The sequence below is a fragment of the Coffea eugenioides genome, chromosome 3, assembly GCF_003713205.1.
Source record: "Coffea eugenioides isolate CCC68of chromosome 3, Ceug_1.0, whole genome shotgun sequence".
Classification (NCBI taxonomy): domain Eukaryota; kingdom Viridiplantae; phylum Streptophyta; class Magnoliopsida; order Gentianales; family Rubiaceae; genus Coffea; species Coffea eugenioides.
In genome coordinates, this window is record NC_040037.1 from 11,117,295 (window position 1) to 11,189,383 (window position 72,089).

Here is a 72,089-nt window from a genome sequence, read left to right on the forward strand (position 1 = left end):
TCGGAAACTATTAATAAGAGGAGGAAGACACAGATAGAATGTAGCATTCATTTTACAGCCCATAGGCGGGTTGGGCTACAAACAAACTGACGCCAAGCCTTCAAAGCCCTGGAGCATGAGGAAATAAAAATGGGTAGGAATGAAATGGGCTTAGATCTTGTGACCATGGGTTCCCAGTGAAAATATGGACCAACATATCATGGCCTTTTCCCTTTATTTTGGTCTATTTTCCACTATTTTTTTTAAAATTTTGTTCTACTATTTCTTCATTTTTTTAATCTTAGCTAAGTAACCTTCTATTTTTGAGGAAGCTAATTAATTATTTGGTATGCTTTTAGCTAAGAAAAGTATAAATAACTCATAGTTTTTTATCGTGGTCCGTGCAAAAGCAATAATTCTACCCCTAATCAATGAAATGATTCGTAGTTCAAATATCTACGCAAATACAGAAGTAGCATAATAAAATTCAGACAGTTTAGAGATAACAAAGAAGAAGAAAAATTTAAAAAGGCAGACTAATGGCTCCTCAAAAATGAAAAATACACTTTAGAGGAAAAGGAAATGGGCTGCAATCGTCACCAAAACAATTAGTTCACTAATTTATCTTGAGAAGATTGCAACAAAGGCACGTTTTAATTGCCTTGGCCAAATTTGGTGGTCCTAATGGACAAGAATTCAGAGAAACCAGATCAATTTGCTTCAAATTTCTTGGTTAATAATTAAAAGCAAATAGCGACTTATGCCATGCATAGATTCCGATCCTGAAACTTGAATTGCAAGATGGTTGTTAACAGGTGGCAGAGTCTTGATAACCTTATCATCCTCGTCTGCCTTTTGACACCCTTCTTCACGTCTTGGTCTTCGTTGTCTTATGCCTTTAGTAAGAAATCGAGATCTTTTCTTGGCTTGAGAATCGAGTTTGTCTTGTGTCTACGTGAACGTGTCAAATGCCAAATCGAGTTCAAAATGCAAGGCGTGGAGATAAATTCATTTCGATTAATTTGAAAGCGAAAGCCATTCATTAAATGGCAGGAGGTGATCAGTTGTTTTGGTGAAACAACCTGTGAAAATATGGTGGGAGGGTGAAACAATTTGTTCACAGGTTATAGACCTATATGTCAAGGATGAAGGGCGCACACCCATCTTCTCTCTAACCCTCATAAGCCTGCTTATATTTGTACGATGTTACCAGGGAAAAGGTCGAGAGAGACTCAAAAAATTTCTCCAGGCAACATGTCAAAAGGATTAGTCTCAGATGGTTAATCTTGCGCTTAATTTGTGAATATTTCTCATTTTATTTTGCCAAGATGTGGTGTTAATCATTAGATTTTATACATATATCATTTTTGGTGTTATTGCTAGGAATTTATGATGAAAGTAGAGTGGAAAGTATATTAAAAATTAAATTTTCAGAAGACTAGACTTTACAAGATGCCACCACATCTTATTTGATGTGAAGTCCAAATTTGGAGGGATTGGAAGCGAACCCCACAGTTTAGGCCACTTCTTTTTCTGCTCTCAAGTGAAGCGAGCCCCACAATTTGGAACTTGTGCTGATTGATGGAAACGCCTCTCACCACCAGTTTTGGTGCGTGCAGGAGGTTAAGGTTTCAATTCTTATCTCCCATCAATTTGTTATTATATATGGTGGTCTTAATTGGCTATTTTCGATGGAGTTTTTACTCACATCGAATCTCCTTCTTCCTAGGGGTGTGTATTCGGTGCAAAAGCGGTAATTCGGTGCAATGAATTCGGTGAATTCGGTTATTCGGTCTATAGAAATTTAAACCGTTTTCAATTTCGAATTGGCCATAACCGAATTTATTCCGCAACCGATTTCAAATTCGAAAACGGTAATGAATTCGGTTAGACCGAATTCATCTATTAAAAAAAATACCTAATGAATAGTGAATATCTATACTTAAAACCTTAAGATTAGTGAATAGATAATATGAATTTTTATGTTAAATATGTAATGTAAATTTAGAGTACACTAATACTCGTAAGTTACAGATTACGCATTCAAATATTCAATAATTCAAACATGAATGATGTATCAAATTACCAATATCTAAATTCTAATTACTAATTATATTTATTGTTTAATATTTAGTATTATACATATATGTATTAATTATTATCTAATTCTAGTCATCTTACTCATGTATAAAATAATAAGTATTATAGCTATCTTATATTGTTATGTATTACTATATATTTGTATTATTATAGTCATATAACAATTAACAAATACTAAAATAATATATTGTACATTATTATATATTATTATTATTATTATTATTATAAGTACATGATATGATGATAATACCATATACTAATTATTATTAATAGCATTTATCTATATATTATATAATTTTATATACCAATTTGGTATTTGAATGCAGTAATGCGGTACGCGATTTCAATTACCGAATTTGAATGCGAAATCGGTTATTACCAAATTCATAATTTCATTACCTATTTCATACCATATTAGAATTCGGTGAATTCGGTATGTACCGAATTTGTACCAAATTACCAAATACCCGATTTCAAATTACCGAATTGAATTTGAAATTGGTTATGAATTCGGTATGAACCGAATTTGCTCACCCCTACTTCCTCCTTTCCTTAGATTAGACTAGATTAGGTTATAAGACTTCTATTGTTGTGACAAAATAAATCTTTATTTGCTTATAAAGTTGTTGATTATTTTACGAACTATATTTTTTTGTCATATTTATTAGTTTTAGTATTTGTTAGAGTTACATTAGCAAAAGCAATCATTTTCCTTTAGTGGCAGGAAATGTAGGTGCTATTTAGATGAATTAAGGCAAACGTAAAGAATTTAACTAACATAAATAATCAATACTTTTTAATAAAATCCAACCCTAGAGACAAATTAGTTCATCATATTCATTATAAAAATCAAGAACTCAAAGACTAAATACAAGTATGAAGATAAAAGTAAGAAAATTTCTCAATTTTCCTTGCTCCAATCTCTGTCTCGATTTCTCTTTGATCCCGTGCCTTGAACCCATTCTTGATCTCCCAAGAAAGAGTTTTATGTGATGAACTGATGCTAGTCTAATGTGTTTCTTCCCCTAAAAATAATATAAATAACTCCTATTTATAGTTTCTTAAAATTTTAGGCCAAATATGATAGGGTTAGACTTCTTAGAGTTGAAAAAAATCGCGAAGGCACCAATTCCAGATGAAGAATGAAACGGTCTCTACGTAACCAATCATCCATAATATCAAATAAATCATTTTCGTCTTTGGTAAATTTACCAAAGGCTATAGTCATAGCGATCCTCCTATTCAACTACTTCGACCATTTCGGAGCACTTCATAGCATTTTTGGAGGATTCAATCTCTTTTGTATGATATCTCTTGCACTGCCCTGCCCCACCCCAATGCAATTGGTTTCAAAGATAAAAATCTTTTATTTATTGGCCCATAAACTCACCTTGATAACTCAAATTTTTATTCCTAGATTAGTAGATTCCTACTTAGTAAGTATATTAACCGCAAATTGTCTTATTATGACTCATCAATCAGATGATAAATATCTTTTCAAAGAACAACCAACCCCCTCTCTCATGCCCAATTGACCCTCAGACCTAACCCCTCGTTTGTTCCACTAATAATTAATGTTATTATTAGATCTTGTTTGGGATATTGAGAAAAATAAAGAAATATAGAAATTCTTATAATAAATTAAAGTCTTTTATTAATTTCCGTGGGCCGGTCATTGGGTGAAGCTCAAAACCATAACGACCAGAAGAAGTTCAATGTGAAGACCATTTTGACATCTGGAGCTGGTTATTGAGAATCCATGCACAGATCGCTATGGATTTGCCTATGGATCCTTAGTAATCCAGCAACCCTTGTTTGAATCGAGTTTGTTTCATGTCTATGTGAACATGTCAAGATTGTCTGTTTCTCAAAATGCCAAATCGAGTTCAAAATGCAAGGCGTGTAGATAAATTCATTTTGATTAATTTGAAAGCGAAAGCCATTTATTAAATGGCAGGAGGGTGAATTATAAAATATGAAAATGGCAAACAATTTGTTTCGAAATCTCAATATAAATAGAGGTGATCAGTTTTTTTGGTGAAACAACCAAGTTCACAGGTTATAGACATATATGTCAAGGATGAATGGCACACTCATCTTATCTCTAACCCTCGTAAGCCTGCTTATATTTGTAAAATGTTACCAGGGAAAAGGTCAAGAGACTCTCAAAAAATTTCTATAGGTCAACAGGATTAGTGTTAGATGGTTAATCTTGTGCTTAATTTTTGAACATTTCTCCTTTTATTTTGCTAAGATATGGTGTTAATCGTTAGATTCTATTCATATATCATTTTTGGTGTTGTTGTTAGAAACTTATGATGAGAAGGGAGTAAAAAATGTATTAAAAGCTGAATTTTCAAAGGCTAGACTTTACAAGATGCGGCCACATTTTATTCTGCTGTGAAGTCCAAATTTGGAGGGATTGAAAGTGAACCCCTTAGTTTGGGACATGCGGCCACATCTTTAACAGGAGTAATCATTTTCCTTCAGTGCCAGGAAACGTAGTTATGACTTTTGAGAACGGTAGGTGCTATTTAGATTAGTAGTTATGACTTTTGAGAACGATAGTTTTTTTTTTGGACGGGAAGGAACCAGAAGCAAGGGACCTCCTCTCTTTTGCTTTCCTGCCGTTTCTCTCTTTGCTTTTCCTTTTTTTTTCCGTATTTTTTCTCCAATAAAACCTAGTTTTCTTTGGCTGCAAATGTACCATAAGAAGTGGCTGAATTTTTTTTTTCTAGTTGAAGAATAATTGAAACTTTGTTTCATCCAATATTGTGATATCTGATTTATTTTTATTGTTTTATTTATTTATAAGCATTTATATATTCTCTATTCGTTCCTAATATGATTATTTTATATGATCAAATAATTGGCCACTATTTAATTGTCGAAATACTCTCCTGCCATCTAAATCGTTAAATCAGTAATTGTTTGATGATTTTAGTATTTGAGGCAAGCGATATAATTTGATTGTAGTAGAAATTTTTGAATATATGTCGCAAAAATATACAATCTAGTATGAATAAACCAAACTTATGTGTTTGTTAATTATAACTGGTAGCTTTTCTAATAGTTAATGTTGTCAATAGATTAAATGTTAAGAGCTTGTTTAGAGTTTTTAAATTGGCAGAAGAAATAATCACTGAGATTGTTGTGGTTATTGAGGGCAGTAAAGAGAGTTAGCTGGTAGGTTGTCAGAATTTATAACCATCATAACCAGTTTATTTATAAATAAGTGATTTTATTCCTTACATCAGACCTTTGACTAGAGATTTATCTTTTATTGAATTATTTTCATTTAATTTTACATTATTATTTTTTGACTCCACTCACCATTGTACTCAAAAGTATATCTTTTTGGAGTACGAATTTTATTTTTGGTGGTTTCGACACCCATCAAGTAGACAATTACGTAAATGAGAACACGCCAGTGTATATTGGTCCTCAAGAGGGTTTGGAAGGCGGCTGACAAAGTAGTAGCGTTGCCGGGGCAACCAAAAGGGTTAAAGTTTGATCAATATTCAGGGTATGTTACTGTTGATCCGAAGACTGGTAAAGCTCTCTTCTACTATTTTGCGGAGTCCGAAAATCCTTCTAACAAGCCTCGTGTTTTATGGCTAAATGGAGGTACATTTACTGTTATTATTATCATTTTTGGTTGATCCTAGAAAGCATTCTCTATGGGCGTTTCAAGGAAACATGTTCTTAGTTTGGTGATGGCAGGACCAGACAGCTCTACTCTGGGAGCTGGATCAATGAACTAGCTAGGACCATTCCGAGTTAGAAACTGGCGTGTTCCTTTGCTCCTCCGAGGAACCCCACAAAAAATCTACCACAAATAGATTCTATCATATTAAAAGCAGATTTAGGAGGACAACCCAAATATCTAACAAGACCATAGTACGTAGTTGACATACAAATTCAGGGATCGGAACTTGCTTGGAAGTAACATAGAAACAAAATATACAGATAAAACTCAAAAACAGACGATTGTTTTTATTCATTTAATGGTACATTTTTGTTCGTAAAAGTGCATCTTTTGCATGTTATTACAAGGATACAAATTAAAAAAATAGACGGAATGGTGCATTTTGTTGGTATAAGTGCACCTTATTTAACATACTAGTACAACAGTGGAAAGATGTCTGCATGGCAGCAGTACATCATCCATGCATAAACTGAAAACCCACACCATAGACACTAGATAATTTAAGTACCCAAAGAAAGTCGTTTATCCTCAGCTGATCAATAGTAGTGCTTGATTAATTCCTGTGCCAGAGGAGTTTCGTTTCACCTTTGGCCTCAACAACGAGTGCTTTATGGATAAATGTGGCGCCCTCATAATCCTGATTTTGAATGATAAGTGCGTAGTACTTGCCTCCTTCACAATTCCAAGTGAATCCGCCAATCACGGCGATGAAAAGCAGCTTGCCGTGGTGAAATTTTTCCACTACAAATTGTCCGATCCCGACCACGTGAGGGTCAGCCGGCGCCACTGGTTGTATTGAGTTGATGTCGATCTGTAAATCCCAAACATTTTAACCAGTGAGAAAATCGCAAAACAATTGAGTTCCCAAAATCAATTAGAATCCTTTCAAATAAACAAACAATTAGAAGACTAAATCCGATCAGTCAGTAAGTAACTACATCACTCAGAAGAAGCTTAATCAAACAATTCAAGAGACCGCCTACCCATATGTATGGAGACAACTAGAAATGTAAAATATTGCTTAAGACAATTCAAGAACGTTGCTATTACTTTAATTTGCAACTCCTCATACTTTTCGAAATACAAGTTGTTTATGAGTTGATTCTCAAAACCACACACAAACTTGAAAAAGAAGGAAATCTAGCTCTGGCTAGGCAATAGAATCACTATTCACCTGATCAGTGACAGTAGCAGATTTGGCTTCAGCCATTTTTTCCCTTGGAGAACTAGCTAGCTAATTAATATGAACGAAAATGGATACTTGTAACTGGTTGTGACTGTCGAAAACTTGTTTGCTGAGTTTAGCATATCAAAATAACGAACCAGAGTCCTCGTATTTATAGGCCTAAAAATGTGGTGACGTACCCCATAAGTAAATTCATTACTTGTCGGACCTAATCACCAAAGTCACGGCCGACCAGCATGGGACGCGTCTTTGATAAGGTCAGTGTGAAAAGACACACCGCCCTTTGAAGAATTTTTTAATGGCACGCAATCTATATTTGGCTAGAAATGCCAGTTACTAAGTAAAGGCTTAATTAGGAAAAATTTTGCTAATGACCACACCTAAATTGCTATATAAATACGCATACACACTTATATTACACATCTCGAATTGCTATACTTTTACAAATAAACTATATTTTTTTCAAAAAACTAATACGAATTTCTTTTAACGAGTGTCCATTGAATACTCATTAGTCAAATTGAATTACAAATTAGAATGGTTAGGAAATAAAATGTAATTATCAAATGAAGGTAAGATGGTGAGAGATTACTTTATATGGCAATGCATTAGTGATTTTTAATCATGTGGTCAAATGATTATTATTTCCAGAACAGTTGTCATCACAGAGGAACGAAAATGAGGTTACTAGAAACATAGATGAGAAAGCATACACGGAAGGGTGATTACCAATACTGTTGATCTTATCCAAGAATTCGAGGATATCTTGACTTTTAAAATCTTGATTCCCAGAAAGAACAGTAGTTAAGAGGTTGCTTCACCCAATGAAATTGATTTAGTATTGTGTTATTTTGATTTCGACGTGGTTAGCTCCTCACGTTCCTCACGTTCTCTAATAAAAAAAAACAAGTATCTGTTGTCAAGTTTGTGATTTAGTATCGTTGTCAGTTTGTGACTGTTGAAGTTTGTGACAGGCAGTTAGTCAACGTCAATTGGATGACAATAGTCCTCCTAACTTTTAAGATAAAATTGACCTGGTATTGTAAATTATAAATTTCTATGATACATTCTGACCAAAAATCCCCGTCGAAAGTAGTTTTATAATGGGTGAAATTTTGCTCTCGTTATGTGGGGATAATTCTTTTGGGACATCGTTTATTATGTTTTACGGGTCAAATATGTTTCACATGACGCAGTGATAAGGTTTTACACGTTTGATATCTTTGAGGGAATAAGTACATTCTGTACGGTTTTGCTCAGATCGATAAAATGCTATTTTGCTGGAAAAAAATGTCAACCGTCAAACATGCATTGTAGAAAAATGTACAGTAAGAAAGTTCAAAGCGTGACTGTAATTATTGTTGTTGCCAATTCTGCATTTTTGATAAAAAAAAAAATGTTAAAGTGACTTTGTTCCACCTGTCTTTTGTATAAGGGAGTCTTTCCTTTAGCTGCCTATAAATATAATGAACCTGTGATGGAATTAGATGAATCAAATTAAGAGAGTTTTAGTGGGTTATTTTGGGCCTTTGAATCATTTAAATCTTTTTGTTTAATAAAATATTTTTGGGTTCTTTTGTGTTTCAAGTATTAGGTGTTTTGGATTTAAAAATGCTTGTCTAAAACATTTTTGTATTCTGTTATTCATAGTAAAATTTTGCTCTTGCTCCACCCGTGAACGTAGGTCTATTTGACCGAATCATATAAATTTTCTGTATTCCTGTTTTATTTATTTTTCTTTGTTATTTATCTTTTAGGATTGCCAAAAATCCTATCGTCAATTTTCTGGATCCAGACCTAACAAACTAATATCAGAACTTCTTCGGAAGGTTTAAATTTTGTGGCAACAATGATAATAACAAAGATTATTGTCAAAAAATTTGACAGGAATGTCAATTTTGGGATACGGCAGCTCAAGATAGAGAGCATTTTGGTTCAAGGCGGAGTTGATTTAGAAATACAAGAAATTGATAAAAAGTCAAAGAGTGTGACAGATACAAATTTTGCTAAAATAGATAAGAAGACAAGATCCAGTATTATCTTAAATCTCTTTGATGAGGTTTTGCGGGAGATAACCACAGAAATTTCGATAAAGGACACGTGGGACAAGTTTAAGGCTTTGTACATGAAGAAAACAGTTAAGAATCGGTTTTATTTAAAATAAAGTTTGTATATGTTTCGCATGACTGAAAGTACATCTATACTCTCATATCTTGATAAATTTGATTCAATTATTATGAATTTGGAGAATATAGATTTGAAATTGATGTTGAAAATCAGGCCCTGCTACTTTTGTATTTCCTTTCCCACTTTTAAATATTTTTACAATACTATGATTTATGGAAAAGAAATAATTTCGTATCGTGAAATTAAATTTGCATTAAAATCAAAGGAGCAGATAGACAGGGGTATTACTGAAGAAATTTGGGAATCAGGGGGAAAGTCTGGTTGTTAGGGGCAGAACCAATAAAAAACATTTGACAGTAGTAGATCTAAATTTAGATCTAAACCCAGACACAAAAATTTAGAGTGCAATTATTATCACAAAATGAGACACATTAATGCAAATTACTTTAAATTGAAAAGATTAAAGTAAAAGGGGAAACCTAGTGAAAAAAAGTACCTAAACTGTCGAAACTTGTGCTGCAGTTGATGAGAATAAAATAAATATTTTGTGACTGATGATAGGACAAGGTTTAAAAATGAATAAATTTTAGATTCGGGGTGCTCTTATCACATATGTCCCAATGGGGATTTATTTTTCACTTATGAATCTTGTAATGGTGGAATTGTTTTCATGGGCAATAATGCCGTTTGTGATGTTGTTGGTAAGGGTACAGTTTGAATTAAAATACATGATGGTATTTTGAGAACGCTTACTAATATTAGACATGTTCTTGATTTGAAAAAGAATCTCATTTCTTTGGACACTCTGGAGGTTCTTGGGTGCACATACACAGCTAAAAATAACGTTATGAAGGTTTCTAAAGGCGCTCTTATTGTAATAAAAGTTTGCAGATTTGGTAGTTTATATGTTTTGTAGGGATCTACTATCACGGGTTTGGTTACAGTTTCGTCATTATTATCTTTATCTGATTCTGACAATTTTTTCTCGAACCATAAAATAGCATTTCTCCTAATTTAGCACAAGATTTGTCTCCTCACATCTTTGTAAAATCAAATCTAAATTATGAATATAATGACCAAAAGATGAACCAAATACCAAAAAATCATCCATAAATATCTCCATAATTTTCTTAATGTAATTAGAAACTATGGCCACCATGTAACGTTGAAACATAGCAGGGATTTTACATAGATCAAATGGCATCTTTCTTAAGGCAAAGGTACCATAAGGGTAAGTAAATGTGGTATTCTCTTGATCCTCCAAAATTATAGCTAATTGGTTATAATCCGAAAAAACATTAGAAAAACAGTAAAATTCATAACCGGCTATTCTCTCAAATAATTGGTCAGAAAAGGGTAAGGAAAAGTGATTTTTTTCTAGTAACTACATTTAATTTTCTATAATCTATACACACTCTCCACCAATTCATGAATTGATATGGAATCATTTTATCATTTTTACCCATGACTACAGTTTTTCCATCCTTTTTAGGGACAATATGATTTGAACTTATCCAAATACTATTAGAGAAAAAAAAAAGATTATACCTGAATCAAGCCATTTGGGAATTTTATTTCTTACATCTCTTTCATATTTGGATTGAGCCTTCTTTGCATTTCTACCACTAGTGTGTGATTTTTTTCTAATAATATGCGGTGCATGCATATATAATGACTTGTATCTTTGATATCCGAAATTGTCTGTCCAACTGACTTCTTGTGTTTTCTTAGAATCCTTAACAATTTTGCACATTGTTCTTCATCTAAGTGAGCACTAATAATTATCGGTAGAGTGCTATTTTCTCCAAAAAACTCATACCATAAATGATTTGGGTGCGACTTGAGTTCTAATTTTGGAACTTCAATCTCCGAGGATAGTGGGGGGCTCTTTTCTTTGATCAAGATTTTCATAAACATTATCCCGTTTATAAGCTATTTGAAAATCTAAATATTTAGCCAATTCTTTAATTTCTTCACAGTCTCTCTCTTGCAATTTTAAACTCATCAAACAAATCTCAAAAGGGTCGAAGTCACAATTCACTCGACTTAACTCTTTGACTAACTTATCAATTGTGCCAATAAAACAAGTATGATCAGTAAAAAAATGGTATTTTTTTATTTCATTCAAATTAAATTTTACCTCTTCTTTACATATTTGAAACTTAAATTTGTCATTTTTAACATCATTAATAGTACCTGCAACTGCTAAAAATGGTCTGCCAAGAATAATTGATATAGACATTTTTTTTTTCATATCTAATACCTCAAAATTCATAAAGACGATAACATTTTATACTTTAATTAATACATTCTCCAACACTTTCAATAGATATTTAATAGACCTATCAGTTAACTGCAAAGTAATATTAGTACTTTTAAACTCATCTAAATCTAATTGTCTAACCACTCTTAAAGGAATTACTGATACACTAGCACCAAGGTTACATAATACTTTTAAAAAATCAATGTTATCAATAGTGCATTGTGACGACTCCACCTTTCTCTAGGATGAATCCAAGAGTTGGACGGACCACCTATCCCACTCTCGTCAGGACTCACTCACTAATATTCTTGAAATAGTCTTTCACGTCTCTAGATTAACATAAAAGTTCCCAATTCAACTAATAATTCTCACTTAATTTACAATCTAAAAGTGAAATATAGGATTACATTACTAAATATCCCAAATACATTTCATCTACACACTAGTACATGAAAATTATACACACTAGTAAATGAAGATTATATACACTAGTTTACGCTTACTTGCTCCGGCCTCCACTCCTATAAGGAAAACAAACTAATTGAATGACCAAAAAGCCTAGTGAGATTCCCAAACAAGCAGTTAGGTAGATAAAGCACAGAAATGCTACAATTGACAATTATACACTTTGCACAATAATAAATAGTCATTCAAGAAACAATCATTGAAAGGATACTACTCACTTGAGCCATTCATTCAGTCATTCATTCGTCATCCATTTCCCTTATCCCTCCAATATTTAAAAATATTTGAAAGTGAAAACTCCTTCAGTGTTCATTTCATTCAGTCATTCGTTTCAATCATTGCATTGCATACACTGGCTAGTACTCCATCCAACTTCGTGATCATACTTGAGTATACCAAACACTGTCCTAGGGTCACCAGCCACCCGACCGAGTCTGCTTCTGGCTCGAGTCGACTGGCAATGAAGGGCAAGGGCCCAATTCAATCAAAGGCTTACATTCATGCACAAATAACATTCAATCATTGAAAATCCACTTTCACTTTGGGTCAAGTGTGATAAAGTACACACTCACCCATTGAAAATCCATTTAACAATCATTAGAAAGTATTTGACATTCAAACAAACATTCTACATAGTCATTTAAAGCACAACATGCGAAGAACACTCACCAATCAATCGTACTCTTTCACTTCAGCCCCGGTTTGTCCTCTTGAAATATCTCGAGTCCTGTAGTCATACACTATATTAAAAGACTAGTAAACAAAGTCAAAATACAATGAAGAAATTGAGGGTTCAAAACTTCATTTAGAAAATACACTAGTTCACAAGTTTTATCCCCATATAACTAATAAAAAATATAACATTTTCTTGTTCAAATTAAGGGGAAAACCTTGTGTGCATACTAAATCCATGTTTCAAGAGTCATTTGGAGCACACAAACATCGATTATAGTCAAAAGTTTGAGGAAATTATGTCAAGACTTTGAAGGTGCCAAGTTGGAAATTGTCCAACTAGAAAATGATTTGATAAAACTCATTTCCTTTCATTTAAACCTCTTGTCTTGGCTCAAAACTAACGTACATGCAAAGAAATAGATTGTAGCAAGTGTTTTGAGTAAAATCATATGCAAGAGGAAAACAAAAATGCCCTAAATTTATGTCCCCAAATTTAGGTCCCCAAAATGACCAACAAGAAGAAAATCCAGCAATATGTCCCCAAATTTCTTCAAGTTAACCATCCATTCAAATCCTAGTTTCATGGTAAATGAACCTCAATCAAGGCCACATATTATAGGGGACAAATAGTGCATACTTTAGGCCACTAAACTATCAACTTTGAACATATATATCAAGCTCCAAATCACTTACACCAAAGCTGAAATTTTTCATCTCAAAGCTGGAAATTGACCACTAAAGCTAGAAAAATCATATAACAAAGCTAGAAGTGCATGTTCAAGTTAGATATCTTCATATCCAAACTCATAAGTCCACATCAAAGTTGGAAACTCTCAACTCAAGGCTGGAAAATACAAAATCAAAGCTGGAAATTAACACTAAAGCTGGAAATTCGAATATAGAAGCTAGATAACCTCATTTCAAAGCTAAAATTTCATATCCAACCTCATATCAAAGCTAAACCATTCATAACAAGGCTGAACAATATATTCCAAAGCTGAAAATTGCAACCTACTAAGCAAAACCATGAATTCTTCTATGAAATCCATCCTAATCAAGTTATATGTTGCTTAAATGGCAAAATAAGAAGGAAAAAGAGAGGTTCTCAGTAAAATACCTCAAAATCCCAAGATAAATGGTAAGATAAGAACTTTCTTCCTCAAATGATTCCACCAAAAGTTTCATTCCAAGATTAACTCAAGGTTTTATGGAGTAAATTAGGGTTGATCATGGATTTTTTCACAAATTAAGCAAGGAAATCAAGAGGATTTTGAAAGTTTTCTCTCTTCTCTCTCTCCCTTAAGTTCGGCCACAATGAAGAAGAAAGTAAAGGTTTTTGAGTCAATTTTGGAAGATAAACATAAGACTTCTCTTGGTCCATGTCTTGGTCAAGACTTCATGGATGCACGACACTTGTCGAGGCTTGGTTTCATGTCTATCCTTTTGTCTCTCTTGTATTTCTCTAATAACCAATATATCTTGTGTTCTTCCAATACATTTTTAACACTTCTAATCACATAATTCCTCTAGCATCACATCCATTCTCGTCCATCAAATATAATGCGTACATCTCACTAGTCGGTTAAACTACCATAATACTTTATGAAACTTAACATGCATCAAGATTATAAAAAGGGAACAAAAGAATAATCTTAACTTAACCTTTAAAATCACTATCAAATTAAGACTAGCAAATAAGCAAGTAAAGTAAAATAAAAGGAAATATAAATTAATTTTTTTTCAAAAATAGGAGAAAACTTAAAAAAAATAAAATTTTTTCTGGTCCTCACATGCATGATATAAAGAAATTCCCTGGATCCTTCAATTTTGGTGGTAGCTTATTTTGTATGATGGCACTGCACTTCTCCGTTAATGCTATTGCTTCACAATCCTCCAATTTTCTCTTTTGAATCATAATCTCCTTGAGAAATTTTTCATACGAAGGAATCTGAAAATAACATCGGCAAAAAGGATATTAATACGCAATTGCTTAAAAATTTTAGCAAACTTCTCAAAATCCCTATCAAATTTATTTGGCTTGAACCTTTGAGGGAATGAAAATTTTACCGAACTTCTCAAGTTCCTAATATGATTATTTTATATGATTAAATAATTGGCCATTATTTAATTATTGAAACACTATATTGCATCTAAATCATCAAATCTATAATTATTTGATGGTTTTAGTATTTATGGCAAGTGATATAATTTGATTGTAGTAAAAATTTTCAAATATAGGTCACGAAAATATATAATCGAATCTAAATAAACGGAACTTATGTGTTTATTGGTTAGAACCGGCAACTTTTGTAATAATTAATGTTATCAAATGGGTAGCTTTTGTAATAATTAATGTTGTCAATATGTTAAATCCTAAAAGTTTGTCTAGGGTTGTTTAATTGGCAAGAGTAATAATCACAAAATTTGCTGTGGTTATCAAGGGTAGCAAGGAGAGGTAGGCAGGTTCTTAAAATTTGTTGACAACCATAACTAATTTATTTATAAATAAATGATTTTATCCATGCATCAATGATTAGTTAATTGAACTAAAGTGGTGATTAGATTTTTGACCAGAGATTTATCTTTTATTGAATTATTTTTATTTAATTTTACATTATTATTTTTTGACTCCACTCACCATTGTACTCAAAAGTATATCTTTTTGGAGTACGAATTTTATTTTTGGTGGTTTCGACACCCATCAAGTAGACAATTACGTAAATGAGAACACGCCAGTTTATATTGGTCCTCAAGAGGGTTTGGAAGGCGGCTGACAAAGTAGTAGCGTTGCCGGGGCAACCAAAAGGGTTAAAGTTTGATCAATATTCAGGGTATGTTACTGTTGATCCGAAGACTGGTAAAGCTCTCTTCTACTATTTTGCGGAGTCCGAAAATCCTTCTAACAAGCCTCGTGTTTTATGGCTAAATGGAGGTACATTTACTGTTATTATTATCATTTTTGGTTGATCCTAGAAAGCATTCTCTATGGGCGTTTCAAGGAAACATGTTCTTAGTTTGGTGATGGCAGGACCAGACAGCTCTACTCTGGGAGCTGGATCAATGAACTAGCTAGGACCATTCCGAGTTAGAAACTGGCGTGTTCCTTTGCTCCTCCGAGGAACCCCACAAAAAATCTACCACAAATAGATTCTATCATATTAAAAGCAGATTAGGAGGACAACCCAAATATCTAACAAGACCATAGTACGTAGTTGACATACAAATTCAGGGATCGGAACTTGCTTGGAAGTAACATAGAAACAAAATATACAGATAAAACTCAAAAACAGACGATTGTTTTTATTCATTTAATGGTACATTTTTGTTCGTAAAAGTGCATCTTTTGCATGTTATTACAAGGATACAAATTAAAAAAATAGACGGAATGGTGCATTTTGTTGGTATAAGTGCACCTTATTTAACATACTAGTACAACAGTGGAAAGATGTCTGCATGGCAGCAGTACATCATCCATGCATAAACTGAAAACCCACACCATAGACACTAGATAATTTAAGTACCCAAAGAAAGTCGTTTATCCTCAGCTGATCAATAGTAGTGCTTGATTAATTCCTGTGCCAGAGGAGTTTCGTTTCACCTTTGGCCTCAACAACGAGTGCTTTATGGATAAATGTGGCGCCCTCATAATCCTGATTTTGAATGATAAGTGCGTAGTACTTGCCTCCTTCACAATTCCAAGTGAATCCGCCAATCACGGCGATGAAAAGCAGCTTGCCGTGGTGAAATTTTTCCACTACAAATTGTCCGATCCCGACCACGTGAGGGTCAGCCGGCGCCACTGGTTGTATTGAGTTGATGTCGATCTGTAAATCCCAAACATTTTAACCAGTGAGAAAATCGCAAAACAATTGAGTTCCCAAAATCAATTAGAATCCTTTCAAATAAACAAACAATTAGAAGACTAAATCCGATCAGTCAGTAAGTAACTACATCACTCAGAAGAAGCTTAATCAAACAATTCAAGAGACCGCCTACCCATATGTATGGAGACAACTAGAAATGTAAAATATTGCTTAAGACAATTCAAGAACGTTGCTATTACTTTAATTTGCAACTCCTCATACTTTTCGAAATACAAGTTGTTTATGAGTTGATTCTCAAAACCACACACAAACTTGAAAAAGAAGGAAATCTAGCTCTGGCTAGGCAATAGAATCACTATTCACCTGATCAGTGACAGTAGCAGATTTGGCTTCAGCCATTTTTTCCCTTGGAGAACTAGCTAGCTAATTAATATGAACGAAAATGGATACTTGTAACTGGTTGTGACTGTCGAAAACTTGTTTGCTGAGTTTAGCATATCAAAATAACGAACCAGAGTCCTCGTATTTATAGGCCTAAAAATGTGGTGACGTACCCCATAAGTAAATTCATTACTTGTCGGACCTAATCACCAAAGTCACGGCCGACCAGCATGGGACGCGTCTTTGATAAGGTCAGTGTGAAAAGACACACCGCCCTATGAAGAATTTTTTAATGGCACGCAATATTTTGGCTAGCTGGAAATGCCAGTTACTAAGTAAAGGCTTAATTTGGAAAAGTATTGCTAATGGCCACACCTAAATTGCTATATACGCATACTCACTTATATTACACATCTCGAATTGCTACACTTTTACAAATAAACTATATTTTTTCAAAAAACTAATATGAATTTTTTTTAACGAGTGTCCATTGAATACTCATTAGTCAAATCGAATTACAAATTAGAATGGTTAGGAAATAAAATGTAATTATCAAACGAAGGTAAGATGGTGAGAGATTACTTTATATGGCAATGCATTAGTGATTTTTAATCATGTGGTCAAATGATTATCATTTCCAGAACAGCTTGTCATCACAGAGGAGCGAAAATGAGGTTACTAGAAACATGGATGAGAAAGCATACACGGAAGGGTGATGACCAATACTGTTGATCTTATCCAAGAATTCGAGGATATCTTGACTTTTAAAATCTTGATTCCCAGAAAGAACAGTAGTTAAGAGGTTGCTTCGCCCAATGAAATTGATTTAGTATTGTGTTATTTTGATTTCGATGTGGTTAGCTCCTCACGTTCCTCACGTTCTCTAATAAAAAAAAACAAGTATCTGTTGTCAATTTTGTGATTTGTAATCAAGTTTAGTATCTGTTGTCAGTTTGTGACTGGAAGGCAGGCAGTTAGTCAACGTCAATTGGATGACAATGTTCCTCCTAACTTTTAAGATAATTTTTGGCAGAGTAGATTACAAATTTGTGTAATACATTCTGAGAAAAAATTGCTTTCAAAAGTAGTTCTATCATGGGTGAAATTTTGCTCTCGATGGTAAACTGCAAATTTCTATAATACATTCTGACCAAAAATCCTGTCGAAAGTAGTTTTATCATGGGTGAAATTTTGCTCTCGTTATGTGGGGATAATTCTTTAAATCCATTAAATTTAAATGTTGAATTGAGTTATTAAATAAAGCATAAGTACATGCTTAATTCCAAAAAGTTTTCCTAATGGGCACGCCTAAGTTACTATGTAAATACACATACTCACATATACTGGACATCTCGAATTGTGACGCTTTTGCAAATAAACTACATTTTGCTCTCGTTATGTGGGGATAATTCTTTAAATTTATTAAATTTAAGTGCTGAATTAAATTATTAAACAAGACCTAAATACAGGCTCAATTACGAAAAGTTTTACTAATGGGCGCGCCTAAGTTGCTATGTAAATACACATACTCACATATATTGCACATCTCGAATTGTGACGCTTTTGCAAATAAACTTACATTTTTTCAAAAAACTAACATTTGAACTCCTTTTAACGAGTATCCTTTGAGCACTCGTCGGTCAAACCAAATCACAAAATTAGAATGGATAGGAAATAAATGGTACTTGTCAAACAAAGGTAAGTTGGTGAGAGATTGACAGGTTGTCGAAACCTATACAATAATAAAAATAAACTTAATTGTCAATTAAAATAGTCAAAACCCGATTTTAAGTACTGGAGCAGGGACTTTAGATGTGCTATAGGTTACTTAATTTATCCTATTCCCGAAGAGTTTGCTTGATCCGATATACCCGAATGGGATGACTCTTACACAAATAATTATTAATTTGTAAACAGGACAAGTAGGGTCGTATCCTCAAGGATTGAGTGTATTTGTCTCTTTAAAAATCCAAAGTAACACAGGGTGTTTTTGTATAGAGGATGACACTTAAAACAATTCAACTAAAAATAAAATAGCCAACTAAAAATTAAATGACAATTCACTAAAATCAAGGTAATAATAATTAAAGGTCTAGCCAAGAAATAACTTCAGCAATGGTTCACTTAATTGATCATTGATGCACATGCAATTCTAATTATTTATTAATAAATAGGTTATAACTGCCAAACAAGCGATGACAGTTAACTCCTCCTTACTGTGTCGGTGACTAAGGTACGCCCGTTAATCACTGTTCTAATTGAGAAATAATCCTAGGTACGCCCATAAGATTTAATTCCCCAATTGCCTTACGTATTAGAGGAGCTCTATTCTAACCAAATAACGCACTATCAGGGTTATTTTAAATTTACCCGCGTATTCTCCTGATACAAATCCAATTATGCCAGTTGTCACTATTTCAAGTCAATTAAATAATTACAGATTTAATGTTCTAATTGATATTAGATTACCAAATTAACTAATTATCTGGATCCAAGAAAATCAATTAATTAAATAATCATAAATACTGCAATCAAGAAATATGCGAATATCAATAAATAACAAAAAAAGATAAAATTAAATCGATTTCATAATTTTTAGGCGAACCAAAACCTCCGTTGCTCCTTGACTAGAGTAAGGAAATTAGTTCATCTTTAATGCAAAAAACCCACACATAATTGCAGAAGTAATTGCGGCCATTGTCGCTGATTCTTGAGAGTTCCATTCGTTCCAATCAAGAAGGAAAGCAAGATACAGGACGTTATCAATTGGGTTTCGGCGTTTCGCTTGTGTCCAACATACGAAGAGAAAAGCTATTATAAAACTAACAAGGAAAAGTCAAAAGCTAGGCTCCAGTCCTCTGACATGCGTAGGAAGGAAAAAAACCAAAAAGAGATCCAAGGGAAAAGTAAAAAAAAAAAAAACTAAGCTAAAAGAGAAAAGTCCTCCCCCTATCAAATCTCTATCAAAGTCCTACTCTAATGCCTATATCTTGTGCAGCGGCCCCCAGCCAGCAGAAGAAGACCCCAGCCCTTTCTTTTAAATGCTGTCATCGGCCAAATTATCAAGAAGGAAGTATTCTTAAATACCTGTTACTTGAACTCTTTTTTTATGATCGTTAAATTGACACTTATTATGGTATTTTTGTTCTCCTTTCTGTAAAAAATGTAAATTTTTAAAAGTGAATAGAATCTAACAATTAATCTACATTGGGTCAGATAGTAAAATAAATTAATTATAAAATAAACGATAAGTTGCAGCCTGTCAGATATTACTTTATATGGCGACACGTTAGTGATTTTTAATCATGTGGTCAAATGATTATTATTTCTAGAACAGCTTGTCATCACAGAGGAACGAAAATGAGGTTGCTAGAAACATGGATGAGAAAGCATACGTGGAAGGGTGATGACCAATACTGTTGATCTTATCCAAGAATTCGAGGATATCTTGACTTTTAAAATCTTGAATCCGAGAAAGAACAGTACTGAAGAGGTTGCTTCACCCAATGAAATTGATTTAGTATTGTGTTATTTTGATTTCGATATGGTTAGCTCCTCACGTTCTCTTATAAAAGAAAAAAGTGTCTGATGCAATGTTTTCAAATTCGGACCGTCAATCGAATCGGTGAGGTGAAAGGGTCGAGATTCAATCGGTCAGACCGATTCAATCGGAGTTCAATAAATAAATAAATAAATATATATATATATATATATATATATATATATATATATAGACACACACACCTATACATAGAATAAGATATAAATGCTGAACCACAATAAATATAAGAGCAATATCCAACAATTAACACACACAATTAACATAGTTATGAAACTTACAACTTACATGTCCAATTGTCTAAATATTAAAATTAACAAAAAACAATACAGGTCTAGAAAACAATCAAAGGGTCCAAACGAGTCCAATTTCTGAAGCTTCTATAATCTTCTTCATAATTCTGGGACAACAAAGCTTCAAAAAAAACCATCTTGACAAGTCATCATCATCATCCAAGACCATTATATGAATCACTGACAAGTGATAAAAGTATAAAATCATATTAGTTTCATTACACCAACTGATACAAATCTTAAAAATAAAAATAAAATAGTACAAATAATTCTATACCAATTACCATTTGAATATTTAATGCCAATCATCATCTTCATCATTAAAAAAGTTTCGACGCTGAAATGTTTCTAAATCAACATCTTCTGCTTCATCTTCATCATCTAAAAAATCAGCATATTTAATTATATATATATATATTCAACAATTGAATATCATATCATACTAGCTTTATTTTTGCATCAAACTTATGATTTATGTTAAACTAACCTTCAAGTTGTTCAGAATTTGAACACTGACCATGAATTGGAGGTTCTTCAAGCTCTTCCTCTAACTCCTCATAATCAAGCTCCCCTTCTTGTTCTTCTTCAACCACCCAAAATTCTATTTTATCAATTGACTCATAATCAACGGGGTCATACGATCTCTTTTGCTGATTATGCCTACAACATATATATATGTGTATATATACAACATATACACTTAGTTAGTACTAAAATATTTTCTTAAAAAGAATGAAATGTCATTTATAAAAATAAACCATTTACATATACCTATACTGCAAACGCAAATTGTAATGCACATATACAAGATCATTGAGCCTTTGATGCTCCAACCTATTTCTTTTCTTAGTATGAATACGTTCAAAAACACTCCAATTACGCTCACATCCTGAGGAAGAAGCTGTTTGACTCAAAACCCAAATTGCAAGTTTTTGTAAGTTGGGAGCATCACAACCAAAGAGTTTCCACCAATTCTCTGTCATATTCAAAATTTAAATATAAACAAAATATTTATAAATTAGATATATATATTAGAAAGATTTAAATGCTAGAAAAATATAAATTACCTGGTCTATCTTTCTTGCTAGTAAGAATAGCAAGTTTTCTGCCAAAACTTCCTTCCCGCTCTCGATACATTCCAATTTCTTTTGTTAAATTTTCCTCACTGCACCAATCCACCTTTGATTCTATGTAATCCAACAAACCATTTGTAATTTCTGGATGTGTAGAGAATGTGGCAGTGTCATATTGAAAAGCGGGATTTAAAAAATATGCCGTAGTATGCAAATTTTTCCTCAACATCCTATCCCATCGGTCATTGATGATATCAATGTAAGGCTTATATAGCCTTTCACTATTCCTGAACAACTTCTTGATTCCAGTAATTGCTCTAAACATACCTTCATACACATACCCCAAAGAAGGCCTTTCATCAGTGTCACAAACTCTCAACAACCGAATAATAGGACCCATTATTCTCACTGTAATCAAACAATTATTCCAAAATCTATCATCCAAAACAATTTGTTTGACCTCTTTTCCTTTGTTCATTTTCAAGAACTTTTTGTAATCTCCACTAGTGACTAAAGCTTGTAAGCTGTCTTTGTGATCATGTAAGCTCTTTAGTGCAATAAAAGTGGTGGCAAATCGTGTTTCCCCCGGACGAATAATCTCCTTCCACCCATCAGTTTTTCTCAACCAATTCAGAACATATTTATGATTATACACAAAAACAGTTACTGTAGAAGCAAGAGACACTAGAGATTTAACAGTACCCATTTCACCAATATCCTTCAAAATCAAATTGATACAATGGGCAGCACATGGAGACCAGCAAATAGTTGGATATCTTTCATTTAATAAAGTTCCAGCAGCCTTATAATTGCTAGCATTATCAGTGACTAAATGCACCACATTTTTGGAACCAACCATTTCAACAATTTCAACAAACAGATTGCACAAATTTTCTGCATTTGTCACAATGTCCGATGCATCTATAGACTTAATAAAAGATATACCCTTAGGACAATAAACCAGAAAATTAATCAATGGTCTTTGTCTACTATCTTTCCATCCATCACCCATTATAGTGCATCCAGTTTCAGCCCAAGTATTTCGAAATGAATCAACAACGAACTGCACATCTTTCTTAGCATCTCGCAACAAAGTGACTCGCAAAGAATGATAAGATGGAGCTTTATAACCATGACCCATTGATGCTATTTGATCGATAGCTTTTTGAAAAAATGGAGAATTAACAGCATTAATGGGAATACATGCATCATAGAACCAAAGAGCAATGGCCATATCAATATTTTGCCATTTATCCTTACTTTGCAAACAAGCTTTGATAGTAGGTTGAGAACTATCACGTCCACCCTTAAAGAAAGCACGAATACCTGTAGGAGCAGTGGTTTTTCTCTTTCCTTTACCTAATGATGTACCAGCCTCATTCATTGAAATATCCCTTACTCGAGGAGGTGGAACCTCTTACCAACAAATTCGTGCACTGGTTGACCAAAAGGATTTTCGACCCCAAAATCTCCTCTTTTTTCTTTAGATTTTTTATCATTCTCTTGCAAAGATGTTAATATTGCAAGCCTCACTGCTGGATCAACATGTGCACATGAAGTAATACTGCCCGTTACTCCTGCTAAGTATTGCTTCATTCGGTGGATGCCACCCCTATGAAATACTTTAAAACAATAAGTGCATGTCATGGTTTTTCTTCCTTGTGCATTTCTGCCCTCAGAAACATATCCCCATGCTATATCCATCTTCTGCCTATGACCTTGGGGTTGACTTGCAGATTCCTCACTATTGAATGTCCCCCCGGTGAACATTGTGAGTTACTACCGCTACCAGCGTCCATCCTAAAATGAGATATTTAAAAATAATTAGTCTTAAACAAATAATTAATACACACGAACCTGGTATACACCTTAGCAAAAGATAATCCTAGTCTTGTAATAATTGCCAAAACTAAAATATACACCTAGTGATGCATGATGCTTAAGACTATTTGTATTTGGGAACTGAAACTGTCACCAAAAGATCTAAAGGGGTTAATGGAGACAATGAAACAACCGTTTAGCACGAGTGAAGTTATTTCCCTAAGCCTTGTGCATTTCTTGAGGGTGTTAAGTATCTTCACGATAACTGGATTTTGCACAGAGATTTAAAGACATCAAATATACTTTTAAATAATTGTGGTGAGTTAAAGATCCGTGACTTTGGATTAGTCAATATGGAAGCCCTTTGAAACCATATACTAACTTGGTGGTTACTTTGTGGTACAGGTGAGAGTAGTTTTATGCATTATTGTCTTTTTTAGTTGAGATAATTAAAATCTTTTATTTGGCTCAGCGAAGCAACCACTATTCAATGGGAAAACAGAAGTTGATTAACTTGACAAGGTTAACATTTTGACAACTTTCATCTGTCATGTTACTGTAGATTTTTGTATGGATTTCAAGCTAATTTTCTTCTCTGTGGCCTTAAAGATCATTGTCGTTTTGTTTTGCAGATATTCAAAATTTTTGGTACGCCTAATGACACAATCTGGCTTGGGTTTTCGAAGCTTCCAGGGGTCAGGGTTAACTTTGTTAAGCATCAACAAGTATGTATTTCGTGTGATTCTGGTCTGGCTTTCTGGCCTTCGTTGGTGACAGTTTCAGTTCCCAAATAAATGATGCTTAAGACTATTAGTAGAATCATGTTTCGCATGCACATTTCATTTCCGAATATCAGTACCGTAAACCATTCATATTGAAAGAAGAACATAGAAGCGCAGTAGGCGTATGAAGTAAAATACCTGAGACAGAGTTGGTTTCGAGAAAAGCTGATGAAGATGGTGTGAACGAGATGGGATTGTCGGGACGTCGCTTCAAGAAACAAATGAACAGAAAAGCAGCGCTGCGGATGCAGAGAAAAGGGGATTAGGCACAGTGATCCGAGGATTAGGCTGCAAAATTACAGCAGTATATATACAGAGGGCCGAGAGGATGGGAGGGATCGTAACCAAAACCCAGTAATCAACAACGAAAGGAAAAAAAAAGGGAAAAAAGATAAACGAACCTGGTATAAGCTTGAATTCCAGAGTTTTTTTGGCTTGGAATCGCAGCAGCAGGTGGAAAAACTTCAAGCTTCGGACCTCGGTGCTTTCTTTTTGCTGATTGCTATGGATCAAATTGGAGTTTGGAGAAGGAAATAGAAACGGCAGGCAAGGCAATTTTCGGCAATTGCAGAGAGAGCTAGAGAGGAACCCAGGACGACCGAAGCGAAGTGCGAACTGCGGCGAAGAGGAAGACTGAGGTGAAGTGAAGATTAGGGTCTGGTCAAAATTGAAAATTTTGTCAATTTTGACTCAAAAATTGGAAAACCGCGGTTCATGGTCCGATCCGATTTTGAAGGTTTGAACGGTTTTTTACGAGTTTGACCGGTTTTTTATCAAAGTCAACATAAGCTATGGACTGGACCGGGCGCCTAGCCGATTCGCGGTCGAACTGGCTGGTCCAGTCCGGGTTTGAAAACATTGGTCTGATGTCAAGTTTGTGATTTGTAATCAAGTTTGTGATTAGTATCTGTTGTCAGTTTGTGACTGGAAGGCAGGCAGTTAGTCAAACGTCAATTGGATGACAATAGTCCTCCTAACTTTTAAGATAATTTTTGGCATAGTAAATTACAAATTTGTATAATACATTCTGAGGAAAAATTGCTGTCAAAAGTAGTTCTATCATGGGTGAAATTTTGCTCTCGAATCACGTAAATTTTTGTGCTTCTGTTTTATTTTTTTGCTTTATTATTTGTTTTGGGATTGCCAAAAATTCTTTCGTCGATTTTCTGGGGTTAGACCTAACAAGCTGATATCAAAACTTCTTCAAAGGTTTTGAATTCTGTGGCAATATTATAATAACAAAGATTGTTGTCAAGCAATTCGATAGGAATGTAAATTTCGGGATGTGGTAGCTCAAGATGGAGAGTCGAAATTGATTTAGCAACACAAGGAATTAAGAAAAGTCAAAAAGTGTGACAAATGCAAATTTTGCCGAAATAGATAAGAAAGTAAGGTCCAGTATTATCTTAAATCTCTCTAACGAGATTTTGAGGGAGGTAGCCACTGAAACTTCGGCAAAGGACATGTGGGACAAGTTTAAAGCCTTGTACATGAATAAGACAATTGACAGTCGGTTTTATTTAAAGCAAAGTCTGTTATGCTTCACATAACTGAAAGTACATATATACTCTCACATTTTGATAAATTTATTTCCATTATTCTAGATTTGGATAATATAGATTTGAAAATTGACCATGAGGATCAGGCCCTGTTACTTTTGTATTTCCTTCCCCAATCTTTTAAATATTTTCACCATACTATAATTTATGAAAAAAATAATTTCGTATTGGAAAATTAAATCTGCATTAAAATCTAAGGAGCAGATTGATAGGGATATATTGGAGAAATTAATGGAAGTTAGAAGGAAGACTTGGTTGTTAGGGATAGAACCAATAAAAGAAAATTTGACAATAGTCTATCTAAATTCTGACATAGAAATTTGGAATGCAATTATTGTCACAAAATGGGGCACATTAAGGTAAATTGCTTTAAATTGAAAAGATTAAAGTAAAAGAGGGAACTTGGTAAGAAAAATACTGAAACTGTCGAATCTTGTGTTATAGTTGATGAGAATGAAGGAAATATTTCCTTCACTGATGATAGAACAAGGTCTAAAAATGAATGAATTTTAGATTCAAAGTGCTCTTTATCATATGTGTCCCAATAGGGATTTATTTTTCACTTATAAATTTTGTAATGATGGAATTGTTTTGATGAGTAAAAATGTCGTTTGTGATATTGTTGGTAAGGGTATCGTCCATATTAAAATGCATGATAATAGTGTGAGGTCGCTCACTAGGAGTTCAGTAAATCTAACTCCTAGTGCCCTGATTTGAAGGGCAAGCTGCAACAGATAAATGCTAAAGCCATCACTAGTGATCAATTAGACTTTCTCCAAGCTAGTGTGTCAGCTGAAGAGATTAAACATGCTATGTTTACTATGAAGGATGGTAAAGCTCCAAGCCCAAATGGCTTTAGTGCACAAATTTTTCAAAGAAGAATTGGCATGTCATTGGTGATGAAGTAATTCGAGATGTTCAATCTTGTTTTGACAAGAAGTATATGCATTATCCTTTAAATAGTACTATAATTACACTGGTCCCAAAGATGCAGAATACAACACAAATGAGGGATTTCAAGCCTATAGCCTTCTGTTGTTTGCTATGTAAATGCGATTTAGCATTGCTAACTAATAGGTTGAAAGTTTAAATCCTCGAATCATTGGTGAACATCAGAGTGCTTTATAATAGGAAGAAGTATAGCAGATAATACACTAGTAATGTATGAATTGGTGAGAGGGTACTGCAAGAAAGTTGGATTAGCTTGTGCAGTGTTGAAAATAGACCTGATAAAGGCATATGACACATTGTTCGCCATCGCAGGTCGCGGTCTCGGTTGTTTCACATCTGTCGCGGTATATCGGTTGAATATTGGGTGATACACACATTATAGTACATGAAAGTTTGATAAAATTTTGAAAAAATTACTAAAATTAGAAAATACCAAAAAAGACACAACTTAAAATAATATCTGAGTCGACTCCGAATTGACTCAGATATATCGGCCGATATCATGTATCACGGATTCGAATCGGCCAATATTAGCCGAGTCAGAGCGAGTTGTCACGGATATAGTAATATCTGCGATTCGTGGATCAATATCGTATCGGTGCCCTCCGTTCCAGTTATGACTTGGCCGATACGTATCGGTATCGACCGATATGGTGAACCATGACTACACAATCAATTGGGATTTCTTATTTCTTAAAGTGGATACTATGCACTTTCCAGAAAAATTTATCTCTTGGGGTTAGAAATTGTGTATCTGTTGCACATTTCACCATCAACCTCAATGGAGCGTTGGTGGGATATTTTAGAAGTGAGGGGCATTCGGTAAGGGGATCAAATCTCCCCTGATCTTTTTCTTATAGCTATAGAGTTTTTCTCAATGTTATTTATTGATAATATTAAATGCATGGGGTTTGATTTTCACCCAAAGTACAGGGAGCTGAATTTATCCATGCTGCCTTTGCTGATGACCTATTTCTTGTTTCTGCTACAACTAACAGATCGTTTCAGGTCGCAAGACAAGCATTGGATGAGTTTCATCAGATGTCAGGTATTTTGTGGCTGTTGTAACTGAGGAAGTTGGCACTGATCTTTGTAACGTTGTGGGCATGCCTCTGTGCAACCTGCCTGTTAAGTTCCTTGAGCTGCCTCGCATTGCTTCAAGACTTAGCATCAAGGACTGTCAGCCCATCCTCGATATGTTGCAGTGCAAGATTCAAGGTTGGGCCATCCAGAAATTGAGCTATGGAGGAAGATTGCAGCTTGTCGAGTCCATTTTATATGGAGTGCAAACACATTGGTCTAGCACTTTTATACCACCCAAAGCTATTCTAAAAAATGTGGGAAGTCTTATCTCCTCTTTTGTATGGACTAGGGGATTCAAGCATCACTACTTAGCAAAAGTGGGATGGAAAGATGTCTGCCTATCCTTGAAAGACGGTAGGGGACTTGCTCTCTTCAATTTAGAAGATTGGAATAAGTGCCTGGACAAACACCACTGGAGGCTACATAATGGGAACTGGGTGGAAGTGGTGAAACAAAGACAACAGGACCCAGGGCTGAGCAGTCATGTTCCATCAGCAGTTCAGGTAGGCTCACCAAGTCAGGCAATAGAGATGCAGGACCAGGTTAACAAACATGGAAAAGAGGACAGCTATGTTATAAGTCAGCCAGTTATAGCCCCTAAGGCGATGGGTAACAGGCAGGACAAGGAAGCAACTATTGTAGCATCTCTCCATAAGATGAACATGGAGGCTGAGACGACAGAGGTAAGGGGACAAAACATGGTCTCAAGTAGGAAGGAGGTTACTGCCAGTACGGAGATGAAGGAACCCCCTCAACAAGAGGGAATAATAGATGAGAAGGATGATATAATGGAAAAGGTAAAAGGTATTGAGAACCAGGGGGTAGGAGGAACCATTGAGGATAATACAAGTGAAATCACCTTACTGGACCTTATGGTTGAGGATAAGAAGAAAGAAGCTGTCACAAGACAGAATAGGAGATTGAAGAAGCAGTTAAGATCCTCGTCGAAGAGAAGAACTCCTCTAAAGGAGATCTGCATCAATATCAAAGACTCAGGAGGTCAGGGAAAAAGGAAATTTCAGTTATGCGATGAGGAAATGGAAGATGCTGAAGGCAGGGAGATAGGGGGAAAAAGAAACAAATGATGTGTTGAGGTTTGCTATATTGCTCAAGAAAAAGAGGAGGAGGGGACCAGCCTACTCTGGGCCCCCAAACCCCAATGAAAGTTCTGGTGTGGAATTGCCAAGGTGTTGGGAGCACCTTGATAATTCCCCATCTGAGGGAGGTTTCCAACCTCCTCTCCCCTAATATGCTGTTCCTGAGTGAAATGAAAAATAGAGAAAGGTACATGGATAGAGTAAGGGAAAAGTTGAATTTTGAAAATAGTTGTGTAGTAGAGTCAATGAATAGGTCGGGGGGCATGGCATTGATGTGGAAAGATGAAGTAAAAATCATAAAGTACTCAAAACTGCCTTTACTATAGAAGCTTACGTGGAAGATTTTGAGACAAAGACAACATGGTGGTTCGTTGGAATATACGCAAGCTGTGATAATCTGGTTAGGAAAAGTCAATGGAAGGTGATCCAGGATAGGAAAAGGCTGTGGGGAGGGAAATGGATTATAGCAGGAGACTTCAATGATATCCTGTCAAATGAGGAGAAGTGGGGAGGTAGATGGAGGGAGGAGAAGAGTTTTTCTGACTTCAAAAACTTCATAAATGACAACCAAATGGTTGACATTGGTTTTGAGAGGAACCCCTGGACCTGGAGCAACAATTGGGAGGAGATAGGGGAGGTCAGAGAGCGACTGGATAGAGGCTTATATAGCTTAGACTGGTCCTTAGTTTTTGACAAAGTAAAATGCACACATGTGGATACCTTCGCGTCAGATCATAGTATGCTGATGATAGATACAAAGCCAGAGGCTAGGCAAAGGAAAAAAATGTTTTACTTTGACAGGAGATGGCTGAAGAAAGAAGGTGTCCAGGATGTGATCAGAAATGCATGGGAACAAGATTTTGAGGGATCAAGAATGTTCACGGTCAAGTGCAAAATCAGAAATTGCAGGATTGAATTATTAAAGTGGAGGAACAACTTCAATTGTAATGCTAAAAAGAAAATTGATCAGCTCAAAACTCAGCTGGAGAAGCTTCAGTATAACACTCAAGTGGACACTAGAAGAGAGACAGTGGACCTAAAAAATCAATTGAAGGTGGCGTACAAGGAGGAGGAACTGTTCTGGCACCAAAAAGCAAGAATAAACTGGATGAAGGAGGGGGATAAGAACACTAAATTCTTTCATGCTCATGTGAAGGGGAGGAGGAGGAGAAACAGAATGTTGAATCTACAAAGAGAGGATGGTTCCTGGACTGAGAATGAGCAGGAGTTAGGTGAGGAAGTTGCAGGTTTCTACAGACAGCTGTTCACTAGCAAGGGGAATGGTAGTACTGAGGACATCCTTAGAGGTATTCCACCCACCATTACAGCGAGCATGAATGATCAACTGACTAGAGGTGTGGATGAAGAAGAAATCAGATCAGCCCTTTTCTCTATGTCTCCTGATACAACACCTGGAATAGATGGTATGTCCCCCATTTTTTTCCAGAAATTCTGGTGTATTATTAAACATGATGTAATCCAGGCTATCCAAAGTTTTTTTCATTCCAATTCCTTGCCTAGAGCTCTGAATCATACCTTAATCTCCCTTATACCAAAAGTTAAAGATCCAGTAAACCTGAAGCATTATAGGCCTATTAGCTTGTGTAATGTGTTATATAAAGTGATTTCCAAAATACTAGCTAATAGGCTTAAAGGGGTGTTAAATTTCTGCATCAGTAAAACCCAGTCTGCATTCATTCCTGGTAGGCAAATCCTAGACAATGTCATCATAGCCCATGAATACTTGCATTTTCTGAAAAACAAAAGGTATGGGAAGGAGGGATACATGGCTGTTAAGCTGGACATGTCTAAAGCTTACGATAGAGTGGAGTGGCACTTTTTGAGGGATATGATGCAAAAAATGGGCTTTAGCAGCAGATGGATTAGCTGGATCATGAAATATGTTGAATCTGTCTGTTACTCCTTCAATATAAATGGTGAGGTGAAAGAGTTTGTAGTACCAAAAAAAGGAATAAGACAGGGTGACCCCCTCTCTCCATATCTCTTCTTACTGTGCTCAGAAGGATTCTCAAACCTGCTGAAAAGTGCTGTAGAGAACAAGTAGATTACTGGACTCAAAATCAGCAGGAATGGACCTAGACTAACACATGTATTTTTTGCAGATGACTCGTTAATATTTTGTAAGGCAGACACCAAGCATGCTGAGGAGTTAAGGAGGATCCTGGAGGCTTATGAGAAGAGCTCTGGACAGTTGATCAACCTAGAGAAGTCTTCTGTCTTCTTCAGCAAAAACATGGAGCATAGCAAAAAACTAGAAGTATGCTGCAGATTGGGAAATATCCAGATGGTCAACCAAGGCAAGTACCTGGGTCTTCCAATGGTGATAACAAGAACGAAGGGCCAAATCTTTGGTTTCATCAGAGACAATATTAAAAAGAATTTGGGAAGCTGGAAGCAGAAGTTGTTAAGTCAAGCAGGGAAGGAGGTCTTATTAAAAGCAGTGACTCAAGCAATGCCTACATATGCTATGTCATGCTTCAAATTGCCTCTGAAACTATGCAAGGAACTCTGTGCAATGATGGCAAGGTACTGGTGAGGAGACAATAATGGAAAGGATAAGATGCATTTATGTTCCTGGAAGAGAATTACTCAAGAAAAGAACCAGGGAGGACTTGGATTCAAAGATTTGGTCAACTTCAACCGAGCTTTGCTAGGTAAGCAGATATGGAGATTGCTTGTTAACCCAAATTTGCTTGCCTCCAAGGTTCTGAAAGCCAAATACTATCCTACTGGTTCCATATTCAAGAGCAAGTGCCCTCAGAATGCTTCCTGGATCTGGCAGAGTCTAATGGGAGCTACGCAGTAGGTTGAGGAAGACACCTGGAGGAAAATTGGAAATGGTCTTAGTACTGATATTTGGGAGGATAAGTGGATAGTAGGAAACAAAGATGGAAGACCCTCAACAACTAAACCTCCAGAATGCAAAGTGCAGAAAGTTCAGGACCTAATCACTCATAAGAGATGGAATACAGTGGTAGTGCTTCGAACGTTCAATGGCAGGGATGCAGAAAAGATCTTAAGCATTCCTATCAGCTTAGCAGGAAAGGAGGATAGCAATTTCTGGATACATTCTCCAACGGGGCAATACACAGTGAACACAGGCTACAAGGTACTTATGAAAGAGAAGGAAATCCAGGAAAGGAATGGCTATGATGGGGCAGGTACAAGCCTACACAGTTCATCAAAACAAATGTGGTCTTGCCTATGGAATTTAAACATCAAGCACAAACTAAAGACCTTCATGTGGAAATGCATCAACAATGCTCTCCCAGTCAATGAAGTAATCTTTAGTAGAACGCAAAAAGGAGATCCTATCTGTAAAGTTTGTGGAGAAGGGGTGGAGACTGTGGACCATGCGCTCCTGAACTGCAGACAGGCCAAGCTAGTATGGCATATAGCACCAGTGCAATGGGAGGGTGCTAGGGATAAACAAGGCTGTTTCAAGGACTGGTGGAATGAAATTGCAGGAGCCAGATCTAGACAGGCTGGTGATGAACATCTTGGTCTAACAGTGAATATCTTATGGCAAGTATGGAAAAGCAGGAATGAGTGGGAATTCAACAACAAACAAAGGCATGCTATGACAACAATTCAGAAAGCTCAAGAGGAGTGGTTAGAGTTCTGCGAAGTGTATAAAGACAAAGAGCAGTTGAGCACAGTAGAAACAGCTGCTAACCAGATTCAACGAATAGAAGCGGAGAATGCAGAGGTGATCCAAGTGAAGATTGCAGCTCTAAGAAAACCGAACAGTAAAGAGGTGGGAATAGGGGTGACTGCTATGACAGAAGGAAATGTTGTGGTGGCGGCTTGGGCAATGCATGAAAGAAGCTACAATTGTCCACAATTGGACGAAGCTGAGGCTATCAAGCTAGCTATGAGTAAATTAGCAGTCAAAGGCAGGAGGAAAGTCATCATACAGAGCTGCAACAAGCAACTCATTCAGCAAATCTGTTCCGGAAGAGCTTCCAATATCAAACTGTATACTCTAGTTGATGATATTCTTAGCCTGAAAGCCCTGTTTCACATGTGCTCTTTTTGTGCAATATCTAAAGTTGATAATCATATTAGCATTAGAGTTGGAGATTATGCATTAGGCATTATACATGATGAGGAATGGTTCAATCCTCTGTGCTGTTGAGCACTTTTGTAAAGAAATGAGGGGCCTTTGCCCCAAATGTAAAGTTTAGATGTTGATCAATATATTACTAATATCGTTTCGGAAAAAAAAAGAATAAGTGCCTGGAAGGTACTGTGGAACATTTGTGCTCGAAAAGAGTCATTATGGTTAAAAGGGTACATTCTATTATGCTTAAAGACAGTCTATTGAGGGATTAAGACTCCTAGTGATTGTTCTTAGAGCTGGAGGAAACTGTTGAAGCTTAGAGGAATGGCTCAGCTGCATATTAAGCAAATTATTGGCAATGGTGAGCACTGAAGTTTTTGGTACGACAATTAGCACCCAGTTGGACCTTTATATATGAAGTTTTCTGACCACCCCGTTAAGGAATTGCTGTTTCAATACTCATGATGCAGTCGCAAATTTCATTGATCATGGATATAGTTGTGTTATATGCATATCTCGCGCTTGTCATAGCACATCTGACATTGTATATCTATAGAAATTATATAGTATAGGCTTTCCCTGATGTAATTTAGTTGTTTTTCCACTTACAAATACTAAAAAAAAATTGTGAGATCGATAGGTCGGGTAGTATAGGAGGAGAAAGTGTGAAAACTTCTTAATTTGACATCTCTCACTTATGCTAAAGAGAAAATTGTGTATGAATTTTTTGATATATCAATAAAAAGTTTCATATTGCCTAAAAAAATCTGAATATGTAGCTTGTTCTGTGCGGTTTCATATGAAAAAACCTAGTTGGGAAAGAATAAAAGGAAAACAGAATAAATCTTGAGATAACCCAATTCGGAAACTATTAATAAGAGGAGGAAGACACAAAAAAAATGTAGCATTCATTTTACAGCCCATAGGCGGGTTGGGCTACAAACAAACTTACACCAAGCCTTCAAAGCCCTTGAGCATGAGGAAAAAAAATAGGTAGGAATCAAATGGGCTTGGATCTTGTGACCATGGGTTCCCAGTGAAAATATGGACCAACATATCATGGCCTTTTCCTTTTATTTTGGTCTATTTTCCACTATTTTTTTTTTAAAAATTTTGTTCTACTATTTCTTCATTTTTTTAATCTTAGCTAAGTAACCTTCTATTTTTGAGGAAGCTAATTAATTATTTGGTATGCTTTTAGCTAAGAAAAGTATAAATAACTCATAGTTTTTTATCGTGGTCCGTGCAAAAGCAATAATTCTACCCCTAATCAATGAAATGATTCGTAGTTCAAATATCTACGCAAATACAGAAGTAGCATAATAAAATTCAGACAGTTTAGAGATAACAAAGAAGAAAAAAAATTTAAAAAGGCAGACTAATGGCTCCTCAAAAATGAAAAATACACTTTAGAGGAAAAGGAAATGGGCTGCAATCGTCACCAAAACAATTAGTTCACTAATTTATCTTGAGAAGATTGCAACAAAGGCACGTTTTAATTGCCTTGGCCAAATTTGGTGGTCCTAATGGACAAGAATTCAGAGAAACCAGATCAATTTGCTTCAAATTTCTTGGTTAATAATTAAAAGCAAATAGCGACTTATGCCATGCATAGATTCCGATCCTGAAACTTGAATTGCAAGATGGTTGTTAACAGGTGGCAGAGTCTTGATAACCTTATCATCCTCGTCTGCCTTTTGACACCCTTCTTCACGTCTTGGTCTTCGTTGTCTTATGCCTTTAGTAAGAAATCGAGATCTTTTCTTGGCTTGAGAATCGAGTTTGTCTTGTGTCTACGTGAACGTGTCAAATGCCAAATCGAGTTCAAAATGCAAGGCGTGGAGATAAATTCATTTCGATTAATTTGAAAGCGAAAGCCATTCATTAAATGGCAGGAGGTGATCAGTTGTTTTGGTGAAACAACCTGTGAAAATATGGTGGGAGGGTGAAACAATTTGTTCACAGGTTATAGACCTATATGTCAAGGATGAAGGGCGCACACCCATCTTCTCTCTAACCCTCATAAGCCTGCTTATATTTGTACGATGTTACCAGGGAAAAGGTCGAGAGAGACTCAAAAAATTTCTCCAGGCAACATGTCAAAAGGATTAGTGTCAGATGGTTAATCTTGCGCTTAATTTGTGAATATTTCTCATTTTATTTTGCCAAGATGTGGTGTTAATCATTAGATTTTATACATATATCATTTTTGGTGTTATTGCTAGGAATTTATGATGAAAGTAGAGTGGAAAGTATATTAAAAATTAAATTTTCAGAAGACTAGACTTTACAAGATGCCACCACATCTTATTTGATGTGAAGTCCAAATTTGGAGGGATTGGAAGCGAACCCCACAGTTTAGGCCACATCTTTTTCTGCTCTCAAGTGAAGCGAGCCCCACAATTTGGAACTTGTGCGGATTGATGGAAACACTTCTCACCACCAGTTTTGGTGCGTGCAGGAGGTTAATGGTTCAATTTTTACCTCCCATCAATTTGTCATTATATATGGTGGTCTTAATTGGCTATCTTCGATGAAGTTATTACTCACATCGAATTCCCTTTTTCCTTTCCTTAGATTAGACTAGATTATGTTATAAGATTTCTACCGTTGTGACAAAATAAATCTTTATTTGCTTATAAAGTTGTTGATTATGTTAGGAACTATATTTTTTTGTCATATTTATTAGTTTTAGTATTTGTCAGAGTTACATTAGCAAAAGGAATCATTTTCCTTTAGTGGCAGGAAACGTTGGTGCTATTTAGATTAGTAGTTATGACTTCTGGAGAACGGTAAGTGCTATTGAGACTAGTCGTTATGACTTTGAAGAACGGTAGTTTTTTTTTTTTTTTAATTTGGACGGAAGGAACCAGAAGCAAGGGACCTCCTCTCTTTTGCTTTCCTGCCGTTTCTCTCTTTTCTTTTTCTTCGTATTTTTCCTCCAATAAACCCTAGTTTTCGAATCCACCATGAAGAGTGGCTGAATTTTTTTTCTAGTTGAAGGATAATCAAAATTTTGGTTTATCGTGATATCTAATTTATTTATAAGTATTTACCGTTCCTGATATGATTATTTTATTTGATTAAATAATTGGGCACTACTTAATTGTCGAAATACTCTACTGCCATCTAAATCGTCAAATATGTAATTGTTTGATGATTTTAGTATTTATGACAAGTGATATATTTTGATTGTAGTAAAATTTTTGAATATAGGTCACAAAAATATATAATCTAGCCTAAATAAACGGAACTCATGTCTTTATTAGTTAGAACTAGTAGCTTCTATAATAATTACTATTGTCAATACATTAAATCCTAAGAATTTGTTTAGGTTTGCTTAATTGGCAAGAGTAATCATCACAGAGTTTAATGTAGTTATCAAGAATAGTAAGGAAAGGTAGGTTGTTAAAATTTATTGATAACCATAATTAGTTTATTTATAAATAAATAATTTTATCCTTATATCAATGATTAGTTAATTGAACCAAAATGGAGATTAGACCTTTGACTATATATTTGTCTTTTATTAATTTAATTTTACATTATTATTTTTGACTTTACTCACCATTGTATTCAAAAGTATATCTTTTTGGAGTAAGAATTTTTTTTTTGGTGGTTCTGACACCGAACAATTAGACAATTACGTAAATGATGAGGATTGCGGACATGAGAACACGCCAGTTTATATTGGTCCTCAAGAGGGTTTGGAAGGCGGCCGACAAAGTAGTAGCATTGCCGGGGCAACCAAAAGGGTTAAAGCTTGGTCAAAATCTGTTTTTAAGGGCTCGAAGGGGCTAAATTTAAATAAATTCGAATTTTTATACATCAAAATTCTTGATTTACATTATAATTATAAAGTTTTGAACTACTCTATTTTAATAAAATTTATAAATATTAAATTATTTATTAGATTATTTTAGTAAATAATATTAAATTATTTTATTAATATTTTATAAAATATTAAATTGTTTTATTAAAAAGAATCTATAAATTAAGGGATGCTTTGGTCATTAAAATAGTAATCCTTCCTCATCCAATTTTCGACCAAACACAGGATAGAATTATTTTACAATATATCCTATCCAACAGAGAATCAACTAAACATTAGATAATTTAGATTATTTATCCGAAGATGACTCAAACCCAGGATTAATAATCCAAGGATAAGTCATCCCATTTCATCTAGTTTGTAACCAAACGGACTCTCGGGGGTATGTTACTGTTGATCCTAAGACTAGTAAAGCTCTCTTCTACTATTTTGTGGAGTCCGAAAATCCTTCTAACAAGCCTCTTGTATTATGGCTAAATGGAGGTATATTTATTGTTTTTATTACTCGCTCCGTTTCAATTATTTAGTCATGTTTGACCAAATATGGTAGCTGGCTGAGGATCCAGGGCAGTTCTCTCACTGCTTTAGAGAAGCAAACACGATGGCAGACATACTCGCTAATGAGGGTCTCTTGCACCCATATGATTCGATTAGGGTTTATGACCAACCAAATCACTTGCCACAGCTAGCAAGAGAGGCAGTCAGGTTGGATAAATTAGGGCTTCCATCTTTCCGATTTTTCAAAAAGGTCGTCTACGTGACTGGCCTATACTTCGTTTGTAAGTTTGTGTTACAAGCAATAAAATCTCGATATTTATATTAAAAAAAAAGGTCATGTTTGAGAAATCTAACTTTTTAAAAATTAATGGTTTAATTGTGATGTTTATACTTCTCTTTCTAATTTTACCCTCCACAAATTTAAAATTTAAAATTTAATGATATCATGCATATGATTAGAAAGAAGAGCTATATTAAAAAAAAGAGACTAAAAGGTAATCTAACATTTTCAATGTGACAAATATTTTGAAACATTCCAAAATAAAATGTATGATATTTTTAATGGAACCGAGAGAGAATCGTTTTTGGTTGAACCTAGAAAGCACTCTCTATGGGCATTTCAAGGAAACATGTTCTTAATTTGGTGATGGCAGGGCCTGACTTCTCTGCTCTGGAAGCTGGAGCAGTGAAGGAACTAGGACCATTCCGAGTTAGAAACTAGCGTCTCTAGGCGTGGCAACGGGGGGATGGGGCGGGGGACACCTCCCCCAACCCCCGCCCCGCTTCCCCGCGGGGGTACCGGTGGGGTTAAAAATTTTTTTATTAAAATTAAATTAAATAATCAAGTACTAAAATATTAACACATCACCAAATTATTATTCATTGTAACTTCACAATTGAAACTCATAAAAATAATTAAACAAAGGTTATTTGAATACAATCTAATATGATAAAACAAATATAACTAAAATAATCAAGTTTTCACTTTTGATACAAATATAATCACTAAATTACTTTGTGTTTTTTTTAGAAAAAAGTGTTATTGTATTAAGTGTAGTTAGAAATTTAATATAAATATATTAATAAATTTAATATAAATAATTAATAATTTTTATTAATAGACATGTATAATTAGTAATATAATTGATATTATCATTATATATATAATTATGTACATATATATATATCTGTTTTTTTTTTCAAACGGTTGGCAAGGCGGGGTAAAATTGATAATATCCCCCGCTCCCCCGCCCCAATGGCCCCCCGCAGGGGCTGCCATCCTTAGGCGTGTCCCTTTCCTCCTCTGAGGAACCCAAGAAAAAATCTAGCACAGATAGATTCTATCATATTAAAAACAGATTTAGGAGGATTAGCTGCAGCTAGGACATGAATAGGAATGGATGAAAGCATGTGCTTGATGCAAAGCAGCCTGCCACCATGAGAAGGGAATTTATTCATCCAAAAGACAGAATCTGAGTTGCAATGCCCTGACATGATGTCGGAAAAAGGAAATTTTCCTACGGCCAACCCAAACTGGAAAAACTTGATAAGAAAACCCTGCAACACTTGTGATTATTCGTCGTGGTCTTGCCACATTTAACCGTTGAGGGGTGAAGAAACAACTACTGCTTATGTTAAACTTGCTGGCCTGAACAGTTTTCGTATTTTTGAAGAACACCCAAAATATACTTACAAAGAAGAACGAGTACCACTTGAGAAAACCAAAACGTAATCGGCATGTCTTGCTCTCAATATATCAATTAATCTTTCATATCCCTTTCGGGTTTGGATCCATTTTAAGTAACACTTAACCAGTTATCAAATTTTATAACTGGTCATGAATATAGCAGATTTTGTAGTTGACATACAAATTCAGGGATTGGAAACTGCTTCGAAGTAATAACAGAGAAACAAAATACACAGATATAAACTCAAAAACAAACAGCCGTTTTTATTCATTTAATGGTGCATTTTTGTCCGTATAAGTGCACCTTTTAACATACAAGGATACAAACTCGAATACAAACGGAATGGTGGAAAGATGCTAGTACAATACTGGAAAGATGTATGCATGGCAGCAGTACATCATCCATGCATAAACTGAAAACCACACCATAGACACTAGTAATGCTCAGCGGATCAATAGTAATGCTTGATCCTCAGCTAATCAATAGTAGTGCTTGATTAATTCTTGTGCCAGAGGAGTTTCGTTTCACCTGGGGCCTCAACAACAAGTGCTTTATGGATAAATGTGGCGCCCTCATAATTCTGATTTTCAATGACAAGGGCGTAGTACTTGCCTCCCTCACATTTCCACGTGAATCCGCCAAGCACGGCGATGAAAAGCAGCTTTCCGTGGTGAAATTTTTCCACTACAAATTGTCCGATCTCGACCACGCGAGGGTCGGCCGGCTTCACTGGTTGTATTGAATTGATGTCGATCTGTAAATCCCAAACATTTTAACCAGTTAGAAAATCGCAAAACAATTGAGTTCCCAAAATCAATTAGAATCCTTTCAAATAAACAAACAATCAGAAGAAGACTAAATCCGATCAGTTAATAAGAAACTACATCACTCAGAAGAAGCTTAATCAAACAATTCAAGAGACCGCCTACCCATATGTATGTGGACAACTAGAAATGTAAAATATCGCTCAAGACAATTCAAGAACGTTGAAATTATTTTAGTTTGCAACTCCTTATACTTTTCCAAATACAAGAACTTGAAAAAGAAGGAAATCTAGGTCTGGCTAGGCAGTAGAATCACTATTCACCTGATCAGTGACAGTAGCAGATTTGGCTTCAGCCATTTTTTCCCTTGAAGAACTAGCTAGCTAATTAATATGAATGAAAATGGGTATTTGTAACTAACTGGTTGCTGAGTTTAGCACATCAAAATAACGGACCAGACTCCTCGTATTTATAGGCCTACAAATGTGGTGACGTACCCCAGAACTAAATTCATTTGACTTGTCGGACGACCAGCATGGGACGCGTCTTTTGATAAGGTCAGTGTGAAAAGATACACCATTGCCACGTAATTACTATAGCCGCGCGCCGTAACGTAATTACTATAGCTAGGCGCTTTAGAAGAATTTTTTAGTGGCACGCAATCCATACAGGATGCTCAGTGTCACTTTTTTGATGAGTGATCATTGAACACTCGTTAGTTAAACTGGATCACAAATTAGAATGGTTAGGAAATAAATTGTACTTATCAAACGAAGGTAACATGGTGAGAGATTACTTTATATGCCGATGCATTAGTGAGTTTTAATCATCTGGTCAAATGATTATTATTTCCAGAACAGCTTGTCATCATAGAGGAACAAAAATGAGGTTACTAGAAACATGGATGAGAAAGCATACACGGAGGATATCTTGACTTTACTTTTAAGGTCTTGACTCCCAGAAAGAACGGTACTTAAATGTGAGAGGTTGCTTGGGTCAATGAAAATTGATTTAGTATCTGTTGTTAATTGTCAGTTTGTGACAGGAAGGCAGGCAGCTAGGCAACGTCAATTGGATGACAATAGTCCTCCTAATTTTTAAGATAAAATTAACCTGGTATGGTAAATTAGAAATTTGTATACTAATAATAATAAATTCTGACAAAAAATTGCTGTCAAAAGTAGTTCTATCATGGGTGAAATTTTGCGATCGATGGTAAATCAGAAATTTGTGTAATACATTCTTACCAAAAATCCCTGTCGAAAGTAGTTTCATCATGGGTGAAATTTTGCCCTCGTTATGTAGGGATAATTGTTTTGGGACATCGCTTATGGTTGCGTATACGGATGTTTATTATGTTTTACGGGTCAAATTTGTTTTACATGCACGTGGGGATAAAGTTTTACACGTCTGTTATGTTTGGGAGAATAGGTACATTTAGTACTGTTTTGCTCAGATCGATAAAAATGCTATTTTGCCTTAAAAAAACGTTAACTATCAAGCATGCATTGTAGAAAAATGTAGGAAAAGGGTAGGCAAGAAAGCACAAAGCGTGACTGTTATTGTTGTTGCCAATTCTACACTTTTGATAAGAGAAAAAAAAAGTTTGGATGGCTTCTCGTCACTATGATCATGGGATAAGACATGTTTCTGAGATCGTGGATCCTAAAATTATGAGTCGTTTATAAGAATACTACAGATAATTTATTAATACAATCTTTGTAGATAACATGTTTTTAACATATTCTGTTTCTTATTAACTGAATCAATTTGTATTGACATTGTACTTGATTCTATGATGATTTTTCCAATCACGGGTCTTTCTTGCTTGGGTAAGCTGTCTCTTTGTCTCTTCGCTTACCAATTTCTATTGAACATTGTCGTCAATTCTACGATGACTTTTCCAATCACAAGTCCTTTTTGCTTGGATAAGCTGAGCCTTATCTCTTCATTTACCAATTTGTATTGAACATTGCTGCCAATTCTACGATGACTTCTCCAATCACGATTCTTTTTGCTTGGATGAGCTGAGCCTTATCTCTTCACCGACAACTGATGATCAGACGTAAACCTGACTTCTCCATCGGAAGTCATCGTGGGGCTTTCCCTCGTTACTTTCATTTTCAATTTCATTCCCGTGTATGTTACTATTTTTCTTTTTTTCCCCCAATTTAAAGAGTACTATAAGGGTGCGTTTGATAAAATTAAAGTTTGAATCCATTAAATCTTGGAATTGTTAAGTATTAAATTTAATACATTTGAGTACACATCACATTTAATGATAAGTGAATAGTTTATCACTTAATTTTGAGAGCAAGTTTTGTCTAGAAAATTCAACGACACTTAATTAATTTAGATGTTTAATTTTTTATTATCAAACGGTCTGAATATATTAAACATTTGAATCCATTAACTTTAAATGCTGAACTAAATTATCAAATATGACATGGGTCGTATTTGAGTAAGGAATGAAAGAAATGCTTGATAGTCAAATTACAGACATCAAAATTACATATTTAATGTTCTTTGCAACTGTGCTGGGTTTTGGAGACATTAAATGTTAAAATATCCAAAATTAAAAGTTAAAATATTTACATCCACCTATATTGAGATTTGAGACCCAAAGGGAAATTACCAGGTCGTCTTTAATTTTTAATTTGGGGTTTTAAGCTGGGTGTCTTAAAATATGCAGCCTGTGCTTGGACAAAAGTAAACGGGTCGAGTGACAGTAACCAAAAATTACGAATGGGTCATAGTCAAGCTGTCATTGACTGAAAAACCATTTGCAGAACCCTACCAAACCCATTAATTAAATGGGGTTATGCGGTCCACCTATCTGCACCTAGTACCTAATTAAACTCAAGCAACCACTTGACCCGCCCATTTGAACGGCCCAAAGGCCAAATCCAGAAAATGGTGATCTTACTTTCAAGATAAAGAAGGCTGCATACTTTATATCTCAAGAAAAATGCTTTTTTGTTTTAAAATATTTCCCACATTGTGAGTATATACATTAGTAGATTTGGATATTGTTGGTTTGTCAAACCAGCAAAAATAAAAGTTCCTATTCGAAAAATATGAATTTGAGTGTAGCGGTGAGTAGAGTCGTATCCATAGGGACTGGATAATTTATTTCTTTGTGAAAAATGGGGGATTAGGAGAAATTAACTAAATAGCTCACTTGAATAAAAATAAAGACAGTATCACAAAATTAAATAATACTAAACCAAGAATAGGCAACACTCTAGTCGAAGGTCTAATTTCCAATTTGGTTCATTTAACTGATAATCGATGCAAAGGTGAAATCACTTATTCATAAATAAACTGGTTATGGTTGTCAACACGCTCTGACAACCTGCCTCTCCTTACTGTTTCGATAACCACAACACGCTCTGTGGCTATTTCTCTTGCCAATTAAGCAACCCTAAACAAGCTCTTAGGATTTAACCTATTGACAGCATTAATAATTAGAAAAGCTACCAATTCTAACCAACAAACACACACGCTCGGTTCATTTAAGTTAGATTATATATTCCCGTGACATAAATTTGAAAGTCTCTTTTACAATCAAATTATATCACTCGCCACAAATACTAAAACTATCAAACAATTACGGATTTGATATTTTAGATGGCAATAGACTATTTCAACAATTAAATAGTGATCAGGTATTTAACTGTAGAAAATAATCATAATCATGAATGAACAGAGAATATATAAATACTCATAAATAATGAAACAAACAAATCAAATTAGATCTCACAGTATTGCAGAACCAAAGCTTCAACTATCCTTCAACTAGAAAAGAAACTAGCCGCTCTTCATGGTAGATTTGCGACCAAAACTCAACTAGGGTTCTTGCTTTGTCGAAGAGAGAAAGAGGAAAAAGAATTCGAAAGAGAGAGAGAGACCCCCCCCAGGGAGCCTACGTCTGGTTTCTTTTTCTCTTAGTAAGGATTATCCCTTCCTAGAAGGAAAGACTCCTACTTAAACTCAACTAACCAACCAAGACCTGGCAATTGGTTTCCCAAAATAATTACATCGAGTCATGGCCCCTCAAAATCTCCAATCCGGGGCTAATGTGTAAAACTATGGGATGCAACCGACCTTTTGATCAATTGACAGATTGATCTCATGTCTTACGAACTCTTGAATGCCTTTGTCAAATAAGGCATGGGCACGCTTAACAGACTGCAGTCTTCTGGACATAAATCTTTAGAAACACCACTTCACGTTTGACAAAGCGTGGGCACGCTTAACAAGATGTCTTCTGAAAAATCGACTTTTAATGCGCCTTTTACTTCATTCTCACTAATAACTCCTACAAACAACACCAAAGTTCAAATATGAGTGAAACTTATCGATTAACACCATAATTTAGCAAAGGAAAGGGGATAATATTCACCAATTATATGCACAATTAGCCACTTAACAGATATATAGCGCATCATCTTAATTTAAATTTGAATGTACATGTGACATGCATGCAACCTCGTTAACATACATACATATATACATGCATACATGCATGCATACATACATATATATCTGTGTGTAAATATATATGTATATGTATGCATGTATGTGAAAAGAATAATCTCGAAAGAAAAGGAAAAAATGAGAAAGGATGATGGTATGCTAGGTACGAGCACGACACCTCAACTTCGTCAACTCAATCTCGACTTGACTTCAATGCTGACTAAATTTGAATCAAGCTTTGACTGAGATAACTTTATTCCTTTGTAATCCTATAGATATGATTATAGAAAGAATAGCACTTTCCAAACATTAGGGCTAACAATTTTTGGTCGTATCATTACCAATCTGAATAAATAGCTAGACCAAGTTAAATTTGAGCCAAAGTGTTTTAAATTCCGTAGCTTTTGGATGCAGCATAATGAGTTTTTTGATGTCTCTTGTTGGATTCTTGGCTAGCTGATCCTGGAGTGTTAATGAATCCTATGCAGCTTATCAGTTTTCGACTAAAACAGCTTAAGGGTAGGCTTCAAGAGCTGAATAAACGACATTATAACCACATCTCTAGTGGAGTTCAAAGCAAAAAAGAGCAACTGATAATAGTGCAGCAGCATATGCAACAGCAATCTTTTGATCCTGAGTTAATTGCTGAAGAGAAAGTTCTAATCTAGGAATACGCTAGATTGATTCTAGCTGAAGAGGAATTCTATAAGGATTAGTCCAGAATGCAGTGGCTACAATCCGGAGATAAAAATTGATCGAGTATTTCGACAAGTGCCCAAAGCCGATCGTAGTAACAAAATCATCAGGAGTATTCTAGAGGTCAAACTCACAAGGACGAATTAATTTTCTCTACTTTAATTATTATGAGAAGGCAATGAAATTTAAATTCAAAGGATTTGATTTATAATTAAGAGGTAAAATAAATTATCAAGTCAAATAAAATAGATGCGAGAAAACAATCAGCAAGAGACTAAAATTTCAAATTTTGATCTAGAATTTGAATTAATTATCCAGCTAATTTCTTAACATGTCAAGAACGTATTATGCAAAGGTGTTTTAGATTATCTCTTGATACAACTAAATTGTGCCCAATTATATTCTACGTCTCTATCGAGATTATAAGTATTTAATTAAATTTTTTAAGATCTTATGTGATTTCAATTACATCATACAAACCCTAGTCTACTCATGTAATTAGACTAAATATGCTTATCTATCTAGTGTATAGTTGTACGTCCTTTCTCAATTCAATACAAAACCTAAGAGCATGTTTATGGTGATCAAACATGGCACGTAAATAAATCAAGATAGATAAATCAAGATAACTATAAAGAATTTAATTAAAATAAATAACCAATACTCTTTCACAAAATCCTTGCCCTAGAAACAAATTAGTTCAACATGTTCATTGTACAAATCAAGAATTCAAAGAGTAAATACATGTAGGAAGATAAAAGTAAAGAAAACTTTTTAATTTTTCTTGCTCCGAACTCCGTCTTGATCTCTCTTTGATTCCATGCCTTGAACCCATCCTTGATCTCCTAAGAAAGAGTTTTATATGATGAACTAACGTTAGTATAGTGTTTCTCCCCCTAAAAATGACCTAGATAACCCCTATTTATAGTTTGTTAAAGTTCTAACCTAAATATGGTAGGATTAGACTTCTTGGGGCTAAAAAAAAATTGCCAAGGCACGGATTTGGAATGAATACTGGCCCAACGTTTGGGCCGGTCATTGGATGAAGCTCAAAACCATAACAACCAGAAACAGTCTGGCGTGAAGACCATTTTGATATCCGACGCGGTTATTGAGGATCCACACACAAATCACTCTGGATCTGCCTGCGGATCCTTAGTAATGCAACAGCCCTTGTTCGTTCATTCTTCTTCTTGTTTGATTGCTTCTTTGCTTGATTCGTCTTGCCAAGATTAGTCCATTTTCTCTTTAATTGAGCTCTCCACCTATTAAAACAACATATGATCAAAATTAAGATGTTTCTATTCAAATTGTAGCTCAACTATCACCATTAACTAGTAATTTGTACATATAAAGATAATACAATTCACGCCCTATCAAAAATATTGCTTTTTCCACATAAAGGTGAAGGGTCATGCTGCCAGGAATAAGATACTTTCACTTAGAACTGATGAAGGTGACATTGTTGAGGACTATGAGCAAGTTCAAGAAATTGCAGTGGAATTTTGCAAGACTCTGTTCAGTAAATCTAACTCTCAGTACCCTGATTTGAAGGGCAAGCTGCAACAAATAAACATTAAAACCGTCACTAGTGATCAATTCGATCGCTTTCTCCAAGCTAGTGTGTCAGCTGAAGAGATTAAACATGCTATGTTTACCATGAAAGCTGGCAAAGCTACAAGCCAAGATGGCTTTAGTGCACTTTTTTTTTAAAAAAAAAGAATTGGCATGTAATTGGTGATAAAGTAATTCGAGCTGTGTTCAATTTTGTTTTGACAAGAAGTATATGTATTATCCTTTGAGTAGTAGTATAATTACACCGATCCCAACGGTGCAGAATACAACACAAATGAGGGATTTCAAGCCTATAGCCTGTTGTAGTTTGCTATATAAAGGCTATTCAAAAGTGCAAACTAATAGGTTGAAAGCTGTAATTCCTCGAATCATTGGTGAATATTAGAGTACTTTTATAATAGGAAGAAGTATAGCAGATAATATACTACTAATGCATGAATTGGTGAGAGGGTACAGCTCGTGAATTAGAGAGAGTGAAGGAACAAGGACCATTCCGAGTTAGAAACTGGAGTGTTCCTTTGCTCCTCCTAGGAAACCCACAAAAAATCTAGGAAAAATAGATTCTATCATATTAAAAACAGACTTAGGAGGAGTAGCTGCAGCTAGGACTTGAATAGGAAAGGATGAAAGCACGTCCCTGATCAAAAGCGGCCTGTCACCATGAGAAAGGAATTTGCAGAGTCACAATGGCCTGACATGATGTTCCAAAAAGGGAAATTTTGCTACGGCCTGCATATGGCGGACAGCCTGCATATGGCGGACAGCCCAAACATCTCACTGGAAAATATTTTTTTTTGAAGCAATCTCACTGGAAAATCTTGATAAGAATACCCAGTGAAGCTTTTGATTACTCGCCGTCTTGCCACATACAACCGTTGATGGGTCAGGAAACAACTATTACTTATGTTAACTTGCTGGCCTGAACAGTTTTCTTATTTATGAAGAACATCCAAAATATACTTCAAAGAAGAAAGAGTACCACTTGAGAAAACCAAAGCGTCATCGGCATGTCTTACACCCAATATATCAACTAATCTTTCATTTCCTTTTAAGGTTTGGATTCATTTTAAGTAATACTTAACTAGTAAGATTTTATAACTAGTCATGAATATAGTATCTAGTTGATATACAAAACTTAGTGATTGGAACTTGCTTGCAATCAACAAAGAAACAAAATACATTGATATAAACTCAAGCATAGACGGCTGTTTTTATTTATTTAATGATGCATATTTGTTCGTATAAGTGCACCTTTGACATACTAGTACAAGGACACTTACTCAAACACAGACGAATTTTTGTATTTAACGGTGCAGTTTTGTTGGTAGAAGTGTACCTTACAAATTAATTCTACTCGCATCACTAGGAAAGATATTGAGAAAGATATAGAGTGGATATAATATTTTTGAGTAGAGATAGTAACTGTATAACTTAAAATTTTTTTTATAATGTACATAGGATCAAGAAAGTTGAAGAAACTCTGATAAAGATCGTTTCTCACTTAAAACATCTTACTTCCTCCTTTTAAGAAAGAAAGAAAAATATGTTGTTCCAATTCTAGACCATATTTAATGCATATATCACTTTTATTGATACTCAAAATTTCACAGAGGAGGCAGAAATCCATTTTAAATCATTTATTCTTCCATATCTTGAAAAAGTGATCATTTATAATATGTTTATTGCCCTTTACTTTTAGAGACACCAAAGGTAAAGGCATTTCCTATTCTTTGCTCAAAAATTTGCACCTCTGGCTCTTGTTGTTTAATTTGTACCTTTCTGATTTTAGAAATATAAAAAAATCTGCAAAAGTTATTTTAAAATAGATTTGATGATGGCGATTTGTGCTGGATACCGGGTGAAAATCTATGTAAACTTCTCACGCATTTAGAGAATATGTTGAAATATGTCATAACCAAACTTGGAAGTACATTATGACTGAAGGGACATTTTCATTGAACATTTTCAACTGAGTTTCGTTTTTACTTAAAACGTTATTGCGTTAATAGGCTTGAAAATTTAGTAATTTTATTGCTCAATTGCACTCAATAGATCTAGTGAAGATATCATTATTGTGAATCACTATATTACTTAAAACATTTGTTTACAATGTACTTAAATCAAGGTAGTTTGAAGAAACTTTGGTCAGGATCGTTGCTCATCACTTAAAACACATCTTATCCATGCTCTTAAAGAGAAAGAAAAATACGCTACTCCAATTTTTAACCAATATTTTATGCTAATATCACTTTTTTTGATACTCAAAAAGTTCACACAAAAGGCAAGAATATTGTGACGCTGATATGACTCACGCCCTATTTCAAATGCAATCTGTGACACGACGAACCACAGAATCTAGAATCGGTGGTATCCAAGATTGGAAGCAGAAAACCTAATTTGATCTTGGATAGCATAAGATGAATCAAGTTTGGGTAGAACGATATTACAATCAAGTGCGATTTTTGATTGATAGATCGAATGAACATTTAGGACAGCTTTAAGATATTCAAAGAAAGCTTACAAGAAGCCAAGAAAATTTTCACTCTCAATGTTATTTGTTGGGAATTTTTGACTTCCTATTACAAAGAAAAGACTTGCCTATTTATAGGCACCAATCCTACTTAGACTAATCCAAATGGAACTAAGATTACTGCACTTAATCCAAGTCTAACTGAAGTAACTACTTGACCCATCAATCAAACAAACTGGCTGATTATTTCATCTATAAACTAACAAGACTCATGGCCCAACAAACATCTAGTTGGCAGAATTTGGACTCAACCCTAACAATCTAGCTAACCAAAACTCAACATGAGCTGGTCATTTTTATTGTCTACGCAAATTAAACAAACGACTAATGGAACAAGTAACAAATGGCTAAAGCTTTGGCCAAAACTTGACTCAATCAAGAATATCAATCAGCCCCAAGCTGTAAGTCCTTAATCAACCTCCTCTAGTCGAACTCAAACTAGGGTTTGTAATGCATGGTCCCTAAGTTCGATTCCTTCAATGCTTTTGTGGGTTCCAACATGATGTTGAACAGCTATACAGCCCAAAGATGCTTCAAAGAAAGTTGACGAGTGCAGGGTATGCATATAACAATAAACTCATTCCATAGTCAAGTTTTACATTTATAACATCCTAAATACCCCACACTCGATTTTTCGCAAGTATATGAGTCGTGATTGAGTATAGGGTATTCAGAGTCGATCGCACAGAGAAAATTGTCAATTATTGATGATTTTTGAACTCCTTTATTATTTAGACTATCACAAATGCAATCTATGCTACAAATATGAAATAAAAGTAATAAAAGAACAATAAAAAGCCCCTAGAGATATGGAATTCCTTACTACTCTTACAAATGAAGTTACTGGCTAAGTGAATGCTATTATCTTGGCTAGTTATGAAATAATTTTTTAATGTATGTGAAACCTATTATCGCAATGAATCAACTATACTTGTAGCTAAACCATACTCTCGCGGTTATGAAATTAACTACAAGTTCATTTTTTCTATGAAATTACATGAAACAAGTCACTAAAGCCACATAGGTGCACCTCTACTCTCGTAAGTGTACTCTCTAGGTTTATCATTTCCTTGAACTAGTGTTAAATTCCAATTCTCATTGTAAATTTAACACCTTAAGATTATCACAATTAATGGCCGGTTAATCATGATTAGATAAGCAAAAGTGATAAATAACTTGCTCAAAATAACATTATCAAATAATCAAATAAACATCACTAGCATGATATAGCAAGTTCATCCATAATATCAAGGCCATGTATTCTGCTTTAATCATGCAGAACTCAATATGCAAGTGCTTGAATACGCGACATAAAGTCCTGTTTCCTAAGCTCACGTTTTCTTCTGCAAATATTTGTAGAAATTTTAACTTTCTAAAAATTACACTCTATATCTTAATTGCTCAAAATGTATTCTAGATCATTCTTTTGTCACAATAACCAATGCACGCACATGTAAAATGATCAAAACATATATTTTACCCCTTTTTAACGAATCAAAAACAATATTTACTCAAATTGAGGGGTCGAGTTTCTTGATCGAATTTCGTCTTTTTCACCTCATTTGGTCACTTTTGCTTCTATTTTGACGAGCGCGGGGAATACATATAACAATTGAGCTCATTCCACAGTCAAATTTTATATTTACAAATTTGAAATACCCTACATGCGATTTTTCTGCAAGTATACAGGTCGTGAGCTAGTATAGGGCATTAAGGGTCGATCCCATAAGGAAGACTGTCAATTACCGATGTTTTTCGAACTCCTTTATTATTTAGACTTTCACAAGTACTGGATATTAAATTTACAGTATAAACATGAGATAAAAGTAATAAAAATAATAATAGAAAGCTCCTAGAGATATAGCATTTCTAACTACTCTTACAAATGAAATTACTGGTTAATCGAATGCTATTATCTTGACCAGTTATGGCATAATTTCCTAATATACATGATACTCACTTTTGCCAGTGCACCAACTATACCTATAGTTAATTCATACCTACTTTCGTGGTTATGAAACTAGCTACAAGCTCATTTCTTCTGTGAAATTACATGAAACAAGTCACTATAGTCACAAAGGTGCACCTCTACTTTCGTAAGTATACTTCTTAGGTTTATCACTTCCTTGAACTAGTGCTAAATTTCAATTTTCATTGCAAATTTAATACCTTAAGATTATCGCAATTAGTAGCCAGTTAATCATGATTAGATAAGCAAAAGCGATAAATAACTTGCTCAAAATAACTTCATCAAATAACCAAGTAAATATCACTAATAAGATGTAGAAGTTCATCCATAACTCTAGGCATAAACTTAGAACTACACATTAAAACACAAATCCAAAACTTACATATTAACCACACTTAAGAATCGAATACAAAAGATAAAGAGTTGGAGAAAAGATAACCCTTGTCACATGAGTTTCAATCCCTTCTTCTTCATCTCTATTTTCATCCTAATCTAACCAATATACAAGAGTGGATAAAAACTATACTACTCTATACTAAACTTGATATAGGCAACCCTAGGGGAAGACCCTCCTAGAACCTCCCAACCTTGTAATTATCAGAGTTGGATCTTTTCTCCCAACAGAAATTGAACTCGATTGTTCTCATGAACTCAAGACCTCTGACACACAAAGGTAATCAGCAACCTTAAGCAAATAAGGATGGATGAAACGACACCACGATTAGGGAACAAGCTAATCGATAAAGTCTGATTTGAATCCTAAGCTATGAACTCAAGAATTCAAGAGTAAGTTCGGTTAAGAACTTGAAGGAAAATTCCTCACGATTTCTGGTTGTAATCATCTGTCTTTTACTCTTACAAGAGGTGCCTTTTTATAGGCTAAAACTAGGGCAAAATCCGGCCCACATAAACCTGGAAAAGATTCGGTCCGCATAAAAGAGCTTAAAGAGCTAGCTCTTTAAGGCTTTCCGATAAGGCCCGATAAGTAATAAAATACTCAACGCCTAACAACTACTAAACGGGACAGTCTTAAAACAACTACCAACTAAGCTAACAAGTATGAGATCACTCCTTTACTTCAAACGTACAAGTGAACAAAGTAACTTCATGGTCCATCAAATCTTCAAACTTAGCTTGTTCCTTGCTTGTATGGTGAATGATCAAGGCTCGTAAAGCTTCCTTCACCCTCTTAGATCTTGATCTTGTCATCGGACCGCCAATGTGGAGTCAAGGATCCTTGACCCAAGGTTGAAGTTAATTATTGCACACCCGTATCCGCATCATTCCCTCTTTTCTCGAAAAGATTCGTCCTCGAATCTTCAAAGTCTCCTCTTGAAAGTGAGTTGTCCACAAATCGATGGTGCGCTTAAAGGACGGCAGTGTTGGAAGTAGACGAATGACTACGAGCCATGTTGCATGTCGTTTGGTCAGCTTCGGGAAGCGCTCAAACAAGGACATGCGCCAAGGTAGGAAAGAGCTTGTGTAAGGCGTGTGAAAATCCCAAGTGGCAATCCAAAACTCTCTAATTAGCCTTTGGTCATGAAGCTTCACATTGACACCTTGATTGTGCAAAGGTGTAAAATCCAGCACTAGTTGACATTGATTTGAATCATCTTGCATGGATAAATTGGGAGCAACTTGTTGCATGGATGAGACACTAAACAACTCGTGGAGGACAGCTTTGGGATCTTGCGTGACACACAATTTCTCATATTCCAACATATAAGGTAGCAAACAATTGAATTCCACTTCATGAGGGTTACTCGAACTAGCACAAGTTGAAGCTGACAAATTGAGCACTTGGCCACCAGCTTTTGGCTGTGTGAATAAGCATGAAAGATCACCACCTTTAGTTGGAATAAGCACGAAATCAGGTTGTAAGTCTTTAATCAAAACTGAAAAATTTTGGACAGCTTTACAACCTACAAAAACAAAATAACCTTTAACTTGAAACAAATTAGAAATTGGGTAAAGAAGTAATGGTACATCATCAACTAAATGGTAAGAAGGTATAGAACAAGTTTTAAGTGTGAAAACTCCCTTTGACACTTCATCATTCCTTTCACCAATTGATTCAATTTGAGAAGGCATTACTAGCCTTTTACACTTTTCTTCAAAATCTGGATAAGAAATACAAGTGTTAGGATGGAAATTATACTCAAAAGAAGGTAAAGATGATGAATGACCCATAGGTAGCAAATGAGAGTCAAATTTCGGAATTCTCCCTTCATGGTGGATTTGACGTGATTCCCCTTTGGTATGGACAGATTTGAATTGAAATTGTTCCATGAGATGATTCCAAATAGATTCAATTCCTAAAAGACAAACTCCATGGAAACTAGTGAATTGTACAAGTGACTTTGGAATGGAGCATGGCATGACTAACTTCACTTGACTTTGCTTAATCTGTACAAATGAAGAAACACTAAATAAAGCAAAGGTAAGTTCGTTAGAAAAACAATAAGCCCTCACATTTTTGCTCACAATCGTCTCACTTTCTCTCTTTTCTTCCTTTTTACCACTCATCTCATCAGATTTTTCCATCTCTTTATCTAGTTTAACGCCCTCGATTGTTTTCTCATCATCAACCTCCTCAACAAATGGTTCAGTAGGATGAGATACTCATTTGTTGGGAATAGGGTCAGCTATCTCCTTCTTAGAAAACTCACTTTGATAGCATCCATTTGACTCCATTTGTTTTTGGTGTAGAAGACGTTGATATGTCTCCCAAAATGACTCCGCATGAGGTGGTTCAACTCTAAGTTTAGTCTTAGAAAATGCTGAATGAACCTTCTTATCACCTCTTGCATAAACTGGCTTTAAAGAGGTAGATTGCATGGAACCCCTCCTCTTGAGAGATTCATTTTCTTGCTTGAGTTTATGTTCGTTCTCTCGATTGTACAAGTCCGTGGTATAATGGAAGGGTACAAATCGTTTCCTCATCACTTGCTTCATTTCAGTCCAAGTGGCAATCGGTTGTTCCCTATTTCTCCTTCTTGTGGCACATACTTGCTCCCACCAAATAGATGCATAATCTTGAAATTCAATAGCTGCAAGTTTCACCTTTTTATCTTCGGAGTAATTGTGGACTTCAAACACTTGCTCAACTCGCCTAACCCAATCCAAGTAAGCTTCAGGATCATTTTTCCCATGAAAGGTAGGCATCTTGGTCTTGATGGACCCAAGATTGTCATCGGTTCTCCTAGGTCGGCCTCGACCTTCCCTCGCTCCCTCTTGGCTTATCCTTGATCGAAATGAGGTGTGAGAATGATACCCCTCATCATCCGCATCATGATCAGCACTCTGAACACTCGAAACCCTATGGTGTGTATCTCCGGTACCTCGCATCTCAATGGCAGCCAACCTGTCGGATATTTGTGCCATCGCAAATTCATGTTTCTCCATCGCAAATTCATGTCTCTCCGCTTGTTTTTGAAGAGTTTGGAGCACCAGTTTGAGTGACACGTCGGTCTCAGACGGCTCAGGCATGTTCCCCTCTTGAGACATATTGTCTAACCTGCAAAACAAGTGTATCCTAGTCTACCTTGCAAAGCACTCGTGTATCACTCAAGGAAAACACACTCACTCTCAATTTTCCTTCTCGAAGTTCTTAAGACAACTCAACTCTAAAAAATTCCCGAATTAATTACCCTATAAGCAAGTAACAAGACACAAAGCAGAATTTTACAAATCTTAGAAAAACTCTACCCGAAGCTGGAACATTTTTTTTTTGAGCTGTTGTTTTGCTGAGTTTCTGGTCAGTACTTTGGAAGGTAAATGGTGTTTCTGGAGTGCTCAAACAATCTATGAATCAGTCCTCAAATTTCAGTCAAATCGGATTGCAAAACTAGCTCAACCGATTTTAGAAACTCAAGAACTCCCAAGGCGGTTTGGGGCTAAGGTGTTTGGTTTGGTTTTGAAAACGGAATTGGTGTGTTTGGGGCTGGTGAGGTCGTTTGGGGTCTTTGGAATTCAATCAAGATTGGAACTCAAGAGTTGGAAACCAATCAAGATTAGGAAACTCAAGTTTTGGGAAATCAACCAAGATTTGGAGATTAACCAAGATTTGGGAACCCACCAAGAATTGGAAACTTACGATTTTTTTGGAAACTTGATTTCCTTTGTATGAGAGCCAATTCCTTCTCTTCTTCCTTTTTTTTTTCTTTTTTTTTCCGGCTCTTCAAGGAACACAAATTCAGATCACACCAACAAGTTCAAGAAAACGGATGAAAGGTTATGCCAATTCCAAGAAATCCCTAGTTCTTGGTTTATTGTTCAAGAATTTTCAAAACAAGACTTGGTGGTCCAAGAACTTCAAGAATTTGTTCAAGAAACACAAGAATTTCCCCAAATTATGTTGCGGTGTCTGTCGCGCCCCATTTTTCGCGATGGAGAAATAAATATAAAAATAGGTATTTACAAAATATGTGTTTACAAGAGATGTGATTTTATTTTAAAATAAATGAAAAGGACCTAAAATGGGACTTTAAAGAATGCGACAATTTGGGTCCAAATATTTAGTCTAAAAAGGGTTTTCAAGGAAAAGGGGAGTCGCCACTTGGTATTGAGTTTGGGTGTACCAAATCACCCAAAAAATGTATTTAAATAAAATAAAATAAAACCCTTTTCGACAACTCCAGGTCTTTGAAAAATAAGAGAAAATGGATTCGGGAGTCACGGTTGAAGAAAGGGAAGGCAAAGGTTCAATTGACTCAAACCTAAGGCACCCTTTCAACCTAGTCTAAGCTAGTTGCGTGGTTTAGTCAAAATTTTCTTAATCTAACCCTTAATTTTATCACATTTGAATGTTTTCTACATGGATGCAAATTTAAGTTTATAAAAATATCGAAAGAGACAAAATGTTCATTCAAGGGTTTAATTGAACCAATCGCATTAATTGCGAAGGCCAAAATACTTCCTTGAAAGGGTCACGAGTATGCAAATGATGAAAAAGAAAAGTAAAGAAAAGAAATTAAATTATATACATAGATATAAGTGATCAAAGAAAAAGGGAATGCAACATAAAGGGTACGGGAGGCAAAAACTCGTGACATCATTTTCTTATATAGAGATTAATGAGGTATTTAAACTAAAAAGTTATAATCACCCATTTCCCATGTTTGAAAAATAATTCTCCTAACATAGACAAGCAAATGAACTAATTTAAATGAGATGCAATTCTAAATGACATGATTAGCACCTATAGAGGATAGGGGATAATATAATAGGGAATATCATACAAATGAGAAAAAATCCTAAAGATGAAAATATACATGAAAATGTAGTGAATAGCACACAAAGATGAATCTAACGCAAGACGGCCTAAAGGGTCTAGCGTTGGACTAGCCCATTTCTAAAAATCCTTACTAGCGTTGGACTAGCAAGTAAGCGAAGAGAGAAGCCACAACTAGCGTTGGACTAGTGTGGTGACGTCATGCATTAACAATTCATAGTGAAGCAAATAAAGCATAAATTAAAACAAATAAACATATAAGAGCACGTAACACATAACACGTAAGCATAATATCTAGATGCTAAAATCCTAAAAAAAAATGGATAAAACACATAACACATAAGCCACATAAACACACAACTTATCTATTACATCGGGGAGCGCCTAACTACAATCTAGGAGGGAAAAATATAATAAAACAAATATAATTATCCTATCTATTACATTTTTGAGGTATTTAAATACCTCTCGAATCATTATAAAAACTAACTAAAACATATATAAGAAAATTTGAATGAATATTTAAATCAAATAAATAAAGCATATAAAAATATATAAACACATAGGAACACATAGGAGCACATAAGAGCACGTAATTGACATTGAAATAATAAAATAGGAGTACCTCCCGTTTGAAGTGGTGACTAAATGGAGTCAAATTGTCCTATTTATACTCACAATGAACAAAAGGATCATGGCACCAATTTAATTGAAAAAGAAAATAATAATACAGGTACTAAATTCACGCTAATATGTCAGACGTAAAGAAATTTAAGTAAATCTAAAAAATTTCCAAATTAAGTATATTCAAAAGTAGCATAATTAGCTATTAAAGAAAAGAAACAATCATAATAAAGAGAGTCAAAATTTGCCAAGGACTGAATTGCAAAAATTGAAAACTTTTGGGGGACAAAAATTATATTTTCCAAAGTTCAGGGGTCAAAATTAAATGAAAGATAAAATTCAGGGACCAAAGTGAAATTAATTTACGGACCTAAGTGAAACAAATTTAAAATATTCTGGGCCGTAGTAAAATTACTCCAAAGATCAGGGGCAAAAGTGCAAGTTCGGTTTCTGATCTTCTTAAGAAAACAGGCCATTGGGCCATCATTTTATTTATTTGGGCCGAACACTACCTAAGCCCAGCCGAAAGTCCAAGCCAAACACACAGGCCAGCCTGCCTTTTTATCCCTCAAGCCCAACGGAAACCCAAAAGAAAAATAAACCAAAGCCCATCCCCCAAAACCTAACAAAATAACCACAAACCCCACCTAACAAACTAACTTTAGCCCAAACCTTTTTTTTTCTTTCTTTCTTTCTTTCCTTCTTTTCTTTTCTTCCTCCACTTCCAGCCGTTTCTTTTTTTCTTCTTCTTCGGCCAGCTGGCGGCCATGGCGGCCGTCGGTGGCACCACCGCCGGCGACCTCTCCGGTCACCAAAAATCCTCAAAATACGCCATCTCACTCGATTCTTCGCGTAGAATCCATTTCCGGAGTTAATTTTTACAAGAGATAACCCAAAAGTGGTCAAATGGCCAAAGAACAGCCACGATTTTTATTTTTTCAAATCACCCTATCTTTCACCAAAAATTATAAAAATTATACCATAACACTCCTTACAACTTATACAATATTACTGTGACTTTAATTTGACAAGAAAACAACATAAAGAGACTAGAATAAAGCAAAACAGCCCCTAAAATTGATTTTTTTTCCATTTTGGCATTTTCACAAACACTTGACATGCATTTATGGGCCCGTTTCTTTTTTCTTAGTTCTGTGCATGACTTGTCCCAAAAACTCAGCAACCCAACAACCAAGGAAACCAGCAAAAGCAAAAGAAAATCAAACAGTAAAGCATGGATTTAATGTGCTAAACAAACTAAAAATTACCTCAATGTAGGTGGCGATCCCCTGGTTGAAGTTTCTGATGCAAAGCTCCAATTATCCAACCGATTGCTGCCTTGTTGTGTGCAAAATGTGTTGGAAAAATATTGGGAGAGATGAGAGGCGTTATTCTTTTTTTTTTTCCTTTTTTTTTTCGGTTGAGAGACCAGAGAAAGAGCCGAGAGAGTTTTTTTTTCTTGTCTCTTTTTGTTTCTTGTCTGATGAGCCTAGAGAGAGGGAGGGAAAATTTTTTTCCTTTCTTCCTTGTTTTGTGCTGGAGAGAGCCGAGAGATGTCTATTGGGAGAGAAAGTGGAGCTTGTCCTCAATTTGCCAAAATGATGATTTCTCAACTAATGAAAAGACAAGTCCATGGCCATTGAGTGTGAAATGGGTTAATAGTTAATTTGGTGAAACAAAATGATCAAAATGATTTTTTGATTTTTGTTGTTTTGTTGTTTTTTTTTCTTTTCGTAAAGCAAACCTGCAAAAATGAGAAAATGCACATTAAAATGCAAGAAAATAAATAACTTATTAAATAGAAAAATCCTGAGAAAATATTAAAAATTGACAAAAATTTGGTGTCTACAGTGTCTAGGGTTTGTAAAAACAATAACCAATTCTCGGCAAAAACAGAATTTCAGCAATACTCAAAAGAAAATTCCAGCAACACTCTAGCAACTTGAACACTAAAACAAGATAAGGTACGTGACTCTTTTTTTTTTTTTTTGTCTTTAAACCCTAACAACCCAAACACAAGTATAACAGACCCAAGAACTTGGACAGAAAACACAAAAAGACAACACCCAAACAGTTTTTTTTTTTTGACTCGGATGAACAGTAACGTGAACAGTACGCTACAATACGATGAACAGTAATTCGGAACAGTAACGATGAACAGTAATCGCTACAGTTTTTTTTTTTTTGACAAAAGACACAAACTAACAAGATATGAACAACTTCAATTAAAAGAGAATTAACCTGATGCTCTGATTACCAACTGATATAGGCAACCCTAGGGGAAGACCCTCCTAGAACCTCCCAACCTTGTAATTATCAGAGTTGGATCTTTTCTCCCAACAGAAATTGAACTCGATTGTTCTCATGAACTCAAGACCTCTGACACACAAAGGTAATCAGCAACCTTAAGCAAATAAGGATGGATGAAGCGACACCACGATTAGGGAACAAGCTAATCGATAAAGTCTGATTTGAATGCTAAGCTATGAACTCAAGAATTCAAGAGTAAGTTCGGTTAAGAACTTGAAGGAAAATTCCTCACGATTTCTGGTTGTAATCATCTGTCTTTTACTCTTACAAGAGGTGCCTTTTTATAGGTTAAAACTAGGGCAAAATCCGGCCCACATAAACCTGGAAAAGATTCGGTCCGCATAAAAGAGCTTAAAGAGTTAGCTCTTTAAGGCTTTCCGATAAGGCCCGATAAGTAATAAAATACTCAACGCCTAACAACTACTAAACGGGACAGTCTTAAAACAACTACCAACTAAGCTAACAAGTATGAGATCACTCCTTTACTTCAAACGTACAAGTGAACAAAGTAACTTCATGGTCCATCAAATCTTCAAACTTAGCTTGTTCCTTGCTTGTATGGTGAATGATCAAGGCTCGTAAAGCTTCCTTCACCCTCTTGGATCTTGATCTTGTCATCGGACCGCCAATGTGGAGTCAAGGATCCTTGACCCAAGGTTGAAGTTAATTATTGCACACCCGTATCCGCATCAAAACTACTAAACTAAACTAATGAACTAAGGAAATTCTAGTGAAAACTACATTTTTGGTTAGTTTCTTTAGCCTTCCAAAGTTGTGAAAATGTTCTCCAAGGCCTCTATTTATAGAGGAATTCAAGCTTATGGTGAGTTATTAAAGTTGATGTAAATTGCTCCTGGGAATCACCAAAAGATGCGTCTTGAATTCTCTATACTTGCTTGCTCAGTTCCAACCAGATTTCTTACAGATAAATTGGTCTAAAAGCTTGTGTGAATAGAGCACAAGTTGCAGAGCAGCAATTGGGGATCTGAGGGCAAGATCCGAGGTCGGATCGCTCAAAATACCCATCGGATCTCATTTTTCTTCATTTTTGTGTTCACTGCACATTAGGATCCAAGGCCGGTAACATGGAGATCCGAGCTCGGATCCTCCTCTCGGATGTAACCTCTGATTACAAAAGTTTATTCGAGGGTTTAGTACACATCCGAACTCGGATTTACTTGCTCTATTTTTGGTTCAAATTTAACTGATATTTTCTTGATGTTCGAGGTTGAACTAGTTCTTGCGTAAAACATGAAAGTTGTAGCCCTTTGAGTTAGCTTCCAATGTATCAAGAATCATCCAATTTGGAGCTCTATGGACTGAGAAATGACCAAAATATCCTCGACTGGTCAAAACTCTATTTCAGCTTTCGACAATAAAAATGCATTTCTGTATTTCGACTTTTTGACTTTGAAAACGAAAATATGGACTTCGATGTTTTCATACTAAATGTATACTATCTCCTAGGTTCAGAATGGTATAATAATCACCTCAATCCAATACTTGTAACTCAAGATATTTCCAAAATACTAAAATGTGTCAAAGCTATGAAAACTTGCTTCTTTTGTTCTTGCTTGCATTTCATATTCTTTTTTTATCACTTTAATCCATCATCAATCATCCAATTATCTTCTCAATGCACTCCATTTGATGATTGAATCCTCAAACCTACAAAAACATGAAGTTTTCACCAGAAAAATCCACAGAAATTCAATTTTTACCACTTAAACCATAAAATGCATATTTTCATTGGAATCTTAGTTAATTAGCTATAACTTTTTTTTTTATAAATGTAGCAATATTATTGATTCGAACCAAAATTTACAATAGTAGCAGAAATTACGCAAACCCAAACCCTATAACATCCTGAACTTCCTAATTGAAGGCACTCCTAGTTTATCTAGCCAGATTGCACCACGAGCCATCTGTGGAATCATTCGGAAGTGGTCATAAACCCTAACCTTATGCTCAGGGTGAGCTACTCCCACATTAGATAGAATATTAGCAACATTGTTCGCCTCCCTATAACAATGAATTATCCACCTTAGTTAATTAGCTATAAAACTAATTAAAACACACCAAAATTAACTAATAAAATACACTTAAAACACGTAAAATATGCACATATCATATTTCTCCAAACCTACAAAAGAAAAACAACAAGATAACTCAAACACATAATTTAAACATAAGATCACATAAAATTAACATAAATGACAAAAACATTGGGTTGCTTCCCAACAGGCGTTTTTGTTTATAGTCGTTGGCTGACTATTTTGCCTCATTTTTTAAGGAGGTTTTGTTAATGAATAATCCATCAATTTAGGTCGTGGTGGATCATTCAAGGTAACTTAATAGCAAAAGTCGCATGTTCTAATGATTTGAGAGATGGAAGTGACTTACCTATCGCAAGTGTTTCATAGATATTACCTTCAATATGCATCACTTGAGAACTCACCAAAGGAACGCCCACACGGTTTTCTTGGGGAATAATACATTTAAAACCTATATTCTCAATACATTTCTCAAGAGGGGTGAAAAATAAGTTGTTAAGGCTTACTTTTTGAGGTTCAAGATTAGCTCCAAAGATACTATCATGTGAAATAGACATTTTCTCGTTGAAACACAATTAAAATTCATCATTTTCATCAAAATGCAATCCACTTTCACTTGCAACATGCTCACCATTCATGTTAGGGTCATAGTGCATATCATTAAAAGAAATAACTTCACACAACTCATGCAATTGGTTTTGTATTCTATCAAAGTGAGAAGCTAATTCATCTAACCTTTCTTCAATCCTTGCAAAACGGTCGGCGATTGCATTAGCTAGCCTTTTTAAAGCTAACTCCCTAAAGGGTTTAGAATCATTAGCTAAAGGTTCATGTTTTAGTTCCCAAGGTAAGGATGCATTAGCTAACCTTTCTATTGCTAATTTCTAAGATAGTTTTGATTTATATTGGACACATTTGAGTTAGTAATCATAAAAACATGAAGAATCACTATATGTACATTGATTATCCTAACCATAAGTATAAGAATTGCCCCACTTAGGGTTGCATTGATCACAACAAGAATTATAATGCCCAAATTTATTATAATAATCCACATTTTGTACTTGAATACATGTATGAGTAGTATGATAAATTTCACACAAGTCACAAATCATATGATTAGAATTAAAAGCATTAACATTTCTCTTTTGCTCAATCTCATGCATAATGATGTAAAATTGAACTTTTAACATTATAACATCAAGTTTTGTCTTTAAACTCCTTAAACCATTTTCAAATGACATACCTTCGGTAATTTCTTGGTTACCCCTATTCAAGGAGCTTTGCACTTGGTAACTATCTATTGCCGAACTTTCACTTCTCAAGTATTGTCCCCCCATATATTTTTACTCTCCTTGAGCCCCTAAACATGTCTTCAAAGTAACTTAAAAACAAATTTAGTCAAAGAGAATAGATGACCCGACACATATAAAAACATACAAACAAAGACTCAACAAGTCACTAAATACAATAAATAAGACACTAGACACAACAATAATAACAACAAGAAGTAAAATTGTCTAAATTAATAAAGTTGCTCTTAGCACCGATATTGAACAAATCTTCCCCGGTAATGGCGCTAAAAACTTGACGTGCGTGGGATATACATATAATAATAAGCTCATTCCACAATCAAGTTTTACATTTATAATATTCTAAATACCCCACACATGATTTTCTACAAGTATACGAGTCGTGATTGAGTATAAGGTATTCAGAATCGATCCCATAGGGAAGATTATCAATTACTGACGATTTTCAAATTGCTTTATTATTTAGACTATCACAAATGTAATCTATGCTACAAACATGAAATAAAAGTGATAAAAGTAACAATAAAGAGCTCCTAGAGGTAGGGAATTCCTTACTATTGCAAGTGAAGTTACCGGTTAAGTGAATGCTATTATCTTGGCTAGTTATGGCATAATTTCCTAATGTATGTGAAACCTACTCTCGTAATGAATCAACTATACTTGTAGTTAAGCCATACTTACTCTCGTGATTATGAAATTAACTACAAGTTCATTTCTTCTATGAAATTACATGAAACAAGTCACTAAAGCCACATAGGTGCACCTCTACTCTCGTGAGTGTACTCCCTAGGTTTATCACTTCATTGAATTAGTGTTAAATCCCAATTCTCATTGCAAATTTAACACTTTAAGATTATTACAATTAATGGCTGGTTAATCATGATTAGATACACAAAAGTGATAAATAACTTGCTCAAAATAATATCATCAAATAATCATGTAAACATCACTAACAAGAATGAGATATAGCAAGTGCATCCATAACTCTAGGCATAAACTTTAATTAAACATGATAAAAACACAAATCCAAACTTGTATTATAGCTAAACATGAAATCAAATACAAGAAAGAAAGTAGTAGAAGAGATATCACCCTTGTCACATGAGATCAATCTCTCAATCTTGCTCCTTAATCTTCATCCAAATCCAACTATAAATACAAGAGGAATAAACTACTCTAACTATACTAATCTACTCTAACTAATGAAATAAGGAAATTCTAATGAAGATTACATTTTTGTGGAGTTTCTCTAGCCTTCCAAAATTATGAAAATGGTCTCCAAAGGCTGCTATTTATAGATGATTCAAGCTCAAGGTGAGTTGTTTCTTGATTGGAAAAGTTGGCTTTTGAACTCACCAAGAGTTGCTCTCCAAGTTTTCACACTCTTCTTGGTCAGATACAGCCGAATTTGCTTGCAAGAATTGAGCTGGAAAATTGTGTGAACAAAGAAAAGTTGCAGAGCAAGTTGCAGCAGAAAAACTAGAATACGCGACCTCGAATATATGACCTTAGGTCGCGTATTGCACCCCACGTTTTCTCCTTTGTAGGTTTGCACTTTCTGGGCAGAATTCATCCTTGCTCTGTTTTTAGTCCAACTTCAACTGATCTTTTCTTGATGATAGAAGCTGAACTAGCCCTTATGTAAAGCTTAAAAGTTGTAGCTCTTTGAGTTACTTTCCAATGCATGAAGAATCATCCAACGTGGAGCTCTGTGGACCAAGAAATGACCAAAATACCCTCGACTAATCAGAACTCTATTTTAGCTTTCGACAATGAAATTGCATTTCTGTATTTTGACTTTTTGACAATGAAAATGATTGAACTGGACTTCAATGTCTATCTCTTAATTTCAAAATGGCTTAAAAATCACCTCAATCCAATACTTGTAACTCAAGATATAGTCGAAATACCACAAGCTGTCAAAGTTGGAAAACTTCATTTCTTTTGTTCTCTCTTGCATTTCATCTTTGCATTTCATGTCTTCTTTAAACTACTTCAAATCATCAATAATCATCCAAAAACGTTCTCAACTCACTCCATTTGATGATTGAATCATTAAACCAATAAAAACATGAAGTTTTCACCATTAAAATCCATAAAAATGCAATTTTTACACTTTAAACCACAAAATGCATATTTTCACTAGAAACTTAGTTGATTAGTTATAAAAGTAGTTCAAATACACCAAAACTAAATAATAAAACACACTAAAAATATGTAAAATATGCACTTATCAAAAGTCCAACACAATCCATTTCTTCTTGAGTTGCGAACTAGCAAACAACTACTCTCGCGTGTCCATATCTTACCGATTCCAAGTCTTCTAGCCACTATTTACAATTCCTCTTGAATGGAACACGAATCAGCATGTTGAGGCTCGCTTGTGTATCATCAATTCCTTCAATTAGTTTTGGTGACCTAACTTGGTCTTAAATAACGTGTACCAATGTTTGAAGTGAACCTTTGACCTTCGCATGAACCCTTCAAAATTGAACTAATTGGAACATTCACTTCTTGGTCAACACTCAAACCTAGAATCACATATTAAGTAGGTTTAACTCATATTGAGCAATTGGTATTATCTAGTGGCACGTACCTTTTGAATTTTGCCAAGTCTTGTAATTAACTTAACACGTGTGAAAAAATAGACAAGGATCAATATGGAACACCATTTTACACATTCACGATTAGGATAGTGTGGAAATATTCTCAAAGGTCACTTAATTAGCTTGGGCCTACAAATATCCATTTCCTCAATCTTCAATCATCAATCAATGAAACGTATAGTTCAGCCAACACTCTCTATAGATACATCAATTCAAAATGGTATATAGCTATAACACCATAAGTATGTGTATATATCTTTTATATTGTCTGTAGGTACGTGTCCTACCATATATCAAGCACCTAAGCACTTTAGCTATAATGAAATCCAGAGACAGTGTTGCACAAAAACGAAAAAAATATTTCAAAAATTGAAATTGGAGAGGAAAGCGCAATTTACATTTTTTCCTTAGCATTGACAATATGATATTATTCTCTTCTTGATTGCTTGAATGATTTTGTGTTGAATCTCATGATCTCAACTTCATTGAATTTCTAACAGAAATATATGGATAAATATTAATTGTACGTAAATCGATGAAATCTGGCTCTTCTCTCACATTTGGCACCCCCAGATCCCATTAAAAGTATCTTTCTTTATGCTCCGCCTACTACTGCAGAGACTACCGCTCGATGATATCTTGGGTAAGTTTGGGGTCCAATCGCCGTCAAAATGCTTCTGTTGCCATATGGCAGCGGGGGAATCTATTAAGCATATTTTTGCATCAGGACAACTTTGCGAGGGAGATTTGGGGTTTCTTTGGGGCTGTTTGTGGAATAGGTTTGCCTAGGGGTCAGTTGCGTGACAGAGCGATGGCTTGGTGGTTGTCCAAGCAGTCGGAGGTCCAAAAACGGCTTGTGGTCTCTATTCTCCCGAGTTTCATCTGTTGGCACATATGGAAGGCGAGAAATAAACCACTTTGGGAGGGGATTAGATTGTCGTCTGGAGATATTTGTCACGGCATTTTCCATGACGTTGCTATGGCGGTTGCGGACAAGTTTAGCAAGGGCAGTTTCCCACCGACTTTTGGTCAGTTTTTTGAAAGTCTTTCCCAACCCTCATCCCCGCTCCAGTGCAGGCTTGTCCGATGGCGGACAGTAGGTACGGGGATAGTCACACTTAATACAGATGGGTGCTCTAAGGGTAACCTAGGAACGAGTGGCGGGGGTGGTGTATTCCGGACCTCAGATGGTTGAGTTTTGGTAGGATATTTAGTTTTCCTGGGGGTCGGTACGAGTTTGCGTGCTGAGGTATTGGCTCTATTAGCGGGTCTCCGACTTTACGGTCAGAAAGGCTTTACACAAGTTCGAGTACAGTCCAACTCGTTGGTGTTAATAGGCATATTGCAACGCAGATTTCAGTGTCCGTGGCAGATTCGTAGAGAGGTCTTCCAAATATGGCAGCTGGCTGAGAGTCCAGGGCAATTCTCTCACTGCTTTAGACAAGCAAATACAGTGGCAGACATACTCGCTAATGAAGGTCTCTTGCACCCACTTGACCCGATTAGGGTTTATGACCAACCAAGTCGCCTGCCACAGCTGGCAAGAGGGGCGGTCAGATTGGATAAATTAGGTCTTCCCTCTCTCCGATTTCTTAAAAAATCGTCTAAGTAACTGGCCTAGTCAGGGAAGGGCAATTCCCAGACAGATGCCAGTGGAAATTCGCATGGACAGGAGATGGTGCACTCGTACCAGTTGCTTGATAGCATGTCATATTTTTCTTGAATTTGGGTTTGTTGGCAGGGAGTTTCGTCTATTTATAAGGGGAAACTCTGTCAAAATTTTCTTAAAATAAATAAAATACTTATGCTAAAAAAAAAAAAGATAACAGACCGTTCTTTGCTCATACCTATGCATTCTAAACTTGATTAGCATTTGGTAGGATACGCATTGTTCCGAAATGACCGAAAGAATGGTCGTAGAAAGTAGAAGCTCTCATCTTTGAACTTTTCGAGCAACACATCTTTCTCTTGATATAGCAACTAATCTTTCATTTCCTTTTCAGGTTTGGATTCATTTAAAATAAGACTTAACTAGTTATCAAACTTCCTAACTAGTCATGAATATAGTATCTAGTTGACGTACAAAACTCAGTGATTGGAAACTACTTACAAGCAATAGAGAAACAAAATACAAATAGATACAAACTCAAAAACAGACTGTTGTTTTTATTTATTTAATAGTGCTAGGGGTGAGCAAATTCGGTACATACCGAATTCATAACCGAATTTAAATTCAATTTGGTAATTTGAAATCGGGTATTTGGTAATTTGTTATAAATTCGGTACGTACCGAGTTCACCGAATTCTAATATGGTATGAGATAAGTAATGAGATTATGAATTTGGTAATAACCGATTTTGCATTCAAATTCGGTAAAATGAAATAGGGTACCACATTACCGCATTCGAATACCAAATTAGTTTATCAAATTATATAATATATAGATAAATGCTATTTAGTATTAGTATATACTACTAATATATTATTATATTATATAGGTAAATGCTATTAATAATTGTTAGTATATGGTATTATCATGTACTTATAATAATAATAATATATAATAATGTACAATATATTATTTTAGTATTTGTTAATTGTTATATGACTATAATAATACAAGTAATACATAACAATAATACTTATTCTTTTATACATGAGTAACACGACTAGAATTAGATAATAATTAATGCATATATGTATAATAATAAATATTAAACAATAAACATAATTAGTAATTAGAATTTAGATATTGGTAATTTGATACATCATTCATGCTTGAATTATTGAATATTTGAATGCGTAACCTGTAACTTGTAAGTATTAGTATGCTCTAAATTTACATTACATATTTAACATAAAAATTCATATTCTCTATTCATTAATCTTAAGGTTTTAAGTATAGACAAGACAACTAAGCAGTGTAAGTGAATGCATATGAGTTGCAAATTAATGTATTAGTGTATTGACTTTCACAATAACATATGTAAGTAAATAAGTTTTATTTTGATTTGAAATAAATTATAAGTTTGTAACTAATATAACTTATCACTAATCATTGTAATTTGTAAGTTTGTAACTAATATTACTTATTATTAATCATTGTAAATTATAAATTCATAAATTATCACTAATTATTGTACAGTCTAAGGTTTACTCTAGTTTAAATTAATCACTTTTTATGTGTTCCTTAAATCATAGACTAAGGATTCTAGGTATAAGTGATCAAATAAATGCCAATTAAATTAAACCACAAAATGATTAGAACATAAGTAATGTGTTATATTATGAATAAATTTGGGGATCAAATTAGTAATAATTTTTAAAAAATCAGCCTTTTTTTTTTTTATAAATGAATTCGGTTAACCGAATTCATTACCATTTTCGAATTCGAAAATCGGTTGCGAAATGAATTTGGTTATAGCCAATTCGAAATTGAAAGCGGTTTAAATTTCTATAAGTCAAATAACTGAATTCACCGAATTCAACTAACCGAATTATCGAATTTGTACCGTTTGCTCACTGCTAAATAGTGCATTTTTGCTCGCATAAGTGCACCTTTGACATACTAGAACAAGGATACAAACTCAAATGTAGACGGCATTTTTTATTTAATGGTGCATTTTTGCTGGTACAAGTGCACCTTACATGCTAGTACAACAGTGCCAGCAGTACATCATCCATTCATAAACTGAAAAACCACACCAAAGGCAGTAGATAATTAAAGTACTTAAAGACGTTGATCCTCAGTTGAAGTAATTCAGAAATCTAAGTATTAAATCATACAGGGCAATTGGTGTTATCCAGTGTCATGGTCGGAGCTGCTACTATGATGGACTTGAATTTTGCGCCGTCTTATAATTAGTTTAATTCCTGTGAAAATTTGACAAGGACCGATGTGGAACACGTTTTTACACATCGGTGACTAGGTCAATCCTCAAATTAAATATTAATTAGCTGGCTTCATTTCCTCAATCTTCAATCCTCATTTTTCAACAAGACGTATAGTTCTACCTACACTACAAAGCCACATCTATTCAAATTGGTATACAGCTATAACACCAGTCATTACCTTATATGCATTAATTTTTTTTATAATTGCAATAGCACTATGGATCATTTTACATTCCACTATTAATAGAAATAAAAAAGGAAAAAAACTCACTAAAACTAATAAAAAATACATAGAATGACATAAAGGGGAACAATAAATTATTCAAGAAGATAAAAATTTTAACTCAAATGGCATAAAAGAAAACAACATTCAAGTCATCCAAATTCAACCAAAAGACGAAAATATTGATACTGATACAAAACAAAAGTGCCCTTGGAATAAAGCATACTTTGTTACTTGTGCATTTGTATTGGTTCGGATAAATCAAGTTTCAAAAAATGTAAAAAAGATATAAATGTTCAATATCACATTATTTTATCTCAATTTCATTGATTTTTTTTTAAATTTTTTAGAAGAAAAGGAAAATCGAAAAGTATCATATTCACATGGAAAGCACCTACTTTGTTACTAGCGTGTGTGTGCGTTATATATATATTTTGTGTATGCATGTACGTATATATACGTGTGTATCCTACAATATGTCAAGTGCCTAAAGCATTTAGCTACAGTGAAATCAAATCAGGAGAGAGTGTTGGGCTAAAAGGAAAAATAAACATAGTTTTAAAACTGAAAGGGGAGGAAAATCTAATTTTTTTCCCTTAATATTAACCATAAGATGTTATTTTCTTCTTGATTGCTTGAATGATTTTGTGTTGAATTTCACGATCTCTAATTCATTGAATTTCAAACAAAATATGGTGATAAGTATTATAATCCAACGGTACGTAGGTCTATTAATTTTGTTGTCACATTTTAAAGAGAGCATAAGATTCTTTGCTCATACCTATGCACTTTAAACTTATTTTAACACATTGTTTAGAGATGTCCAAAGGAATGGTTGTAAAAGGTAGAAGCTCTCATCTTTGAACTCTAGCTTTTGAGTTACACGTCTTTCTGTCACTATATCAGTTAATCTTTCAGTTCTTTTTAAGGTTTGGATTCATTTTAAATAATACTTAACCAGTAAAACTTTACAACTAGTCATAAATATAATACTTAGTTGACATACAAAACTCAGTAAAACAGAAACAAATTCAAACACAGACGGCTGTTTTTATTTATTAAATGTCGCATTTGTGTTATTTTAGTTATATTTGTTTTATCATATTAGATTGTATTCAAATAATCTTTGTTTAACTATTTTTATGAGTTTTAAATATGAATTACAATGAATAATAATTTAGTGATGCATTGATATTTTAGTACTTGATTATTTGCTCAAATTTAATTATAATGAAATTATATAATAAATTTTTTTTAACCCCACGGGTGCCCCCGCGAGAGAAGCGGGGCGGGGCGGAGCCGGGGACGGGGACGGGGGAGGGGGAAATTAAAATGTAACTGGGCAGGGGTTGGGGGAGGTGTCCCCTGCCCCACTCCCGCCCCATTGCCATCCCTATTTCTTCATCATGCCCTCGTGCAATGCAGCAGCTAGGAGCTCTTATACGCAAATTTTGTTTGACTTCAATTAACCCGAGAGGTAGGTGTACCTCGTAAAGGTCGAGGGATTTACGGAGCCCCGAGTAAAGGTCGTGCAATGCAGCAACACATCTTTCTCTTGATATAGCAACTAATCTTTCATTTCCTTTTCAGGTTTGGATTCATTTTAAATAAGACTTAACTAGTTATCAAACTTCCTAACTAGTTGACGTACAAAACTCAGTGATTGGAAACTACTTACAAACAATAGAGAAACAAAATACATAGATACAAACTTAAAAACACACTGTTGTTTTTATTTATTTAATAGTGCATTTTTGCTCGCATAAGTGCACCTTTGACATACTAGAACAAGGATACAAACTCAAATGTAGACAGCATTTTTTATTTAATGGTGCATTCTTGCGGGTACAAGTGCACCATACATGCTAGTACAACAATGGGGAGATGTATGCATGCCAGCAGTACATCATCCATGCATAAACTGAAAAAACCACACCACAGACACTGGATAATTAAAGTACATGAAAACGTTGATAGTCAGCTGAGCAACGGCAGTGTTTGATTATTTCTTGTGCCAGATGAGTGTCAAGACTCCATCTGGGGTCTCAAAAACAAGTGCTTTGTGCAGATATGTGGCGCCCTCATAATCCTGATTTTCAATGATAAGTGCGTAGTAATTGCCTCCAATAACGCTCCACGTGAATCCGCCAACCACGGCGACGAAAAGCAGCTTGCCGTGGTGAGCTTGTTCCACTACAAATTGTCCGATCTGGATCACGTGAGGGTCAGCCGGCTTCACTGGTTCTAGTGAACTGATGTCGGTCTGTAAATTCAAAACATTTTTTCCAATAAGAAAACGAAAAACAATTGAGTTCCCAAAATCAATTAGAATCCGTCAAATAAACAAACCACCAGAAATTTTAAATCTAACCAATTAATAAAAAATTGTATCACTCAGAAGAAGCTTAAGCAGACAATGCAAGAGATCGCCTCCCGACATATGCATGTAGACAGCTATAAATATAAAATATTGCTTAAGACAATTCAAGAATGTTGGAAATTGCTTTAATTTGCAAGTCCTTATACCTTTTCCATACAAGTTGTTTACGAGTTAGATTCCCAAAACCATGCAGAAACTTGAAAAAGAAAGAAATCTACGTCTAGCTAGGCATACAATCACTATTCACCTGTCCAGTGCCAATAGCAGATTTGGCTGCAGCCATTTTCTCCTTAAAGATCTAGCTAGCTATTAATAAGAATGAAAATAGATATCTGTAACTGGTTGTGACTCGAGAAAACTTGGTAGAATGAAAATAACAAACCAGACTCCTCGTATTTATAGGCCTAAAA

The 72,089-nt window shown here is 34.9% G+C and overlaps 3 protein-coding genes across 3 annotated transcripts; all 3 read right to left on the reverse strand.

Annotated features, from left to right (window-relative positions):
• Positions 1 to 6,043: 6,043 nt before the first annotated feature.
• LOC113765379 lies at positions 6,044 to 7,087 on the reverse strand. Its single transcript, XM_027309534.1, has 2 exons — positions 6,963 to 7,087; positions 6,044 to 6,599 (listed from the first exon to the last, which is right to left on the reverse strand). Exons 1-2 carry the CDS (start codon positions 6,996 to 6,998, stop codon positions 6,342 to 6,344), a joined length of 294 nt encoding a protein of 97 aa, XP_027165335.1. The 5' UTR covers positions 6,999 to 7,087; the 3' UTR covers positions 6,044 to 6,341.
• An 8,685-nt stretch (positions 7,088 to 15,772) lies between these two features.
• On the reverse strand, positions 15,773 to 16,817 carry LOC113765381. Its single transcript, XM_027309537.1, has 2 exons — positions 16,692 to 16,817; positions 15,773 to 16,328 (listed from the first exon to the last, which is right to left on the reverse strand). Exons 1-2 carry the CDS (start codon positions 16,725 to 16,727, stop codon positions 16,071 to 16,073), a joined length of 294 nt encoding a protein of 97 aa, XP_027165338.1. The 5' UTR covers positions 16,728 to 16,817; the 3' UTR covers positions 15,773 to 16,070.
• Positions 16,818 to 39,267: 22,450 nt separating this feature from the next.
• Positions 39,268 to 40,242, reverse strand: LOC113764770. Its single transcript, XM_027308756.1, has 2 exons — positions 40,117 to 40,242; positions 39,268 to 39,783 (listed from the first exon to the last, which is right to left on the reverse strand). The coding sequence occupies exons 1-2, from the start codon at positions 40,150 to 40,152 to the stop codon at positions 39,526 to 39,528; spliced, it is 294 nt and encodes a 97-aa protein (XP_027164557.1). The 5' UTR covers positions 40,153 to 40,242; the 3' UTR covers positions 39,268 to 39,525.
• Between the last annotated feature and the right edge of the window lie 31,847 nt (positions 40,243 to 72,089).

What these genes read in the sequence shown, in the direction of transcription:
- LOC113764770 (XM_027308756.1), bottom strand. Translation starts at nt 40,152, where the DNA reads ATGGCTGAAGCCAAATCTGCTACTGTCACTGATCAG. An exon ending in CTGCTACTGTCACTGATCAG is followed by an intron (nt 39,784 to 40,116) that starts GTGAATAGTGAT and finishes TGGGATTTACAG; the next exon opens with ATCGACATCAATTCAATACA.
- LOC113765381 (XM_027309537.1), bottom strand. Translation starts at nt 16,727, where the DNA reads ATGGCTGAAGCCAAATCTGCTACTGTCACTGATCAG. An exon ending in CTGCTACTGTCACTGATCAG is followed by an intron (nt 16,329 to 16,691) that starts GTGAATAGTGAT and finishes TGGGATTTACAG; the next exon opens with ATCGACATCAACTCAATACA.
- LOC113765379 (XM_027309534.1), bottom strand. Translation starts at nt 6,998, where the DNA reads ATGGCTGAAGCCAAATCTGCTACTGTCACTGATCAG. An exon ending in CTGCTACTGTCACTGATCAG is followed by an intron (nt 6,600 to 6,962) that starts GTGAATAGTGAT and finishes TGGGATTTACAG; the next exon opens with ATCGACATCAACTCAATACA.